This window comes from Lycorma delicatula, chromosome 10, assembly GCF_047948215.1.
Source record: "Lycorma delicatula isolate Av1 chromosome 10, ASM4794821v1, whole genome shotgun sequence".
In the NCBI taxonomy this organism is placed as follows: Eukaryota; Metazoa; Arthropoda; class Insecta; order Hemiptera; family Fulgoridae; genus Lycorma; species Lycorma delicatula.
The window spans coordinates 27789728-27840771 of NC_134464.1; the positions used below are offsets into that span (position 1 = coordinate 27789728).

Sequence of the window (51044 nt, forward strand, 5' to 3'; positions counted from 1 at the left end):
TGCCAAAAAAATTCTTAATATTAACAGAAGTCCTTCAAAACAAAAAATTGTGAAAACCAAAATTACTAACCCCAATATTTTATTTATTTATTTTCCACACTTTTTGCAAAACTGTTTGAAATTTCTCGTTGTTGGAGGACTTAACACTGCCTGGAAATTTAGAGATGTAGAACTCATTATCCTCTTTAAATAGATCAATCTTCATTTCAGTGGCGGCTTGTAGCCAAAATTAGTAAAGGTGCTGCTCCAGAAAATGTTTTTCCGGGCCTGTTCAAGGTCATGGTTAAAGTTTTCTGTAAAATAAAAAAACCCGAAAAAATGACTCAAATAGAATAGCTGAAAGCAGGATAATAATCTAATTCTACATTTTATCGTATTCAAGAATATGGTACACTATGGTATTCGGATTAACCGAATAGATAATAAAATGTCAATACAGATAATATTTTTTAGTATTATTAAATAATAACTTAATAAAATGTCCGCTTAAAACCACTATAGTCCAATAGTGCTTAATTAAAATTTCTATGTACACAGAAACAAACACATAATTAGTTTTTACTAATTACCTTCTCTTTCGCCCTTACAGAGTGTTTTTGGACAGATTTGGCAGTCAAAGAGCCCTTGATTTCCACCATCTTCTGATCACTACTGTCAAAACAACTAAACCATTTTCATACTCCTTCCCCATCGACTAAACTAGAAAAGGGAACGAACAAGAAACGTTCCATACACACGCGGAGTAAAAAAAAAAAAAAAAACTACCTTCTACCAGCATATCAGGTCGACATTGCGGGAGCGACAGTATTCTCTGTCCTTCGCAGCCTCGCGTGCTGCTTCCTATGTGCATATGCGCACAACGGCCAAACAGCTAGCTCCACAGTTCCGCTGGAACTGTGAAGCGTACAGTTCCATACAAAGATTTTCGTATCTTTTTCATAAACTGGGAGCTGGCTACTGACATCAAGCCTAAGGATTATATATTGTACAACAATGCATATAGAATTAAAGAGAAAAGGATTCATTATATTAAATGTTATCGATAATATGAAGTGGAAATAGGGGGTACTGCAGTTCCACAGATACGCGAGCCCCACTCGTTCATTTGAAAACGTAACAAGGTACGAGTATATACAGAATATAGCAAGAACAAAGCATGAGATAGCAAAGGGTCCAAGGTTTACTCTTCTACAAGAGATTAATGATAAATAAATCCTTTTAAAGAATATTCACTTTCGACAATGTCGTCCAGCAGTTACTCGTTACGATATCAGAAGCCACCCCTAACCGAAAACGCGTTAATGTTCGATTAGGTTCTTTTAAATGCCAGCCTCCGTGGCGTGAGTAGTAGCGTCTCGGTCTTTCATCCGGAGGTCCTGGGTTCGAATCCCGGTCAGGGAGGCTAAACAAAGAAAAAAAAGGTTTGGAGAAACTTAAGGTACTTTTAAACAATACACAATTCTGGTGATCAGTAACGTTTTTTCTTATGAAATCTCCTAAAATTTTTCTCGGGAGTAGTTGACTGTTCTCCTAAAACGTATTTTTAATTATTATTAGAAGGAAAAGCAGTTTGTTGGAGAACATAAAAATTATATGAAGAATTGGTTGTCTACTTAACACTTTAAGTAGACATCTTAACACTTTAAGTAAAATTAATGAAGAACTAAAATTAATGAAGATGGAGTAACGAATGGATGGGTACTTTTTCAGCGCCGTTATTTGAAAAGGAAAATAAAACCTTGCGTCAAAATGAAATTGCTTAAATTTGGGCGGGGACTATGACTATGATTGTTGAATTAATAGAAGTCAACCAAAAATATTATTCTAGATATACACGGGTTATCGAATGTAGAAAGCAGGTCTAGAAACCTATCTATCTTTATCTCTAGAAATACAGATAAAGATAGATAATATGTAGTGTTGTAGGATCCAACTAGAATTCTACTTTTAAATAAAATCTGTTTTTTTAAATTTATTTTATTAAACGCTAAATTCCAGTATTTCCCAAACTGTGCCTCTTCATAGGGGCGCCGCGAAATATTATACAAGCTTCATACTTAATTGAACGAAGACATTTATAATTATTAATTTACTGTTAATAAAGTAAAAAAATAATGAAGATACGTGAGTTTTATTTATTTTTATCGGTTACTTACGAGTAGTCATACTTTTACTTACGGTAGGGCGCCAAGGAAAAATTTTAATTGAAAAAAAGGCACCGCAACTCGGAAAAGTTTGGGAACCATTGCTTTATAAGATAAGGTTTTTGTATTGACAACCAAAAATACACAAGCATATCAAATATCTATACAGATAACATTAATTTTACTTTTTGATTATGAAAATTGATTGTTTATACATTTTACATTATTTCAAATATATAAATTATAAGTGTGAATTAAATTGTGACTGATAATTATGCAATTTGTAAGCATTAATTTAACATATATATATTTCTGAATGTTATAGTCGATCATTGAATAACTTTTACGGCGCTGTTTATATATTTCAGTGTAAATAACACACAGCATAATGAAATCTAATGCTGCTAAGATGTAATAAGTAAACACATCATCAAGAGCAGTTTATAATTTTCAAATTACAATATCTATATTAAAACTTACTGTTATTTCTGCTTAGGTATTCAACCAAACGAATATTATTGATATTATTTTTTTTTCTGTCTTCAGTCATTTGATTGGTTTGATGCAGCTCTACAAGATTCCCGATCTAGTGCTAGTCGTTTCATTTCGGTATACCCCCTATATCCTACAACCCTAACAATTTGTTTTACATATTCCAAACGTTGCCTGCCTACACAATTTTTTCCTTCTACCTGAATTAATCTTTAATTCTAAAGTATGTAATAAATAAACTAAGTATGTAACAAATAAACAGATAATCAAAAAGTAGTTTATAATTTTCAAATTACAATATCTATATTAAAACTTACTGTTATTATTTCTGCTTAGAAATTTAACCAACGAATTTTATTGATATTTTTATTTTTTTTTGTCTTCAGTCATTTGACTGGTTTGATGCAGCTCTCCAAGGTTCCCTATCTAGTGCTAGTCGTATCATTTCGGTATACCCCCTACATCCTACATCCCTAACAATTTGTTTTACATAATCCAAACGTTGCCTGCCTACACAATTTTTTCGTCCTACCTGTCCCTCCAATATTAAAGCGACTATTCCAGGATGCCTTAATATATAAGCCTACAAGTGTCTCTCTTCTTTTAGCTATATTTTGCCAAATACTTCTTTCTTCATCTATTTGCCGCAACACCTCTTCATTTGTCACTTTATACACCCATCTGATTTTTAACATTCTTCTATAGCACCACATTTCAAAAGCTTCTAATCTTTTCTTCTCAGATACTCCAATCGTCCAAGTTTCAGTTCCACATAAAGCTACGCTTCAAAGATATACTTCCAAAAATGTTTTCCTGACGTTTAAATTAATTTTTGATGTAAAAAAATTATATTTCTGACTCAAGGCTCGTTTCGCCTGTGCTATTCGGCATTTTATAATTGATATTATATAACCAAACAATTAAAGCATACATTTTTATTGGATCGTATGTGTAGGTATAATGTTTGTGCAGTAATGCATAATTTTGTTTCAATAAACTATTTTTAATAGTATTACACGATATGTGAAGTTCATGGGTCGAGTAATGCATCCAGTAGCATTTTTGTAGTTAACAAGAGCTCATGTTCAGATAACGGATCGTAAACAACTCAGTAGACACTATCTTCTAACTATAAATATTTCTTTTTCTCTAGATTATTAATTAATTCGTCATATAAATTCAAGGACATTCAGATATGAATATGAAATGTAATATTCATTACGTATAAAAAATGCCCAGCCCAGAATTTTCTACGTGAAATACGGAGATGCTACCACTCCACCATGGAAATTCAATGGAATGATGTAACATTTAAATATATCTTCACATAAAACAAAATTCATATTACCATTTTGAATTCAAAACAGATCTAAAGTTTTGTAAACATATTATTTAAAAAGAAACTGGTTTTGTATATAGATTTACGTTAAGTTAAAGATAATTTTATAACATTTCTTATCTTAAAAGGTGTTCTGTAACATATATACCTCCGATTTGAAATTTTTCTAAAATCTACGAATGAAACTCCAGGCTTTTACTTTATCCTTTTACTTCCTTGAACGAAGTAAAGGAAGAATTGTGATCGCGAAAAATTTTGGTTTACAGATTTCAACGAAAATATCCATTTTGACCATCCCTGAATCCATTTTTGACTAGTTTCGGCGTGAATTCAATACGTACGTATGTACGTATCTCGCACAACTCAAAACGATTAGCCGTAGGATGTTGAAAATTTGGATTTAGGACTGTTGTAAGATATAATTTTTTGCATAGAATTTTGGTTTTCTAAAATTTCTATGTGGGTTTGTAAAATATGAGAGAGAGAGGGAGATACGTCCCGTTTTGATTCACATCGACTGAACCAAAAATGTCCAAAATAGCCCAAAATCAAAAGAAAATTTGGATTTTGGACTTTTTCTTAACTGCAATAATAAGCTCTCATTGACAGCTTTTCAACGATATATCATAGATGGTACTTATTTTCATTGGTCCCTAAGTTATAGCCAAATAAAATTATAATTAATGAAATATTTGGATCTTACAAAGGGAAAGCATATCGGTTCAATACGACTTCATCACCTTCTTTTTAACTAGTTGTTAAAATTTAAATAAATTGATTTATTATATATTTTATTTATTAATAATTATTAACCTCTGATTCTAAAACAATTTTTACAATAAATAATAATTCAAAAATAACAATAAAAAAAAATATATATATATGAATAAATATCAGAAGTTATTTTTTTTTTTGTCTTCAGTCATTTGACTGGTTTGATGCAGCTCTCCAAGATTCCCTTTCTAGTGGTAGTCGTTTCATTTCAGTATACCCTCTACATCCTACATCCCTAACAATTTGTTTTACATATTCCAAACGTGGCCTGCCTACACAATTTTTCCCTTCTACCTGTCCTTCCAATATTAAAGCGACTATTCCAGGATGCCTTAGTATGTGGCCTATAAGTCTGTCTCTTCTTTTAACTATATTTTTCCAAATGCTTCTTTCTTCATCTATTTGCCGCAATACCTCTTCATTTGTCACTTTATCCACCCATCTGATTTTTAACATTCTCCTATAGCACCGCATTTCAAAAGCTTCTAATCTTTTCTTCTCAGATACTCCGATCGTCCAAGTTTCACTTCCATATAAAGTGACACTCCAAACATACACTTTCAAAAATCTTTTCCTGACATTTAAATTAATTTTTGATCTAAACAAATTATATTTCTTACTGATGGCTCGTTTAGCTTGTGCTATTCGGCATTTTATATCGCTCCTGCTTCGTCCATCTTTAGTAATTCTACTTCCCAAATAACAAAATTCTTCTACCTCCATAATCTTTTCTCCTCCTATTTTCACATTCAGTGGTCCATCTTTGTTATTTCTACTACATTTCATTACTTTTGTTTTGTTCTTGTTTATTTTCACGCGATAGTTCTTGCGTAGGACTTCATCTATGCCGTTCATTGTTTCTTCTAAATCCTTTTTACTCTCAGCTAGAATTACTATACCATCAGCAAATCGGAGCATCTTTATCTTTTTACCTTGTACTGTTACTCCGAATTTAAATTGTTCTTTAACATCATTAACTGCTAGTTCCATGTAAAGATTAAAAAGCAACGGGGATAGGGAACATCCTTGTCGGACTCCCTTTCTTATTACGGCTTCTTTCTTATGTTCTTCAATTGTTACTGTTGCTGTTTGGTTCCTGTACATGTTAGCAATTGTTCTTCTATCTCTGTATTTGAACCCTAATTTTTTTAAAATGCTGAAGATTTTATTTCAGTCTACGTTATGGAATGCCTTTTCTAGGTCTATAAACGCCAAGTATGTCGGTTTGTTTTTCTTTAATCTTCCTTCTACTATTAATCTGAGGCCTAAAATTGCTTCCCTTGTCCCTATACTTTTCCTGAAACCAAAATGGTCTTCTCTTAACACTTCCTCCACTCTCCTCTCAATTCTTCTGTATAGAATTCTAGTTAAGATTTTTGATGCACGACTAGTTAAACTAATTGTTCTCTATTCTTCACATTTATCTGCCCCTGCTTTCTTTGGTATCATTACTATAACACTTTTTTTGAAGTCTGACGGAAATTCCCCTTTTTCATAAATATTACACACCAGTTTGTTTAATCTATCAATCGCTTCCTCACCTGCACTGCGCAGTAATTCTACAGGTATTCCGTGTATTCCAGGAGCCTTTCTGCCATTTAAATCTTTTAATGCTCTCTTAATGAAGTTATTAATGAAATAAAATTTTATGTACTTTATTAATTTAAAAAAAATATATATGCAATTTAAGAGGGGAAAAAGGAAGTCATGTGATGTCCACATCAGATTTTTAACTGTAATTTAACGAAATTGGCAACAGACCACAATTGGACATGCATACATAATTTTTTTTTTTAATTCACATTAACTAAAAAGATTATTAGGGACTACGCTAAGGTTTAATAACATTTTACAGACCCTGATCGGTAACTGAACTTGGAAATTTCGGTTAGGCAGGTAATAAAATTACAATAGCCGCCATGGAGGCGGCTATATAAAATATAATGAGTCGTCCTCCGTTATTCTCCTCCCAGTCTATCGAACGACATTCACGATTTTTATTCCATTTATTGCTGCACGTATAAAAGAGTACTAAAAAAATTTATAACTTAAATCATGTTCATTCTGGCCTAAGTTCAAGGTAGTGTAGAATAATCTTTGATGATATTTTCAAGCAATTCTGGAAGATACTGCCGCTTTTTGACCTACGCAATAACTATTTCAATTGCAATTGTTTTATACCGACTTTTAGAAAAAAAGTACGGTATTATTTTCGGTTGCATGGTGGAAGCGAAGGGTGAAAATGAATCTTCTGTATGGTTTCAGTAATGAGAAGTAGGAAAATAAAAGTATCATTTACTTAAAATCGGGTTTTCTTACACGCGCGCACACACCCACACCCACACACCCACACACCCACACACACACACACACACACACACACACATATATATATATATATATATATATATATATATATATATATATATATATATATATATATATATATATATATATATACACACACACACACACACACACAAATATATATATATATATACACACACACATATATATATATATATATATATATATATATACACACATACATACACAGGCCTATGAATAAACTTTAAGCCTCGATATGCTGTAATAGCGTATCTGAAGTTGTGTATGTGAATATTGATTGAGTCGTTCTTGAGTTACGCGGAATTTAAGATCAAAAAGAGTCGAGGTATGTTGACTGTGTAGTGCTGTAGTTTTCATATGCGCTTATGCAGTGTCATAGTGGTGAGTAGGTGAAACTTGATTTTTAATTTTTTTTTAATTTTAGTGCTTTTTTGACATGTTTTATGGATGACATTTTTTTTTGAAAAATTTTAGATTAGAATAAGTTGATAATTTTTCAAAAGGGAATAAAATAAGATAACGAAAGAAATTTTTTTTTTAATATTTAATAAAGATTTGTAATTTTTTTGCACATTTTTAATCCCCGACCGTAGCGAAGCGAAAAAAGTGGAATTAAGTATTTCACCTGTACGGTTTATTCCACAATTTCTCGGTAACTATTGGAGCTATCAACTTAATTCTTTCTTATAATTATTTGCTGTGTTCCTCCGAAGGTTTTGTACCATAAAAGGCTTACAACTTTAAAAATATTTTATTTTATTATTCTTTTTAACTTTTACTTCATTTTTTATCGTTGAGTTTTTAGTTTTTAATTTTATACTTGTTTTAATTTTTTCAAATGCAAAGTAACAACACCGAATTTTTAAAACATTTTTGCCTAAACGCTATTGCAGTTTTATGCCAGAAATACAGACAAAATAAATGGGAGCCAGATAATAGAAGACAACCATTTTTAGAATGATTATAATATTTCTCTCTATTTAACAGCCTAATACAGGGAGCGGCAGAAATAACTCCCGAATTTGCCACCGTCGTAGCTCAGCGCTAGTGGTAGTAGGCGTGTCCGGACTGCTTCCATAGTGCAGGTCTGTGTTGCAATTTTCAGTCGCTAACATGGCGTGGAGCTGTGAATATCGTGCGTCCGTCATCGAAACTTATTTTAAAAATGATGATTCTGTAATCTGTACGCAACGATTATTTCGTACACACGTCGGGATAAGTCGACACGGTGCAATCCCTGACAGGAAAACCATTCTAACACGGGTTAGAAATTTTAGAGTTACGAGTTCGGCTATGAAAAAACCACCGCCAGGTAGACCTCGCAGCGTTCGAACTCCAGAGAACGTTCAACTACTCCAGCAAGCAGTTACACGATCTCCAAGGTGTCCAGCCCGTAGGCACGCTGCCAGCTTGGGAATATCTGATCGAACAGCGAGAAGAATTTTACATCAAGACCTGCACTTCCACCCGTATAAAATAACGGTTGTGCAGGAACTTAGCGAACGTGATCGGGCCAGTCGTATCGCATCTTGTCACGCTATCCTTGAAAATGTTCCAAACAATGAAGTCGTACTCTCATCTGACGAAGCGCATTTTCATTTATCGGGTTATGTCAATAAGCAAAATTTTCGTTATCGGGCAGAAAATAATCCTAGACAACTGCACGAGCGACCTCTCCATAGCCAACATGTTACAGTTTGGTGTGCTGTAGCAGACTTTGGAATCATAGGCCCGTATTTTTTTGAGGAGGAAGGGCGAACAGTTACAGTTACGTCTCAACGTTATGTACACGTGCTAAACAACTTCCTGAAGCCGAAACCGAATGAAATTGGAAATCGTGTTGTACGGTATCAACAGGATGGTGCAACCGCTCACAGAGTAAGACAATGTATGGAAGTCCTAAGACAAATGTTTCCAGGGCTTTTAATCTCATTGCGAGGTAACATGCCGTGGCCAGCTCATTCACCCGATCTTGCTGCTTGTGACTTCTTTCTATGGGGCTACTTAAAGAGTAAAGTCTACACAAAACAAATCGAGGACAACCGAAGAACTCAAAGCTGCTATCCGACACGAAATGACGACGAGAGTAATGCACAATTTCCGAGTCGTGTATAGACAATGACGGTCGCCATTTAAATGATATTATTTTTAAGTAACTGAAACTTTAATCATTTATACATACAATAAATGGCAATGATAATTCTTATTATGGTATAATAAAAGTTTGACTAAAATCTATTACGTATTTTTTTATTAGCCCTTCAAACTGGGGAGTTATTTGTGCCGCTTCCTGTATAATAATAGAGAAAATAAAAATATTACTCATGTTTTAGCGCCCAAAAGTTTTTTTTGGATGTTTTTAGAAAATATTTTGTGATATTTTTTGTAAATGAAATATTCCTCAAATTGGGCAGAATTTTGCAACAGGTGATGATAATCTATCCTGTTTTTCTAATCTTTTAATAAAAATAACAAACGCAAGGTCAAATGGTCCGTGCATCATCTGCTCTTTGATTGCCCAATCTTTGGAACCATCCGGACACAACTTAGACCTGTGTTCGGATATGAAATTTCTATTAAACCAGAACGAAGGTGTAAAACGTCCGTTGCGGTTCCTCTCCTACAATAGAATGAAGAATACGATTTAGTGATTTATGTATTTTATTTTGTATTTATTGTTTTTACTAGTCTATGTTTATTCTTTATTGTTTATTTTTGTTGTTTTATATAACACTACATGATAGTGTTACTATAGTCGCTAATGACTAAAATAATTGATGCGACTGTAAAAAAAAAACCCAAACGCATTTTTAATGTTTTTACGAAGAATTTTACTGAAATAATTTGTAAGATATCACATAGTTAGATACAGTAAAAAGTATTGTAATTATTATGTTTTAAAGTTAAAACATCAAAGTAATGAACAATCTTAAATACCAAAATTAATACTAAATAATCATTTACGATAAAAAAAGTAGAATTTTCTTTTGTATATTTTATAAATAACATTTTTAAACAGATGTTATTCGAATAACGTGATTTGTACCATATGTTTGACCATTCAGGTAGAAGTTCTGTATAAGGTTAGTTAGGTTAAGTGATTGAGGTAGCTATGTTGATGATGATGATGATAATTGGCGAGGAGAGAGTCAAGGAGTAGGGCATTGATGAAGAGGGGAAGGGAAACAGGGCCTATATTCTGTGAATGGATATGGATTAATGCCAAAGAATCCACTTCATTCTTATTGGCACGACTCCATCATACACCAGGAAAATGGATTTTTATTGTTAAAAAGAAAAAAACTGTTATTACCATTATGATAAATAAATAAATGTGTTAAGAAATTATTAAACTAAAGTAAAATTGGAAAAAAATAATTCTTTCTAAAATAAAGAAACTGTATAAATTGTTATTATAAGGCGTCGATATGTAAGTAACTAAGCGCATAAAGCAGGTCAAACAAGGAAAGAGTGGCAGGTTGGAAAACCACTGTAAAAATACCATAGAATAAAATATTAATTTAATATTTAGAGAGAAACGAATGACTTAAGAGATTGAATTTAATATTTTTATTAATCATATACATAATTACTGTAAAAGTGATATTTTAAATATCAGCCTATATAATTTTGCATCTATTCATTTTTTTTCAAAAACCTTTAATCAAATCGAATGATGAAATAAAAATATGATACGCAGTATGTCAATTTAAAAGCAATGTGACACACCTACTCATATACATACATGAGATTTTTACAGAAATGAGATTTTTTCAAATAATAAATTAATAAGTGGAATTATATTCGGGATGGCTTTCAATAGACTAGAAACAATAAGAGAAGAAAAATTAGAGGATTTGAATTTTGGGGGTAGTAAAAATTGGAGAAGATTATATGGATTGACAGAGTGAGGGAGAATAGAAACTTAAACCGAAAAATTCAAATAAATAAATACGGTAAGATGAATCATAAGAGAGGAAATATGAATTAAAATAGGACTAAAAAGATTAACGGATGGTGCGAAGAAGAAAGACGAGAAAATAAATTCCTCCTTTATATCGTCAAAACGATTTAAAAGGAAAGTGGTAGTTATTAAGAACTCAAAAGTTTAGCTTTTTTATTTTTTCTGTGAATGAAACGACTAGCACTAGATAGGGAATCTTGGAGAGCTGCATCAAACCAGTCAAATGACTGAAGACAAAAAAAAAAAATTTTTTTCTGTTTAGCCTCCGGTAACTACCGTTTAGATAATACTTCAGTGGATGAATGAGGATGATATGTATGAGTGTAAATGAAGTGTAGTCTTGTACATTCTCAGTTTGACAATTCCTGAGATGTGTGGTTAATTGAGACCCAACCACCAAAGAACGGTGTTCTTTGGTGGATCCGTATCCACGATCTAGTATTCAAATCCGTGTAAAAAAACTGGCTGGTGTAAAACTTGAACGCTGGAACTCTCGACTTCCAAATCAGCTGATTTGGGAAGACGTGTTCACCACTAGACCAACCCGGTGGGTTTAAAAGTTTAGCTGGATTTACAATAAGTGACAGATGTTGCCCATGTCATTATCACCAAAGAGTTGTCAATGACAATGTGGTGACTGGGACGTCACAAGTCGGGTGTCTTCCTTTAAGAGGGCTCACGAAAATCTGAAGAGACTGCTCGACTGTGGTGAAGTAGCTAATCTTTTGTTTTTTGAGTGCGTTCTTCTTCTTCCCGAGATGTTGATGTTCTACCTGGCCTAGCAAGCATGGTCTTTTAACAGCTGACAACTATAAAATATCTAGCTGACAGATAGATCGTGAATACTGGTGTTCTTGGGTGGTTAGGTTTCAGTTAACCACACTCTCAGGAGTGGTCGAGCTGAGATTGTACAAGACTATTTTTCATTTACATTCATACGTATCATCCTCATTTCATCCTTTGAAGTTAATACCTTACGGTAGTTCTGGAGGCTAAAGAAAGCTATAAAAGACTATTCTGATTGGTTGAGTGGGCACACGGTATCAGTAGCTGATCTGTATACTCTATTACCGACAATAAATACACTGATTTATTAATAATTATTTACTTCTGATTGCAAACAAAAAAAATTACCATTAATAATTCAATAATAACAATAAAAAATTAAAATTAAAATTAAAAACTATCAGAAGTTATTAATGAAATAGAATTTTATGTCTTTTCATTAAAAAAAAAAAAATGTATATGTAATTTAATAGGCGTACAAAGAAGTCATGTGATGTCCACATTAGATTTTTTTAATAATATTTTATTATCATATTATTAAAATTAGTAAGTAAAGTAAGTTTTACATAAATTATTCATACTTGTTAGTCAATTACATAATTTCGGTAAATAAAATCACAAAAATATAAAATGTTAACGTATTTATAACATAAGTATTAGAATTAATAACAATCCAATGAAAAAAAAAAAATTATATGTAGATTAAAATGTTTATGAAATTCTTTTTCTAATTAATAATTGTATACGTAATGTTTAGAACACTGACCACGACAATTTTGAACACTGAATCAAGAAAATTGCATTAGATATCCGATGACCTTTTGAATGTCGCACGATTCTATAAACGAAAAAAAAATTGAAAATATTAATTTGTATGGTATCTTTTGTACATAAATTATAAAAAATAACTTTACTGATTGTATTTCATAATTATTCTAGCCGTTTTAATGAAAACTGAGATACAAAAGACAATAGTGATAGTTTTTTCTTTCTATATTATATTTATAATATTTATTATATAAATATATAATTTTCTGTAGTGAACAGAATGAAGGTATCATTAGTAGGTCTGTGGATTACCTGCATTTGAACCGAGATTGACATACGGAGACACAAGATAATATTCAGTTAAATTTTTTTTTTTTTTTTGCTTAATAACAATTATAATTGCAATCGGCTCTCCTGCGGAGCCATAAGTACGTTTCCTGACAAAAGCACGTGATAAGAAGGTCCTTAAGGAATCCCCAAAATAAATAATACACAATAAATAGTTGCAAGCAAACTTAAAGACAAATATGAAATTTCAAGCTCAGTCATAAATCACAAACCATTAATTTCAGTACCATATAGTCCACAAAACAAACATTAATAACAAATAAAAAAGAAAAAGAAAGAGAAACAAGAAATTAGATACGACACCACTAAACTTGACGGTGTTTCAGTTCAATGAAAAAAAAAACAATGTTAAATAATTTTATTCCATAAATTTTATAAATAATCCTCAAATGGGATGTTTCATATTCCTCAGAATAATAAAAATACTATAAAATTTTGTAATATTTTACGCATCATGTCAGGAAATATTGTGTTTTTTTTTTTTTAGAGGTTACCTACAAGCTTTTATTTACAGAATCTACAGACAAAAACGTAAATGTGGTAAAATAAAAGAAAAACACATTTTTAAATGTTTTAACAACAGTACAGAAATCTGTGGATTTTGTTTATTTACAAACACGCCAAAAAATTTAAGTAATAAAAATTCTTTTAGAAATTTTGTTTTTAAAGTTACGTGTTAAGTAAAATATTTTTAAACTTCATGATATAGACCGTTGTAAGCGTCAGGGAATTATTTAATCATATAATAAAGTCAGTTAAAAATAAACGTAATATTTGTTAAAATAATTTACTGTATAATACGGTATTATAAAAAAAAAAGCTGTAAATTTTCACTAATAGGAATTCCAAAGCGATGACTAAACTAATAACATCAACGAAATACTCGTAAAATAAATTGTTAGGAGATGAAAAAAGGTTTAGACCTTGTAAAAATCATGTAAACAATGCTTGCGGTGCGAACCCACTAAACTGAAAAAGCAATATTTTTAGCCGAATGAATTCGCTAAGTAAACAAGTTCAGCTAATGTTAGTATCAATTAATACGGTATACAAAACAAATCGATCGCTATGCATTTAGAATGTATTTATACATTACACGGTCAATGCCGCAGTTTAACAATAGTAGCTTACGTGTTACTTATTTTCAAATATTAATGTAGTACAACAAGCCTGTTGAAAGAAATTTAAAACTATTCGATTTCAAAAATAAATATTTTACCGTACGATTCACTGACATCACCTAATTTAGTACAGAAATATGCGCCGATTCCACGCATCAACACAATTACTACACCCACTCACAAATAACTAATAACAGACATAAACAATATACAGACACAATTTAAACGCGGAATCATTTCAATTTTTTTTCTTTTTTTAACAATTTAAAGAATTATTTAAAATTTAATTTTATTTCCTCTTTATTCTACTATTAAAAAAAAATAAGTGCAATATTATATAAATGAGCTTTTCCTGATAATGAATAGCTTACACAAATATATAGGTCAAAACCGGGAGAGCAAGTTACTATTTTTCTTAGTTGATCAAAACGAACGAACCAATTAAAAAGTTATTAAAAAAATACTCAAACCTAAATAGATGATTATAGAAAAATCTTTTGAAAATTAAAAGCTTATTGGCCCAAAAACTCCCGAATTATGTGAGAATAATGAGAAAAGATAAGTTAATCGAGTATACTTTTTTAATGTTTAATGCGGTTTTCACAAGAACTTAAATTCATATTATATTAAAAAAAGTCCAACTTATTTTTAGTTTTTCTTAATTTTTTTAAAATAAATATTTGATTAATGGAAGTAATCTGTATAACTCAAAAGAAAATTAATTTAGAAGTAAAATAAATCCATCTTAGATATTTTTTCCTTAACCCATCGGGTTGGTTTTCTGGTGAAAGCGTTTTCGTAAATCAGCTGATTTCGAAGTCGAGAGTTCTAAGGTTCAAATCCTAGTAAAGGCAGTTATTTTTATACGGATTTGATTACTATATCGTGGGTACCGGAAATGGATCTGGATCTGGAAATGGAAGTGGATCTCAGAAATGGTCGACCTGAGACTGTAAAAGACTAGACTTCATTTACACTCAAACATATCATCCTCTGAAATAATACCTGACTGACGGTGCTTTCGGAGGCTGAACAGAAGAGGAAAGAAAGATTTTTTCCTTTGTTATGCAGTGAATTATTGGATAAACTTCAACAGCATATTAATATCAAACTTACCGGTAATTATACAATCAATTTAAGTTCATTTCTATTTAAGTTCAAGAACTGACTAAACCAAACTATGTATTAATTTATTTACAAGTTGTGTTCTTCTACTCACAGAAAATGATTAGTATAAAACATCCAGTTTCACTAAATTATATAGATGATTATAAAATTTTCAGAGCATTTTTGGAGTTAATAAAAAAAATAACAAAGCAATTTACCTACATACATGTTTTGTTGCTGAACAGGGTATTTCAAACAGTTTTCTTTGCAACATTTATTAACTTCAAATAAGTTCCACATGATCACGTTTTGTGGCACGTAAAATATCTAGACGACATTCAATTTCATGCCACACATTATGAAGAATATCAGTAGTTATTCCATTAATTACAATTACACCTTCGTATTTTTTTTTTTTTTTTTTTTTTTTTTTTTTTTTTTTTTTTTTTTAGTTAATTGATGTTGACAACCTTCGGTTGCATATACCCTTTTTTTTAAGAAACCTTCAAAAAATAAATCGAGTGGCGTAACTTCAGAGAATCGAGCTGGCCAGAGAATTGATTGATCACAGCCTATCAAACGTCGAGTAAATTGTTCATGAAAGTAATCTCTAACATGTAAACCCCAGTGTGGTGGTGCTCTATCTTTTGAAAATAAGCGTTGGGTTGCCGATGTTCAATTTGTCGTATTTCATTCGGAGGTCCCGGGTTCGAATTCCGATAAAGCATGGCATTTTCACACACATCATCTCATCCTCTGAAGCAATACCTAACAGTGGTCCCGGGGGTTAAAAAAAATAAAATAAAAGTTTGTCGTATTGCACTCTTATGTAACATGTCTAGAAAACTAGCGCTAATCCTTGCCCGGGCGAGGAATAGTCCGATCAGCGGTCCAATTAGCAGTCAACGCACACCAGACTTTAATTTTCAGGCTATCGCGTTGTGTTTTTTAAACGAATTTGGGGTAGCGGTTGGGTTCCCGCTACCCCAAATTCGACAATTATGACAGTTAACAAGACCAGAAACATGGAAGGAAGATCTGTTAGAGAAGATTATTTTTTATTAAAATCGCATTATTTTCGTTCACTTTATTAAGAATGTCAACGGAAAAATTGTTACGGCCCGGTATTGTCATCTACAGTTGTACCCACCGACTGAATTTTATATGCGTGTGGTTTTAGTTGCTTGTATAGAATTTTCATAAATGTCGATTGCGGTATTCTAAACTCGTACGAGTCGATTTACCTGGTTTCTCTGAAGTTTCTCTTACTGGATCCCCAACTTCCACGCTGGCGGAAGATCTGCCAGTACTTTTTTGTGAATTACACTTCCTATATCCTTAAAATACTGATACCACGTTTAATGAGTCTTTATTAGGATAACCGCGGCCGTACTCTCAACGAAAACATTTACGAACAGTAAAAAACAGATCCACTTTCATGAATGAAATCGTAATACGAATATTGCTTTCTCCTGTATGGTAGTCATTACTTAACTGATAATCCCCCCTGTCGTTACATCGCGCCGGCGTGATCATTAATGGTCATCACTGATTCTATTACGTACATTAATGTTTAGAAAAAACCAATGCACGCTAAATCTCTTTGTTCAATTTTTATTAATCCCCTAAAGTGCGCTGAATAATTTAAGTTCAACCAGTATATTATAAAACAATTCTTATAATTGTTTATTTATAATCTGGTGACCTTTAAGAAGTCTGTTGACAACGATAATAAACGTTTTTGCCCATTACCTAACCTTGCCCTGGATTGTTTTATTTATATCAGTTCTAAATGTAAGTGAAGTGGTTTGCAGTATATATTTTGTAGTAACTCGTATAAACAAGTTTAAAAAGAGTAAACAGGTATAAGGTAATAACTATATGTAGAATCGGAACAAATAAACTCACACAAGTATTCCTACATAAAAAAAAAAAAAAATGAATGAAAAGTAATCAAATTTAAAAGTAAAAAATAATTTTCCTTTAATACTTTAGATTTTGAGATTAAATACAGTTAGGTAGGAGTGGGGGACGAATGAGAGTTAGTAACTGATTTTTATTTAAGGGTTACTAAAATGTTAAAATTAAAAACAAGATTTGAAAAATTATTTTATAAATTTTATTTTTTAAATCTGCTTTATTATTCTAAAAACTTTGTATTATTTTGAAATTGGTTAAGAATGATATAAAATGTGATCAGTAAGAAATAAGAATACATTGTAAAAAATAATAAAGATTAATCAACCTGAGTTTATTGTAACGCAATGTGGAATAAATATTGATATCCCACAAAAAAAATTCACTGTCTCCCAAAAACTATTTCTTACAATTTTTTTTGGATTCTTCGAAAAACGTTAAGTTTTTATTAATTTTCTATTTATTCATTGATATACTTATTCTTTTAATTTGAGTGTGCTCCCAGAAAAATTTGGAAGATATGGAGGAATCAGAAATTATATTTAAAGAAAATATGTTCTCTATTAATACACACAGTGATTCCAAATTGCACGGCAATCTTTTTCCCGGATTCACGCACAGCAACCAATCCATTTTTATTCACTTTACTATAAATTAGGAACATATCCATCAACCCTCCGAATGAAAATAAATTTGTGGTCCACTCATCGTGAATGACTGACCAAACAATACAGCACAAATACCACTCCAATAAGTATTCAAATGCTACATACTAAACTTGATTTTTGATCAACTGTTACTGCCAACCTAAGAAAAGTAAAAATTTTTAATTTATTTTAGAAGGATATCTTTCAAAACTATTTTTATAATTTTTAGCACATGCATGTAAATAGTTCTGCTTAAAATCGCATCTCTTTTCCAATTCAGTTTGCGTATTTTGTTTCTAATTAATATTGAAAGTATCAAATTTGTGTTTAATTTTAATAGACATAATTTACATAAATTTTCTCAGAATTAAATTCTATACAAACTTTTTAATTTATCAATAAATAAATAAAAATTACTAAGTTATTTTATTCAAAACCTAAAAAAGTATATTTTCTGACAAAATATTTTCGTGTTTAGCCCGTTTTTTCTTAAAAACTAAGTGAAATAAAGATCTGGGACCACGTTTACTCAATTTTTTATATTAAATACATAGGGAAGCATTAAATTTACCCGAAGAATTTTAATATTTAATTTCACAGAGGGAACAGAAAGCGCGAATAAATGTTTCGCGAACCGAAACTCGCTAACGAACCGTTTTCTCACTTGTTTATGTAAACATTTTTTTATTTTTTTTTATTTTTTATAGAATCATCTCCCGAGAGATTGCCGTGCAATTTGAAATCAATCATATATATATATAACACCAGATCATATATATTATTTAGTTTTATATGTATTTTTTAAAAAAAGGATCAGAATGTACTTACAAAATTTACAATAACAGTCATGTATAAATGGGCTCTACTGCTCGCCGAACATTGATCGGCGAAACGTGCTCGTGTAATACTTCACCTACACGCGCGCGCGCAGAACAAAATAAAAAACGACAATTTTGTCCAAGAAACGTTGATTTTTTCTAAAATATGGTCTGATATGAAGTTACCACAATTTAAGTTTACATAGCTTTCCGTACAGACCAGATTCAATGGACTCCATTACCTTTCTTGATTCTCTATGATAACGTTTTTCAGTGTTTAAATCCTAGCCTTCAAGAAATTTAAATTCAAATTTGAAATTTTTTCACGAGTTGTGAGTAAAATAAAGTTTAATATCTCACCCGCGACTTGTCTTGTTCTTGTAGTTAATCACTTTTAAGTTTCTACAAACACTGAGATATTGCCGATATGCTTCGGTAAAATACGTGAAAAAAGATGGATTCATGATAGTTGTGTTGTCTAATATTGTTAAATACATCGTCCAAGAGGACAGCAGTGACAGGATCGTGGCAAAGTATGGTTAACATGAAAGGTTAGTTCACGAACTCTCATCGTTAGAATTCATACACGACGAAAGAAAAGATAATTTGGTTCGAACGAACGAAGTTTGACATCCCAGGACCCATATGTGTGGCCGAGCGTTAGTGGATTAACACCTACCGGCCACTATGCCTTCTAAACAACATGGGTAAGGCCGTTGAGCGTATGGTGGCCATGCGGCTTGTTCATGAAATTAACGCCGGCCCCCGACTACACAGGAATCAATTCGGTTTTTAGAAGGGCGATAGACCATTCAAACTCTCGTAAAGGTCACATAATTGCTGACTCACATAAGGTCTCCTTATTGACTCACATAATTGCTTCCGCAGCTCGTTGGAGTGCGTTCAGCCTTCTTTCTCAAACGATGCTTCGAGCTAAGGATGATGAGGAGCAGAGAAGGTGATTCTAGCGGGGGACGTTGGACAGCCTGAGCTGTGAGAATTGATATGCCTTGGTGTGCCAGCTCCGATGATCAGTTGGGGACTTCGTACATGACGTGTAACGCTATGACAGTTAGTTACCTGTAGTGATGAAGATCTTCAGAATCCGTCACCCATTAGGGGGGAATTAAGACCAGAGTTTCGGTGAGGAATTTTCTTGGGGACCCCTCGTTTGAGGCATAAGGCACAGACAAGACCGAGACCTGACTTTCGGCGTGGGGATAAAGGTTGCAGCTTGCTGGATCCGGAGTCTCCTTTCTGAGGATTACAGGCTGACACAATAAAAAAGATCCAGTCGGCGGGTCACCTGCCTAGTCGTATCTACAGCTGGTGGGTGGGAAGGTCCGTTAAAGGACATTCCCCTGGGCTGAGTTATACTTAGCTTTGTTTATGGCTCAGGGGAGAGAAAAAAAGGCCACATATGTGTAGTCCACTTAAGGTTTAAAAGTATACTTTCTACATATTTAAAGAAAATATAGCTAAATGCATACGTTCTATTTTTTTCTGTGGAGGAAAGCAATGAATCCTTCATAATTAGATATCAATCTATGCGTTAAACGTTCGAATTTATACCTCTTTTGGTTCTTTTTCTGAATGATGTTTACTAGAGAAACAACCCCAGGATCTATTACTTCTTGTATTAGTCAACAGAAAAATATTTACTATGAAGCAATAAATTATACGTGAGCAAGTAATAAAAAAGGAATAATTGAAATAATTTTGTCATTTAAATATTTTACAACCCCGTAAAATTAAATTGGATAACGTAATACACCAAATTATCGGTAATTACTCTTTTTTATATCGTGAACAGTAAACGAAAGGTATAAATTCTAAATGATGTTAAATAAAATATATGAAGAGTATATTAATAAAAATTAAACCCGTTAAAAGGAATTAGTTTAAGATGTTTTACAGATACATATCTTTATACGTTTAAAATAATATGTTATGATAGCATACCAAACGAATTCATTTATCACGATTAAATAAAGACCTTGACATAACCAAACACAGAAAAAGTTAAACACATATGTAATGTACCTTTAAGTATATATATGTAAAAGCGTGTTTGGTTAATTTGTATATGAAATAGAATACAAGATAAATTATTCATTTTACTCACGATAAACATGACCCGTCATTTCATATTATCTTAATGAGTTAAACTGGCATGTATTTGATACCAATATTACCTTAATAAATTCTTAATTTATTTCATACATTCAAATTTTAACATTGAAATGATGAAACAACGAAAAGGAATTTAAGTTAATGAGAAATGAACAAAAAACTGAGACAAAAAAAGTATGATTAATTAACTAAAGATAACAAAAAAAATCCTATGTAATTTTTTATTATTATAAATAAATCCAAAAAATTAAATGAAATTGTAAACCGCACGGTAAGAGACTCACAGATATCATTTCTTCCGCTCAAAAAACAAAAATTTTGTAATATAAATAAAACGGTTTTTAACAAAACTATACTGATATCAAAAAGGTTACACTACATTTCTATTATCAAAATCTGTTATAATTTGGAATTTTCTATAAAGAAAAAATACATGTTAATTATAAGTAATAGACAATAGATAATAAACAATGTTTAAGCGTTCCATATAATAAGCAAAAAAAAGAAAAATTTCCTACAAAACTATTGCCGGCTCGATTTCATTTACTAAACAACAAATAATCATAAGAATAGTATTTTTCCTGTAATGTGATATGTGTTACATATAAATGAAATCGGGCCGGTAAGAGTTTTGTAACCATTTTTTTTTTTTTATTTGTTTTTGCTTATTATATAGAACGCTTAAACATTTGTTTATTATCTATTATTGTATATCTTTTGTCTACAACAAATATTTAAAATGTATTTTTTTTTTTAAATAAAATTCTAAATTAATAACTTATTTTGATAATAGAAATGTAGTGTCTTACCTTTTTTGATATCAGTATCGTTTTGTTAAACACAGGTTTATTTATATTAGACAAATTGTTTTTTTTTTGTTTTTTTTTTGTGCGGAAGAAATGATATCTTCTTTCTTTTTACTGTTTAGCTTCCGGTAACTACCTTTCAGATAATACTTCAGAGGATGAATGAAGATGATATATATAAAAGTAAATGAAGTGTAGTCTTGTACAGTCTCAGTTCGACCATTCCTGAGATGTGTGGTTAATTGAAATCCAAACACCAAAGAACACCGGTATCCACGATCTAATATTCAAATCCGTGTTAAAATAACTGACTTTACTAGGACTTGAACGCTGGAACTCTCGACTTCCAAATCAGTTCATTTGGGAAGATGCGTTCACCACTAGACCAACCCGGTGGGTTGAAGAAATATCTGCGAGACTCTTATCGTATGGTTTACAATTTCATTGTAATTTGTTTGAATATCACTGCGTTTTCTTAGATTACTCTTTTTATGGTTGTTATTTTATGAATTTATTATTAAAATTTATTGCCTTACAAGAAAACAAATGAATTTCACGGCCAATTTCTTTTTTTGATAGTCATATCATTCACTTCATACCACATTTTTCCTTTTTAATAAAACTAGTATAACCTTTACGAATCGAAAACCCGTGATGTAATATTGCACTTATTACTTTGTAAGAGTATCCCTTGATTTTTATCGTTAAATTCGATTTTACCAATCGAATTTATTTTTATTTTATATGTTCCTTTTTTAATAAAACTATTATAATCTCTTGTAAACTAATACTTTTATTATTTTTTTAAAAGAAATGATGGAAATTGAAAAAATTGTTTCATCTTCAGTACTTTCATTTACATAATAGCATTTACTACTAAAACATGCTGTAGTATATTTTCTTTAAAATTTTATTATTTCAAGTACATTATCAAGTTTTTGTATTATCAAGTACTGCTCTCTAGCGGCGCGATTCGTAAAGTCACCGTAAAAAAGAATAAAATGACATATTTAAGTCCCGCGGTTCATCAAATGGAAAAAGAAGTCTAACAAAATTTGCAGTAGGGAGCCTCCAAGTAGGCGTATAATTTACTCTTTGTATCGAACCTTCGTAAAAACAGGTTGTTCAGTTAAATATAAAAAGCACCAGGACGCCTACATGTCCCTGAAGATGCTGTGGAACAGCTCAGAGAAAGCTTTGCACGTAGTCCGAAGAAATCAACTCTGGGTCACGTGAAACTGGCATTCCACATTTGGCGCGTATTAAGTAAACTATTGCTCTTGAAGCCATACAAATTAACCGTAGTTCAACACATTACAGATAACGACAAAGTTGCTCAGTTGCTGTTTGTTTTGTTTGGAAATGATGAATAAAATTGAAAACAAAGGACATTTTAGACACTGTAATTGTTAGGATGAGTCAACGTTTCACATCAGCAGCAAGGTAAACACCTATAACTGCCGAATATTGGGTGGCAAAAACACTCATTAAACTTTGCACCACATCCGTGATAGCCCTAGGTTCAATGTTTTTTGTGCCCTAAACAAACAAAGCTTGTACGGCTCGTTCTTCTTCAAGAGGCAATCGTAATGATACCATTTGTTTTAACGTGCCTCAACATTCTGTAATTCTTCAATTAGGTAATGATGACAACGATGATGAATGCCATTAACATCAGCAAGATGGAGTATCACCTCACTACCATCTAGAAATCTGTGATTTTCTTGATACTCGATTCCCAGGTCGGTGGATTGGTTGTAAAAGTCCAATGCAAAGTTTAATGGACACCTTGCACCCCAGATTTGACCCCGCTAGATTTTTTCTTGTGCGGTTTCATTAAAGATCGGGTTTATGTGCCACCTTTTACTATCGATCTTGTTAGCTAAGACTTCGAATTAACGCCACAACTGCAGAGGTAACGCCCGACTTGCTGGCAACAGTCTGGAATGAAGTCGACTTCAGGTGGAATGCATGTCGCATACAAATGAAAGCCAAATTGGACCAAAGTGAATGTTGTGTAACAAATTGGATTTGTTTTTCTATGAATTGAGACCTCAATCCGAATCTGTAAGTTATCTCAATAAGTTTTTATATGCTTTTAAATTTGTGAAGTCCTTTTTCAATCACCCAGTATTTTGGAACTAATGAAATGAAGTATTTATTGTTCTTAGCTGCTTACTTTATGAATAATATGCTGAAGTTTCTAAACTCTTATTCTCATGTGTTATTCCTGATTTTGACTATTTAGTAAAATCATTTTCATAATCATCGTCAATATTTCATATAATCCTTTTTTTAGTCTGCTAATGATTTAATTGTCCGATTTTATTTTAGATTCCTGTTCTGCATTTCAATTAATTATGTATTTTTGTCTTTTACTTATTTTTAGTAAGTTTCGCTTCAGCATTTTAAAATTTCATCTAATTTGGAACTGTTTTATAACATTTTTTTTTTTTTTTGAGTTGTTGGTATCACCATATAAGCTTGAAGGTTGTGCGTTGGATATGGAAATGGAATTCTGTAGCGTATGAAAAATGCTATACTTGACCGGGATTCAAACCCGGGACTCCGAATGAAAGGCCAAGACACTAACATTCCGCCATTTTTGTGAATAATGAAAGTTAACAAAATTCTTTCAAAGATTCTCAAATTGGACGTTCATCGAGAAAATCGTAAATTATAGTATAAGTAATTACTAAGGTTTTCAAAAGAATTTTTGTTTTAAATTATGTAATTTTGGTTTCTGCTATTAACGGGTTTACATTAAATTTATAAATTCGATAATAATCTTTAGAACACAATCTATTTTATTTTGGTTTAATTTTTGTAATCAGAATTAAAGGTTTTTGCTTACATTTACTTAAACTTTTGCTTAAATAAAAGAAGTTCTCGAAAAATTCTGGTAATTAAAATTTCTGGAAATTATAAGTCGTTTACCTTTTTCAGATTAACAAGTTCAAATTAAACGGATTTGGAGTACCAAACGTCCGTTGCAATATCTAAAACTATACTAGTGAAATCTTCTTATTCGCGCTTCTCGTATTCGCGATTTCGTTATTCGCAATGCAGTAATTTGCGATGTCTTTTCTATATTAGTGGCTAAAATTTTCCGTTTTCGCGTACATTACATTATGTAGTAGCATTAAAAAATAAAAATTTTAAAAAATTTAATTGCGTAGGTAGCGTATGAACGTGAAGAGATAGAAGATACGATCCCTGGAAAACAGTTAAATGTCAAAACGCTTACCGAAGGCGTTAAACCTTCATCTTATCAAGTTTTTTATAGATACTGATCCATCTTTGAATTCAAGAATAATCTTTAAGCGCACAATTGAAGATGTCATGCAGGAATACACAGAACTTCACACGGATTTAAAAGCAAGAGCGAGGCAAGGAAAAATTAAAAATTTTTGTAAAAAATTAAAAATACTGTGGGCTAGTTTTGAAAGTTTTCTTTGCAGTAATTTTAGTTTTAGTGTACATAGTAATGTAGTTCTGTTTTCTTAACTTTTTAAGGCAATTACCGAGTACGATTTGAATATGTAATGCCGTTTTCTAATACAGTACATACCGTAGTGAGTTTTAAATCAAACAGTTCGGTAAGTGGTTACGAGTAAATAAGGGAATTTATTGTATTTTATTAAATATGTTTTGTGTGGTGTACCTACATACTGTACTAAACCAGTGCTTATAATTAGTGTTGCCGTCTGTATTTCATCAATAACATCGCACTAAGTAAGGACGCATGATTTTTTTTTTATTTTACATAGAACCTAACCATTCTTCCTTAAATGAAAATTAGTTCCGTTCTACATTCGCGGTTTTCTGTATTTGTGGCATTTCTACGGTCTCTAACCCTCGCGATTAAGTAGATTTTACTGTATAAAGATTGGTTAATTATTATTATCACTCTTTTAATTTTTTATTTTTAATAAATATTAATCTATAATTATTTTTTCTTTTAATAAACTATTTAAAAAATTAAATTTAAGATTTACTTTTTTCTTTCTTCTTAGCAATATAAAAATCACAACTTTAAAACTGAAATTTATAATACTTATTAGTTTAGTAAATTTAATTAATTATGAAATAAAAATTTATGATCTCAGTGAACTGAGCATGTCCACTTATTTACGTTGGGTAAATTTCGAATTTAAATCCTGGCCGTGTTTGTTAATATCACACGCTAAAAATATTCCCACATTACAAACTTCCACGTTACAAGATGAGTTAAATAATAAAAAAATTCATGGAAAATATACAAGATAGTTTAAAAATATTAATTTATTAATAATATTCAGGATTAAATAATAATCTACCGACTTAGAGATTATTTTCAGAATACGTAGCTAAAAATAAAATATAAAATAATACGCTGCTAAATAAATTTTCCTAAAGGAAAGTATTATATATTTCAGTACGGCAGCCTATTATTTTTATATTAAGTCTAGGATTAAATCTGATTACGTCTAAATTAATACCAGAGGATCAGCATAATCTTATAACTAAAATTTATTTTTATTTTTTAAAAATAAAACAAAATTATTTTAAACATAAAATTCATATTTTATATCCCTATTTAAACGTAACAATTATCATTTAAGTAAATATAAATTATACTGTGTTATTACAAACCGTGCTAAAGTATAACGAAGGTCAAGGTGAAAAAAATTCTATTTTCGAAAGAAATTACTTTAAAAAAAATTGTTGTTAAATAATTATAAACAAGAAAAAAATTCGACAGACATTAAAAAAATTATCAAATTTTCAAAACATCATAAAAAGAAAATATACTGTTAGACTTTCTTTTTATTTGTAATCTGCGACATGGTATACAGTAGACTTTTATATATTTAACGTTGGAGCGTTTTTTTTTCATACATCAAAGTTAACATCACATCTGTTCTTTCAAGCCGGTCACTCTGTCTTAATGGTAGCATAAATTAATACTTATAAAAATTAATTTTTCATATTTTTTTAATGAATTTACTTCTCCATCTAATTTTATTTTATTTTTTTAATTAAGCATAATTGTATCAATAAATTATAATATTAAAAGAATATTTATTTTATTATAATTTAAATCAAACGGTATGACATTTGGATCATCTAATTTAAAATTAATTTTTTTATAATCCTCAGAAAGTGTTTCTTAATATTTAAAAAAATATATTTATTTAAAGATTATTTGAAGGTTAACAATTTTGGAACGTTAACAATTATATAAGGATTAATAAAAAAAAAGCGTAAAAATTTAAACAACACAATAAATATAAAGATATATATAACAGTGTGTTTCACGTGTAAAATGCTGGTTTTTTTTTGTTTTTTTTTTTTAACAGAAAAACAAAATTTTTAATAAACCAATCTAACATTAACAGGTTAAATAATATTCAATTTAAAGAACCTGGATTCATTTCATTTTATATTCCGTGATTATGTTAAAGATGGGGAATCAGGGTTTTCCATATAATTACATTTTAAAGTCAAACTAGTTAATTTAGACCAAATAAATCTGATGTGAACATCACATGACTTCTTTGAACCACTATTACATATACACATTTTTTGCTGCACATCATTTAAATTTATTTTATTCAAAAGTGAGATACGATCTTCCAATTCTTTAATAAAGTAGACAGTTACACAACTGCATTGTGGGGGACACCACATTGCATCACATTTATTTTGTACTTTAATTTTGTTTCACTTCGCTTAAATAGTTATGTGGTGTAAGTGAGAACGTGTCGCATCCGTAAGCATGTACACACACAATGTACACGAATTCGACTTCATATAAATATATATATATATATTTCTTAATTTAAATATATTGTTCTATTAATAATTATTAACCTCTGATTGTAAAAATTTTTGATTTAAAATGAAAAGTAAAATTTTATTTTATTAATAACTTCTGATTTTTCATTTTTTTTGTAATTATTGAATAATTATTTATTATACTTTTTTTTTCCAACTACGGGTTAATAATATTAATAAATCAATATAGTTAAATTTAAAAGAAAAAGGAGATGAAGTCTGATTCGAACCGATGTGCCTTCCCTTGTAAGTTCCAAATATTTCATTAATTAAAATTCCATATGACTATAAATCTGAAAACAATGAAAATAAGTATATATAGTTGAAAAGCTCTCAATGAGAGCTTATTACCTGCAGTTAAGAAAAAGTAAAAAATCAAAGTTTTTTGGATTTTGGGCTTTTTTGGACACTTTTGGTCCAGTCGATTGCAATCAAAAGGGAAGGTGAACAACTAGATGTTATAACAGTCCTAAATTCAAAATTTCAACTTTCTACAGCTAATTCTTTTTGAGTTATGCGAGATACATACGTACGTACAGACGTCACGCCAAAACTATTCAAAATGGATTCAGGGATGATCAAAATGGATATTTCCGTTGAAAACCGAAATTTTTCATGATCACAATAGTTCCTTTTCTTCATACAAAGAAGTAAAAAATTCTAATTAAATAAAATGATTACAAGTATATTAACATAAATCAGAGTATACCAGTTATGAGAACACAAGTCAAAATCCACAAAGAGAATTTACCGATAAAACCTACAATAAATTACACTAATGCACCAGTATATAAATTAGCAAAAGCAAATATATTAAAAGATATGAGAATACTGAGAAACACATATACAGTAACAAATTCAATCGAAGAAAAGAAAAATTAAAAAGTATAAGACTATAGAATTTTATCATTTTACATAGAAAATTTATATCCATCTACACCATTAAAAGAAACTAAATAAGAAAAAAACAGATAACAACTTGAAAATAAAAGTTATTAAAACTTTAGAAACAACTCTTCAACAAAACCAATTTAAATTTAATAATAAAATATATAAAACGAAGGATGGATTAGGCATGGGTAACCCACTATCAGCGATACTAAGCGAAGTATTCCTGAAAAAATATGGAAGAAGAAAATACCAGGTATCATGAAAAAATACAGAATTTTAGAATATATTAGGCATGTGAATGACACTGTATTAGTAATTAAAAAAAATATAAATAAATAAATCATCTTATTCTTCGTCATGTTTAGTGTTTTCTCCCGTTTACACAAGATGATCTTTCTATTCCTTGGACGTCCTAAATTTCTGCGTTCTATTGGCTTACATTCGTAAAGTAGCTTAGTTGTTCTCTCTTCTGTCATTCTTTCAACATGGTTTGTCAAATTTGGACAGTGCATTTTGATTGGCTCATTAAGGTTACAGATATTTAATTAATCTCTGATGTCCGTGTTCTTCTTCTTATCCGACAAATGGTAACCAGCAATATTTCTTAAAAATTTCATTTCTGCGGCCTGAATTCTTTTTTCCAGTTCTTTATAAGACATCAGGTTTCTACTCCATAGAGAAATGCTATGACTAATACTATTTTATAGAAGTTTATTATAGAATAAATAAATAATAAATAAAAGATTCTGGAAGAAATTAAAAAATTCCACCATAATATCCAATATACGATAAAAAAAGAAAACGAAACTATTAATTTTTTAGATCTAACATTAAAAAGAAATAATAATAATCTAGATTTTGAAATAAACAGAAAATAAACCTATGCAGATAATATCAGAGCTTACTATTCGAATCACCCAATGGAGCATAAATTAGCGGCTTTTAGATACGTAATAGATAGATTACATAAATTACCATTAAAAAACTAGCATTTAAAAAATCTGATGTGGACAACACATGACTTCCTTTTAAATTACATACAATTTTTTTTTTTTTTTTAATGAAACGTTCATAATATTTTATTTCATTAGTAACTTCTGATATTTTTTGTTTTTTTATTATTATTTAATTATTATTTATCATAATTTTATTATAATCAGAGGTTAAAAATTATTAATAAATCAAGAAGAAAGGCAGATAAGGCATGACGGCAAATATAAGGATGGGCGTTGACTAAACGCTATATAAAAATTAACAGAAAGTTAAAAGTACCAGTACAGTAAGTTTTGATAATGGAGTGTTTCCGAAACGCTTCAAAAAATGATAAAAGAATGAAGCTACTCAACATGGAAATTTGCTCAAATATTTCTATATATGGGGCAGTGAATATATTAATCTATTTTTTAAATTCGTTTTGTGAGTGGGAAAGATTTTGCCATGAAAAAGCTGTATAAAATATTGTATGACTGGATCGGCGAAAGCGGAAAGTTCCCGTACATTGTCAACTTTTTTTATAAATTGAGTTTATTTTCACTTTTAGTGTACCGCAGTAAAATACTATTACGCTTAAGTAATAAAAGAATTTTTAAAGAGTTGCTGTATTAAACAAAGCATTAATCAACTTTTTTTTTTTTTTGAAAAATTTAACCCTATCGTATATCATCGTTGTATGTATGTTAAATGCTACAAACTAAAACGATTACAGATGACGTAAGTTTGTAAAATATTTTTATTAACGTCTTCAGATTGGTTCAATATATAGTTTATATATATATAGTTTGATAATAGCAAAAAATTATATATAAATATAAGGGGCACTGATGTTATGAAACCTTGGACAAAATTAAAAAAGGGGGAGGGTAATGAAAGTACATATTAAGTTATCTAAAATTCCAAAGTTTTAAGTCAATCGAATTTTGGGTGATAAAATTCTTGAACTTTAATATTTTTATTGGGCTATTTTACACCAATTTTCTTAGAATTAAATTCTCTAAAATTTTTGATGATAAATTCTACGCGTTTATTAGTTATTTAAAAAAGTTTTTGTATTACAAACGTATGTTTTTAGACAACAAATATTTTTCTTTTACGTAAGTATTATGAAAACTACTGAAGAATTTGGTTCTGGAACCTATTTTATTCAATTTTTCAGGTCAAAAACCATCAAGTTTAACCATTAATTTGGGTTCATAGAATTTCAGTATGGTTTATTTCACTCTTTGCCCAGGAAATTCAAATTATAGATTTTAAAATTTACATTTAACGGTTGAATTGTTTTAAAAGTGTTAAATATTGTAGACACGATTAGAAAAAAAAATTACTTTATAGAACCCCTAAAAAAAAAAAAAATCAAAACTTTTTTTGCGGAAAAAATTGGTTTTAAAATTTTTTTTATGTCAGAGAACCGACTTTAACGATATAATGGATTTTCATTAAGTTTGGAAGATAGTTAAATTATTATTCTAAGCCTACATAAAAACAGCCAACCTGATAAACAATCTAGAACGATCCTTGGAATTCATAATCTTTTTAATTCTGCTACCACGCTAAATTGTAAGTGAATTAAAAATGTATTTTTTAAAATTATTTAAAGGTTTTTATTCGTATATTAATAAACGTATAATATTTTTATTTTGTTTTCATGATATTTATATTTTTATACTGAGCCAATAAAACCACAAACTAATGTTTTTAAATATTAATTTCAATGTCATATAATTAATAAATTAGACAATTTATAAACAACTCCACACACTCACACGAGCGTTCGTACGCTAATAAAAGTATTATATTGCGTATTTGGTTGTTTACAGTTACTGTAGAAGATCTAAACGAGAAAGCCAACCTACTGGACGATGGAAAAGGCGTAATTGTCTACTACTGTTCAACAGATAACAATAGTAGGAACTTATACGATCAGTTTCATTTTTCAGTATTTCTTTACAACGGATAAAACGTAAGACAACAAAATATGTCTACACAAATCCATCTAGACTTGATCGTAAGTACCAAATAAAATTAAATACATATTCTAACTAATTTTATTAATAACGAAATTATTCCAGTTCCATCGGGTTTTTTGTGCTATTAATGTTATTTTTTATTTAATTATAATTAAATTTATTTTATTAATTTTTTTAAATTAAAATTTACTTATTTGACTTTTATTTTATATAAGAAACTCTTAACGGATTTAATTTCTTAATATCAAATGATTTTTTTTTTTATTTGATCAAACAAAATTTGAGATATAGTCGTATAAATGTTTTAACGAAACGCTTGAAAATACATCTATGAAATAGATGTAATAATACGTAAGGAAAAAAACTAGATTCATGTTAGGAATAGAACCCGGGACTATATAGTTTAGAAGTCCCATTGTGGTAACCACTACACCAACTGTCCAACATGTACATATGTAGAATACTGTTATGTATATAATTATTTATAATGTTATTTAATATATAAAATAGAGGGATTATTATTATTATTATTATTATTAAAAACCTAATTACACGGTTCATTGAGCCTCATAACTAAATTTGTAACATTTCTTTTTTCTATTCAACCACTAATTATAAATTCATAATTATCATTTTTTTGTTGTAATCATACTGATCTAGTAAATTCTACATGACATTTCTTGTGTTATCATTGATAAATTATAAAAAAAGAAGGAATTTTTTTTTTTAATTCTAAAAAAAATATATAATTATATTTTAAGTTAATTTTTTAAACTTTTTTGGGGTTTTTTTTTATAAAAGCCATTCTGAGATCAAAATTGTTCTAATAAAAGGAATATTAAAACACTAATTAAAAATTATTTTCTAATTACTTAAAAATTTCGTCAAAGACCTGATCTCAGGATTATTTTCCCCCAAAATGAAGGGATGTTACCCTCCTCCCTTTCATTATTCAAAAAATTATTTCATTTAATTATAACTAACGATTAAAATAATATTAAATATTTATGTTTTACTCCACCATTGCCTAAAAATAATTTTAATTAGACCTAACAATTAAAAAATATACATCTTTTTATTTTTGTAATGCTTATTTTTAATTTATTAAAATATTACTTTTAATTCATCTCAATTCAAACATACTGACTTTACTGGCATTGAAATTAACTTCAACTATATCATTAAAAAAATTCGTTTCTGTTTAACCGTCCTATAAATAAAAAATCATCAAAAATATCTATTCTCTAATTTATAGGGATATTTCTAAAATGTTGAATAGAAAATTTGGTCCAGATGCTTAAATTAAATTTCTTTTAAAATAATACAAATTTCGGGATGTGTCTTTAACTAATTATCTTCATTGAAAATATTAAGCATTACGTAAAATACAAAACTTTATGTTTATTTATAAATTCTGCTTACGGATCAAATTTTAAGATCACAAAAGAATTAATTATTGCGCTGTAGAAGCTAAATATTTTCTTCTGTTACTGCTGATAAATATAAAAAAAGGAGGGAGTTTAAATATATATTATTTACCTATGCGAAGAACGTGTACTTTACTTTGTATATTACATATCGTATACTGACATTAGAATCTTAACAACAAAAATACATCGACAACCTGGAAATTCAAATCTAACATTAAACTAACCTACATACATAATTGCATTTGAACCCGGGTTCTTCAATGCTGCAGAACAACTGTCATAACATCTGTTATGCCACGATGTTAACCAATTTCCTGAGTAGCTGTTAATAGAAATAACTTTAATATCACACTTACGACTTGAAGACATTTAAAAAAAATTCTATAATTAATAATGAAAGTTATTTGCAAAAAAAAATTACAGTGTTCCAGTAAATATATATTGACATGATAATATTCGTTATATAACAAATTTCAATAATATCCATTTGTTTGAAATATTATGGCAAAAAAAACAGTTACTTCATGTTCTTAATTCAGATTACAACGGTATGTACCGTTAAAATAAATATATTAAGAATTTTATTACACCATCACATCTAATACATTGTTAATAATAAATACTCGGTTTATATTCGTAAGAATTACAACGAGTAATCAAATTATTAAAAAAATATCAATTCATTAATAGTTTATTAAGCTTATATATTCGAATTATATAAACCTATATTGTATGAATTAAAAATACCTGCATATCCATGTATTAATATTTATGAATATATCATCTTCGTTATAAAAATAATGTAATATTGACCTTTATCAAAAAAGAGAACAAAACCATTTACCTTTGGAAGCAGTACAATCTTTGGTGTTAGAATATCCAATTACTAATCAATTAGTGCTATTTAATCAATTACCAATGGATTTAAAAGATTTTTGCTATCAATTTATTTAAATTTAAATTAAAAGATTTGTTTAATAACACCATTATTATATATTGATGAATTAAATTTTTTTTTTTGTCTTCAGTCATTTGACTGGTTTGATGCAGCTCTCCAAAATTCCCTAACTAGTGCTAGTCATTTCATTTCGGTATACCCCCTACATCCTACATCCCTAACAATTTGTTTTACATATTCCAAACGTTGCCTGCCTACACGATTTTTACCTTCTACCTGTCCCTCCAATATTAAAGAGACTATTCCAGGATGCCTTAATATGTGGCCTATAAGTCTATCTCTTCTTTTAGCTATATTTTTCCAAATGCTTCTTTTATTCATCTATTTGCCGCAACACCTCTTTATTTATCACTTTATCCACCCATCTGATTTTTAACATTCTCCTATAGCACCGCATTTCAAAAGCTCCTAATCTTTTCTTCTCAGCTGCTCCGATCGTCCAAGTTTCACTTCAATATAAAGCGACACTCTAAAGATATACTTTCAAAAATCTTTTCCTGACATTTAAATTAATTTTTGATGTAAACAAATTATATGTCTGATTGAAGCCTCGTTTCGCGCCTGTACTATTCAGCATTTTATGTCGCTCCGGCTTCGTCCATCTTTAGTAATTCTACTTCCCAAATAACAAAATTCTTCTACCTCCATAATCTTTGCTCCCCCTATTTTCACATTCAGTAGTCCATATTTGTTATTTCTGCTACATTTCATTACTTTCGTTTTGCTCTTGTTTATTTTCATGCGGTAGTTCTTGCGTAGGACTTCATCCATGCCATTCATTGTTTCTTCTAAATCCCTCCTCTAGAATTACTATATCATCAGCAAAAAAAAAAACACCTAGAATAAAAAATGCCTTTCAATACCTTCAAGATTTTGCCACTGCAAAACAGTCGTCCTCTCAGAGACACTGTACACCTGTGAAACTATTTTTCAAATAACTAGTTGAAACAGAACGCAGAATCATCAAAATTTATTTAAACAAAAATTACCAGAAGAATTTGGAGTCTAGCAAATTGTCACTAAGGAAACCGCAAACATAGAAATCGATCCGATTATCATCGTTATGAAGAAGAGAAGGATTTCTCATTTTTTTTCCACACCTTAAGAATGCCTGAAGGCCGAATTCTGTAATAACTGGGACTTAAGAATTTGGGAAAGAAAACCAGTGGAAAATACGTAAGAGAAATAACTCTCAAGGCACACAGATTCTATTCAAAAAAAGACCTAAAGGTGCACAGTGGAGGTTATAGATAGCGGAAACAAAAATCAGATCATCGTAAAAAGCACTGGCAGAACCGGAAAGTTAAGACAGTTTACTCTTCAAAGTACACTGGAAATTGGTTGACAAAGAGGTCCAATGTGGCTTCAAAGAAGAAAAAAAAAAAAAAAAAAAAATATATATATATATAACAATTTTTTTTTTATCTCCTCGAACCCGTCCAGGTAAATATTAAATATCGCCTTTTTTAATCACAGAATAGGAGAACTTGTCATTCTTGTTACAATGTACGGATTCTGTTAGGATATTTCTGCCACATTTTACAGGTATATGCCTCTCGTCAAAATAATGAATGAAGTGCATATAAGCATAGTCCTGGAAATGCTTTATTTTAGAGTTATGACTAACAAAAAAGTTTTTAAGATTTTTCTACTAAACGTTAAAAAATGATATACTAAGCTCTATAACACATATTAATGTACAAAATTAGTTATTTCATATGAAATTTTGCATTAAAAATTGGAAAAAATGGTTCCGATTTTCCACAAAAATGGTTGCAAAATCAAAAAAATTGCTGACAATAAAGTTGTTATACTTTCTTGGCATTGGTTATTCTTATAAAGTAAAAAAAAAAAGATACATGAAAAAGTTTGTAAAACTCCACAAATCGATATTTTTAATTTTTGTTCGCCTTCCTCACCACAATAAGTATTTTTTTTTTTTTTTGGGTCACTTGTTGCACTACTACTATGCTTAGGAAGACATAAAAAATTTCGGTTAAAAAAATGCAATAAATAAAAAGACAGCTTTTCTCGACTTTTGGGGAAGAGAAAAAATTTGGAAAAATTTTTTTTTTAAATACTAAAAATAAACATGTATTGAGTTTACACCTCCTGCAGATATTGACTCCAAATTTTTACCAACTCCTCCATTTACACGAATGTCTGTGTCAAATTTCATCCAAGTCGGTTTATTCAGTCAAAAGTTATACTTCAAACATGCCATTATACGTAGATACGTTCGTATGAACGTTACCCCCATTTTTTTTTGTTTTTGTTTTTAGGGGTCCCTGGATCATGAAACGTGGAGAAGTGGAGAAAGAACCCATATCCCACTTTTTGGCTGATTATCATAATTTCCTTCTTGCAGCATAACTCAAGTTCTATGGTGCCAAGAAACTAAAAAAAATATATTCGAAAAGCAGCTTTATTCAATCTGGTGTAAATTAATTTTGTTAATTTGCCAATAACACAATAAAACTTCAATACACAATTTATAATTAATTTTATTTTTTTCAGAGAAAACTGATGTAATTTAACTCAATAAAAGCTGAATAAAATATTTAAAATTCAATTTTTTGTTGAAAACCAGACAAACTAAAAAAATTTTGAAAATATTGCCCTACAAATGTTATCATCAATTTTCTTGAAAATTATTGAAAATACAGGTCAGACCAATTATTTATTTCTATTTTAAATGTACAATACTACTCGTACGTATGAAATCACTAAATTTTCTCAATAATTTATGTCTGTAAAGTAAGATTTTTTTGACATTCAGAGCAAATTTCTGGATATATTATTTCGCTAGCAGTAACTCAGAAATAAAGCGTTTCCTGGCCTATTTTTATAAGTTTTTTGAAAAATTATTTTTGTATCAAGAATATGTTAAAAAAATATTACTGAAATTTCCTGAAACTCTCTGCATATAAATTATAGTTACACATCTGAATTAAGTATTTATTTATGTAAATAATTTAAAATGATGGCATAAAGAAACTGATTTTATTAATAGTATGTAATAAAAAAAAAGATAGAAAAATATAATTACTATGTATAAGAAAAACCTTACCTTCATCATATTTTGATACAGTAAACGGAAAAGGAAACGGAAATTGCCGTTTTTTTTTTTTTTACAACGTATTTTATTTATTTTGATGTATACAGTATAATATATAGAACATTTTTATGTTCAAAAAATAATGATGGGGTTACTATGTTTTATTCTCAATTCGTTAAATTTACTACTACTATATTACTCATTGACTTAAACAGATTTCGGATATGTAAACGTATTTTGCTGTTCGTGATTTTGCTAACAGCGAAATAAAAACCTGAACTTGTTGTTCTGAAAACTTTATTGACTTCGATCAATAAATTACGACCTTATATATCGATACGTAGTAACCTGATATAAAAATTTAAATTCTATCAGATAAAACGAAAATTTCCCTCTGTTCAACCACCGTGACTGGTTTTTTATATTAAATTTAATATGTTATTTCTTTCAGAGTAAAGAATCCTTGGTTAGCAGCTCTCTTTTATTCTACCTAAAATATTTTTCATGTATTGTAATCGTAAAAAAATTCTAGGAAAGATAGAAGAAAAAAATTTATGATAAGTTGTTCACAGTAATTACGTTTTTGGGACTGTTTTGTTTGATATAAAAAAAAAAATTATATAAGTACATATATATATATACACACACACGAGTCATTCCACGTAGAATGTAACAACATTCAGAAAATGCTCTACTGCTGAAAATAAAGAAGAAAGTTCATACAAAACGCTTCATTATCGAATATCGACTGGCAGTGGCGGATCGCGTATAGGCACTGTAGAACTGCAGTACCTCCTATTTCCATTTCATATTATCAATAACATTTAATATAATGAGTCCCTTTTTCTTTATATCTTTCTTTATACTTGTACATTATATAATCCTTAAGCTTAATGTCAGTAGCCATCCCCCAGTTTATGAAAAAGATACAAAAATCTTTGTATGGAACTGTGCGCTTCACAGTTCCAGCGGTGTTGTGTTTGTCTGTAATGCGCATACCCACATAGGAATCTGCACGCGAGGCTGCGAGAGAGAGAGAGAGAGAGAGAGCACTGTCGCTCTCGCAGTGCCGACCGTGGTGTGCTGGTGGAAGGTAGTTTTTTTTTACTCCGCGTGTGTTATGTTTAAAACCCGTTTTCAAATTGTAATAAATAATGTCACTCGCGTGATTTAAACAAATAATTTATATTTTGTAAATGAGCTGAGCAGTTTAAGAGAACAGGAATTCACAGAAATTTACGAAAAATAAAATTACCCTCTTCTTGTAAAACTGGGATGAAAATTATAAAACAACAATTTTACGCTATAAAAATATACTATTTCGATACGGATTGACAAATTTTTCCACAATGATAATCCCTCATTTAAAACTTAATTTAAATCTATTTTAATACACAACCAGACATCTGAATTAACAAAATCATTATGTAGGTCTTTATTTATTAGTTAATTATAAAGAAATATTACTAATGGCTTTTAAAATACTGATAAAACATTTGGAAATTAAAGAAAGTGGAATAATACATATGAATAGCTTTGTCGATGAACTTTTTATAGATATTATAACCATTATGATGAAATTATAATCCACCTCATTTAAATACAAAAAATAAAAAATAAAAAAGATTATACTTAAATTTTTATCGAACAGTTAATAATGTGATTTAAATAAAAGATATTGAATTATATGGGTAAATAATTCCTTGTAAAATTTTTATTTTGTATAATTGTATTATTACAGATGTTAATGTATTTGATCGAAACAGTAGTCAACGTAAAGGCGCAATACTATCTCCTACAAAATATATCATCACCAGTTGCAAGTGCCCCGATAACTGATGAAACAAACCCGTTCGTTTACAACTACAAGTTATCAGGCCAAGATGTACAACAAAATCATCCAGCAACACAGGTAAAATAATATATATATATATATATATATATATATATATATATATATATATATATTTATATAATTATGTATAAGTTATGTTGAAACACAACGATGATGTGTGTTTTAAAAAATATTCGTTTTATTTAAAAACACATTGTATCATACGATCTCTTTGATATACAAGCAAATACTAATTATAGAATACAAATGTAAGTTATGCGTACATGGCAGTACTACATAATAGGACGACATAGTATTGAGCGGGTTCCTTTCTTTTCCTGTTTAGCCTCCGGCAATTATCTTTCAGATAATACTTCAGAGGATGATATGTATAAGTGTAAATGAAGTATAGTCTTGTACAGTCTCAGTTAGATCATTCCTAAGATGTGTAGTTAATTGAAACACCAAAGAACACCGGTATCCACGATCTAGTATTCAAACCCGTGTAAAAATAACTGACTTTACTAGAACTTGAACGCTGGAAATCTCGACTTGCAAATCAGCTGATTTGGGAAGACGGGTTCCCTAAGCACTAGACTAAGCTGGTGGATTATGGAGCGAGTTCCTAACTTAAGACATCTTTACCCCATGAGATTCTGGATGGATCTTTAGGATGATGTTTATCGAACGAGTCCTGGTGTAGAATTGAATAGTTTTACATTAAGAATAAAAAAAACAAAGGTTGCAGCTGCATTACATTCTTTCTCACGGTGACTTTCCCTGAAAACTAGGGGTAGACAACACACGTGGCTTATGGAATGTAATGCATCATCTATTCTCAGGCTATTCTCAGTAATGTAACATATATATAAACACTTTAGATAAGTCACAGATTGTATTAACCTAGTTAACTGGTCCCGTAGACTTATTTTTTAAGAAAAAAATAAGAAATAACATAAACTAGGATTGAATTCCTGGACGAAAATAATACTATTGATTAAATATAATCTAAGAAAAAGTTACAGAATATATATATATAGTTTTTTTTCAGAAATAAATTATCAAGTTTTCATAAAATAATTATAAAAATATGTGTATATTTGGTTTTTAAATCAGGCGATTTCCTTTTTTAATATCTAATTTAAGAATTGTTTTGAGGTACATCCATATAGAAATTTTTTTAAGTTTTCATTTGCAAGGACTTACTTTGTTTGATTATAATTTGGCGATATCCATAATCAAGTTATTTAAAATTTATTTAATATAGGGTTTTAAAAGCATCAATTAATTAAAACCGTTTTAATTTATTTTCTATTTTAAACTTATACAACCTATTTCTTTTATACCTATAAAAAACCATTTTGTTTTCTACTAGCAGAATTGAAAAAAGTTGTTTATACGAAACAACTTTTTTTACAAAACTTTTTGTGTAGTTTTATGATAAAGAACAATAGTGTTGTTTTATCATTTCTTTGACTGTAACATTAGTTTTTTTTTAAAGACTCTTCAAAGTGTGTGTGTGATTCTTTTTTCCTAATGTGTACATGGGAATCTGTTCAACTAGTTTGTAATCAGAAACTCACCAGGTTGATGTTAGTGGTGAACTCGTAATCGAAAATCAGCTGATTTCGAAATCGAGAGTTCGTACTTTTTATACATATTTGGATATTAAATCGTGGATACCGGTTTTTTTTTGGTGGTTGGGTTTCAATTAACCACACATTTCAGAAATGATTGACCGGAGATTATACAAGATTACACTTCATTTACATTCATACATATCATCTTCATTCATCCACTGAAGTAATACCTACGGTGGTTCCGGAGGCTAAACAGAAAGTGAATAATAAGGGAACACCCCCCTCCCAAATGATATAAACATGAAATGTGTGACATGTAAATGAGACCGTTCTTGAGACAAGTGGTTAATTGAATCCAACCACCAAAATGCACCGGTATTCATCCATTGTCTAGTATTCAGTATAAAAGCAACTAACATTTAGTAGGATTTGACCCTCAGAACCTTCGGCTTTGTAAATCGGCTGTTAAACAACTGATTTTCGACGACAAGTGATCCTCTGGACCAGCCCGCTGGGCTAATAATGTGTGTGATTTAAATAAGTTTTTTATTTAAAAGATCACTTTTGTATAATTTAACACTTCTGCCTACTCAGATTTGCCTTATTTCCTTTTTTTTTTGTTATTTATTTATAAATTTTCCTTGTTCTTGTTTATATTTCTGCATATATGACTTATTTCAATGAGGCATTGAAAATGAATTCAGTAATAAAGTATATCTACTCGTTATTTCTATCGATATAGAAATTTACTTCTTGTTTGTCCTATGTAAAATTTATTACATTATATCAATAAAGTTATTAGACCCAAGATAAAATCAGATTAGTTTATATAAGTTTTTGTATGATGTGTATTTTATTTACTAATAATTTTACATGTAACGTTTTAGCCTGCTTTTATTTAAATTGTGGACAATTTTTTTTTTTTGTATTATTTTAATGTTAAAATAGTAAATAGATCAGTGTATATATAATTTTAATATGTTTCAGAATAAATTAAATAAACCAATCCGTAACGATCAGAATCAACAAAGATTACAGTCATCTCTACCACCAGGATTTTTTGGCTTAGGAGCAACAATTTCTTCTAGATTGGATAATTCTAAATCGACGCAAATAAATTTTTTACCAAAATCTTCTTTTCATAAAAGAGATACGGATAACTGGATATTCGTACCTGCTTTTCCAACAGAAAAACCGGAAATTAATTTTTCTGTAGTCGCACTGGCTCCTCCACCACCTACTATACCTAGTTCAGGATTTGTACCACCAGACGGAGCACTTCTGGCACCTCCACCACCGAACTTTAATGGAAATCCTCTTCCTTCACCAAGACAGTTTGGTCGTTAAGTTTACTTATAACACAGTATACGATTTATTATTTAATAATAAGATATTAATTTATAATTGAAAATAAAATTAGTTATAAAATTCCTTGTTAAAAAATTGAAATTTTATACCCGGTTTATTAACTAATTTATTTACATTATTTTTAAGATAATTTCTGTAACTTAAATTGGAAATATAAAAAGCTATCGAAAGGAAATATTTCAAAATATTTTTATATAACTCTAGGATCAAAATATTATTTATTATACGATTATTTCGTAGACTACTACGTTGCAGATGAAAAACTGTCAATCTAACAGAAAAAATTATGTGGACACCACATAACTTCCTAGTACGCCTATTAAATTACATACACACATTTATTTTAAATAGAACGTAGATAAAATTTTATTTCATTAATTATTTCTGATATTTTTTTATATTTTTTTTTTATGTTATAGAATTATTTATCGTAATTTTTTTTTAAAACCAGAGGTTAATTATTAATAAATCAGTATATTTAAATTAAAAAAATTAAAGAAGAAAAAAGGAGATGAAGTCTGATTCGAACCGATGTGCTTTCCCCCTTGTAACATCCAAATATTTCATTACTTAAAATTCTGTTTGGCTATAACTCTGGAACAAATTAAAAAAGGACCACTTATGATATATCGTTGAAATGCTCTCAATCAGGGATTACTACACCAGAACGAAAAAGTCCAAAATTTAAATTGTTTTGGATTTTGAGCCTTTGGTTCAGTCGAATGCAATAAAAAGGGAACGTGCACAACTAGATATTACAATAGTCTTAAATCCAAAATTTCAACATCCTACGGGTAATCGTTTTTTAATTATGTGAGATACATACGGACGTACAGACATCACGCTGAAACAAAATGGATTCAGGGATGGCCAAAATGGATATTTCCGTTGAAATCTGAAAACCGAAATTTTTCACCATCACAATACTTCCTTTATTTCGTACAAGGAAGTAAAAAAAGGTTTTTTTTTACCGCAATTTATTGATTTTCACCTCAGATTTCTCAAAAACTACTTCAGATACGGTTTTAGAACCTTTTTGTCGATTTTTTCAGGTCAAACATTATTAGAAATCAATGTCTCTTAATTAACGTCCTAAAATTTTCTGTAAATGAATTTTTTTCATTATTTTTACGAATAGAATAGGTTATGAAAGTCCCGGGAGAACTAAACTCTATATGTATATTAATTACTGCAACCAATCCGGAAATATTCAACCTGAAGAATACATTCTTCAGCCTGAAGAATAAATGTTATGTGACCTCAACTGCAACTGAAATCAATCACCGATTACGAGAGGCTCACAAATACGTCACTATAATTAATTATAATAATGTACAACTTATTTATGAGATTTTTTATCGAACAGATTACTTAAATATAACCAAATTTATATAACTTTTCTGTACAATTTTAAGAAAGTTTTTTTTTTACATAATAAGTTAATAAAGAAACCCCTGTCAGTTTATTCCTACAATTTATGTTTATTGTGCAAACCTGTTTGTTATTTTAAGAAAATAATAAACTAAATGTTTTCATGTCTTTTTTTTTAAAGTTAACAAAATGAAATATTATTATTCTGTTAATGTAATTTTCTAGTAACCTTAACACAATCTGATATATTAAGAGTTACTATTTAATAAAACCCAGGATACAAAAAGTATAATGATAAAATCTACCGTGTTCCATAGTAACAAAATTACATGATTGTTCTAAAACGGGAGAACAAAACTAATACAATTTAATTTTCTAATGAATTTTTATTAATCATTAATATTTTATACGCAATAAAAATATATTAAAATGAATAAATTATATGCAATATTTTTATTGGTAATTTTGTATGAAATAATTTACTAAGCGAGACGAGTTATATATAATGGCATCCTGTTTTATTTTTCTATCAAGGTGAATGAAATAAATGAGAACCAATTTCAATGAAATTTTACACAAGGTTCTTTGATCTGTGCATAAAATCAAATTTATAAAGAATGTATTTATTTTTTTTGAGTTTGGGGGAATGTATCCCCGTACAAATAAAAATATTATCATTCACTTTTACATTATTAAAAATAAAATTAAAAATTTGAAATTTTAAAACGTGTTGAAGTTTATTTTAAAACAGTTATTTAATTATAAATAAAATCTGATGTGGACTCCACACAACTTCCTTGTACGTTTATTAAATTCCACATACACATTTTTTTTTAAAAAGACAATACATAAAATTTTATTTTTTTTATTTTTTTGCTTGATTAATAACTTCTGATATTTTTTCATAATTTTTTTTTTATTGTTATTATTTATCGTAAACTTTTTTTTATAATCAGAGGTTAATAATTAATTATTAATTAATCAATGTATTTAAATTAAAAAAAAATTAAAAAAGGTAGGAGATGAAGTCTGATTCGAACCGATGAGCCTTCTTGTTGTAAGATCCAAATATTTCATTAATTAAAATTTTATTTGGCTGTAAATCTGGAACCAATGAAAATAAGTACTACTTAAGATATATCGTTGAAAAGCTCTTAATAAGGGCTTATTACTGTGCAGTTAAGCAAATGTTCAAAATCCACATTTTTTGAATTTGGACTTTTTTGGACAAATTTGGTCCAGTCGATTGCAATCAAAAGTGGAGATGCACAACTAGATGTAACAGCAGTACTAAGTCCAAAATTTCAACATTTTACGGCTAATCGTTTTTGAGTTATGCGAGATACGTACATATGTACAGACGTCACCCCGAAACTAGTCAAAATGGATTCAGGGATGTTCAAAAGAAATGTGGAAACCGAAATTTTACGCGATCATAATATTTCCTTTACTTTGTACATGGAAGTAAAGAAAAAACCAATAATCTCGATAATTCTATCTATTGAATCTTTTTGGCAAATATTTACAAATTTTTGTGGAAATTATTTTTATTTTGTAGTCTTTTGATTCGTAATTTCCAGAGTAAAAATTATTTTTCAAAGAATAAAATGGAAAGGTTAAAGGTAAAAGGTTAAATAAGATCAGTGTAACTACTTTTCTCCAAGATACTTTATCACAACAATATTATAAATGATCATTAATTTATATTATCGTAAAGGGGTGATCCTAAAACTAAATAACAAAACTAATCGTTAAACATCACTTTAATCTCATCTAATTAAGGTTGTGATGGAAAAGCTTTCAATTCAGTGGTTATTCCTACCATATTGAAAAAAAATGTTAATCCGTTAAATATTGCTGCCGTTACATGGTAAGATTTACCCGATTGCGTTAATAGTCATGAATAAAAGTATATTAAATTTATTTTTATAAATATCAGATTTCTACGAGAGTTTTATATGGATATATAGAGAGTGTCCCACGAAGAGATATAAGCTTCTGATTTAGTATAACTCGACGATTCCTCCACCGATACTATTGAAGTCTTACAAATATTTTAACGAAGGTCTAAAAAATGGTCTGCGAAAATTTCAACCTTCTAGGATTCATAGAAACAAAATTGCGGATTTCAAATTAAAACATCAATTTTAGATAAACCCCATTTTTTTACTCATACATAATAGCTGGTAAAAATGATTAAAAACAGATGTTAACTGGAACTAGAATAATTAAAAACAATTATATAATTAGTTATGGTTATGACTAATCATTAACTTGTTTTATTCCATTTGAACAGCTGTTTAAATATACGTCTGCATGGTGAATGATGGAGAAATGGGGGAGTGATACTAATTCAAAAGTGTATACCTCTTTGTGGGACACACGATGTGTGTGTATATATGTATGTATAATTAAATAGAGTGTTTGATACCAGGACTCCTCTAGGAATAATAGAATTTTTTAGTTGATAAAAAACCTTCATGTCTCTCAGAAGCAAGCTTTTATATCGTAGGTAAGATAACAATCTTGTATCACTGAAAAGTCCAGATTAAGAAATTTTTTTCTGAAAAAAGGGCAAACATTTTTCATACATATACTCCAAATGATTTTTTAGTTTTGGACGATGTGAGATGGAAAAATTTAAACACTTTTTTTATTAGGTTTTGAGTAATTCGTATCTAAAATCAGTGGAAAGATACAGCAGTAATTTTCAAGGAAATATTTTGTTAATTCCTCTACCTTTTAAATCTATTAAATATCAGCCAATGAATCGACCAACAAAATTATAGAAAATTTAATTCACAAAACTGCTAAAATTCAGGTGATGTATCAGAATTCAATATCTGCTAAAAAAAATATCGTGCAACTAATGAATGAATAACTAAGTAACAGCGGCGGCTCGTGTGTAGGAACTGTGGGATTGCAGCACCCCCAATTTTCACTTGATATTAATCAAATAACATCTAATAAACGGAGTCCTTTTTTCTTTAATTCTTTTTTAAACTTGTAAAATATATAACCCTTAAGTTTAATGTCAATAGCCATTCCCCAGTTTATGAAAAAGATACAAAAATCTTGTATGGAACTATGCGCTTCACAGTTCCAGCGGCGTGGTGTTTGGCTGTTGTACGCATGCGCACATAGGAAGCTGCACGCGAGGCTGTGAGGTAGAGAGAGCACTGTTGCTTCCGAAAGTGCTGATCCTGGCATGCTGGTAGAAGGTAGTTCTTTTTTTATTCCGCGTGTGTAGTGCTTAAAAACGTAATACCATATTCTTGAATGTGATAAAATGTAGAATTAGATTATTATACTGCTTCCAGCTTTTCTATTTGATTCATTTTTTTCCGGTTCTTTTATTTTAGAGAAAAATTTAACCATGGTCTTGAAAAGGCCAAAAAAAAATTTTCTGGAGCAGCACCCCTCACTAATTTTAGCTACGAGCCGTAACTGCTAAGTAATAAAAAAAATTAATAATTAACAACAAAATAAAAAAAAAATAAAAAAATTTAAACAGAAAATAACCGAAAACCAAATTTTTTTTATTAAATTTCCCTCATATTGTTTGTAAGTTACTAAAAGACATGTTCCTACTTGCCCTTTATCTATAAATATTCGTGAGTTGTATAAAAGTAGGGAATACCATTTTCCTTAATGTAGACTAGTCAGCATGATTAACCAACCAAGCAGGAACTCTTAATTCATTCATAATATCAGATAGCAGATATTCTATTATTTACTAATATTAAATACCTTAAGAAACTAAAATGTCAAACAGGATATATAAAATAGACGAAAGAGGAACTAAGGTTAAACACTTAACGTTAATAGAGGAGAATTGTTTGGATACAATGACGTTTATATAAATAATTTATAATTCAACATTTATTATGGATAAAGAAAGAAACAGTACAAAAGAAACTGAATAGAAGAAGAAAAACGGGTCATTTTGATAAAATACAGAAATATGGAAAAGAAGAAGAAAAAAATAAAATAGAAATAATGCTGGCGTGATCCTTAGTACATCGCTTCCTACTAAATAAAAAAATAATCTTTTCATATATTAGTAGTATTATTTGTATTTTATTAATATAGATTTAATAAAAAATAAAAATAAACATGAAAATTGTTATCTATTCTATCCTAACGATGGTGATAATAAGAATAATAATAATAATAATAACGTGACGTATAAACAAGGAAACAAGTTTTCGATAAGATAACAAAAATAATAAAATAAAATTTCTTAACGATATTGTTTAATTATAGTCGAAAATTAAATAAGTAGATACTTTGTAAAATTTGTCTTTTAGTAAAAACCGATTAACATTCTTCTATACAAAATTACCATATACATAAATAGCTTATCTAAAAATAAAAAACTAAGAACGGTGGAAGAGAAAAATAACACAATAAATTTTTATAAGTCACTGAAGATTCCTATTAGGTATACATTAAATTTACTTCCTCTACAAATTTCTTGTATTAAAAATTAACATAATTGATGTCAAATTCCATTATAAATTAATGAATTTTAATTTTCAATAAAGAGAAATATTTTTAAATGAATTATTCATATTATATAAAAAAAAGTTTCATTAACTGCTAAAAAAATTAATTTTTTTTTTTAATCTTCAATAAAATTAATTGTACTCGTCATCACCAGTACGATATAAATATACAGAGTGATTCACGAAGAATGTAACAAACTTTCAAATATTCTACTGGTGAAAATAAAGAAATAAAGAAGACAACACAATTGTAGAATTTACCCGTCACGCTGCTGTTTTCTGATGTACAGCTTACACACACACAACAATTTAAAATATTTATCATTTTATTTAAATATAATATTTTTTGTTTATTTAATTCAATGATTGTAACTAAAGCGCGCGCGCATACCGTACTTAATTCGCGCGGGTTTGGTAGTACTAGCGGCCATTTTAAATATGATTCATTTATTTAATTCTACCGTTCATCTGTGACATCACAACATAGCAGTCGACTACAACAGTAATACGTCAATGCTATACTAGGGTTCCTTGTGGGATAGGGGGTACTATTTACGTAGAATACCTACTTAGCCACTGGTTTATTTAAAGCATATTTTTGAGTAGGGGTGTGATTTTGCAAAAAAACATGAATGTTTTTTTTTTAATTAACAGATGTGCCTAAGAATAATAAGACCTTAATTAGGAGAAATATCGTCACCTAATGAGTCGTCTCAGGGTGAGGCTGTACAGTAAGGTGACCTTGCTGTACAGGTGATTGTGCTATACAGCCTCACTCCCTTGACCTTTTAAGTTGAAAATTTAATGGCACCATATATAGAAGTAATTTGATCCGGTTTGGTCAAAATCGGTTCAGTAGTCCTGGAGATATAATGAGTGCGATACTTAACACACACACAGTACATATGAACATCCATTACGAAAGAAAGGATACATTAAATACAGTATCAATTCTATGGTAATTAGATGTTTAATAAACAGTAATTGACTTAACGAAGACGGCTTCGGTAAAAACTGAAGCCTTTGGTTCAGTTAAACGCCATAATTAGATATTAAACATCTGCTACATAATTGATGCCGTATTGCTTCTTCATAAAATGATACATACGTTGGTTGAGCTAACTCAGTTTTCTCTTTATTATGCCAATGATGCATATAAAGTACTTAAAAGGTGTAAGATACATCAATCAGAGGAGTTTCCTCTTAGTTAATGATTCTTATTATACCAGTCTTATTGATCAGATTCAAAATAAAAGATACTATATAAAGACAACCTCATTTACACTATAAATACATATTTCCGTTATAGAATTTACTTGAAATCAATACTGCTATCTGTATAGTCATTGTAAAAGACGGGACAAAATAAATTGGAGGAAATTAATACCTCCTCATGAAATTTTAATATAGACTCTACAAGTCATACTCTATCTTCGCCAATAGATTTGAAACTTAATAAAAAAATAACATAATTTATTAATTTTATTTCCAATAATTTTACAGTTAAACTAAGCAACTTCGTTTAATTTCTGAATTTTTTTATTTTTTAATGCGTGGTAGAAACGTGTCTTTTTTATTTTTTATTACTTTACGCCGTGTGAAACGAATAAAAATATCTCTAAAAAACTGTCATGCTTAAGACCTTTTGAAAGATTTTATACCAATGGGTTTTCAGTTTTTTATAATTTTTCAAGTAATATTATTAAGATAGAAATAGTTATTATTTTCAAAAACTGAAATAAACGCTACGATTTGTTTAAAAAAAAATGCTGAGTAAGGAAACGGGGAAATAAATAGTAAATATTTTATTCTCATTAATACATAATAATGTACCATTCTAAGAAAAAATAAAAACAGAAAATCAAATTATAAGATAAAAAATAAATATGATTAAAAGCCATATTAATTAAACACAAACGAAATAATGTTAAAGTAAATATATGAAAGGGCTAAATATAAAAAAATAACTACAAAATATTTCACAATTCAGAAGCCGTTATTGAAAATTATTTTAATTATATATTAATGCAGATAAAGTATTTTCTTTTTGGGTAGAGGATTTAAACACAAAAATTGATAATAAATAGGATAAAAACACGAATCAGAATCACAAATTATTCGCCAAGAAAGAAGTTGGCAACGTCGGATTTAAAAAAAATTAATGTATACCTCTTGGAGTGGTGTTAGCGTCGACGGTTGTAATATATAGTAGGCGGGAAATCCTTCTGATCGTATAACCATACGAATTTTGTATCACTTTTGTCAGTTTCCGTTTTTGACATGAAACGTCTTTAAAATCACACCGAAACATACGGGTACCAGAACAGAAATTTGTAGCGTAACGAAAAGGTCTATATCGTCCTACCTTAATAACTCCCTAACTATTTATCTCAGAGACGTAGATGCGGTATCATTTTATAACACATGGTCAGCTCGCCGATACGACTTTGAGTTTGCGTCATTGATGAGCGGGTTGGTGGGAAGGGGGGCACAGCGCAGATCGTCCAAAACTGGCGCTCTCGCAGATTTCCATTCAGTGTAGCCCACGAGACGTGATAGCGCGGTAATTCGTGTGTTTGTGTTAAGAGTTTGTCGAAATGGATCGATTTAAATAATATTATTTTGTATTTTGCACATTATTTATATGTAAAAAATTAAAGTAAACGAGTAAAAAAATATAACAATTCAATTTGTCAGCCTCAGCCCGCACAAAAGCCGGCCGGAAATATATATTACGTATATCATTGGAAAGGGGAGGTTATGGGCCACGCACAGGCACCTTAATGTTCTGTACCGAACGAGCGATATTGTTTCGGGAGCGTTGCAAATCTGGCAAGGCGCGCTCAGTGAACGACGCCGACGGCGCGAGCTCCTCTACCGCTGCTTATCATGACTTACGTCTCTCATATCACAGACCGATGTTGAACAAAATTGTCTCGAATATTGGTTGAAATAAATATCATGTACTGTTTAGTGTCTATTTTATGTTAAAATTAAATTTAGTATGCATCAGTCTCATTTTTATTTCAATCCAATATGCTAAAAGTGAGTGACTCGCTCTCATACAGACCAACCAATTTATTTGTAGAGTTGGTAAATGAACAAACTAAAATTTTCCATTGGAGACTTTCAGTTTTTTTCAAAAAAAAAAAACGATAATGGCTCTCCCATTTAACTGTAGATAAGTTGGTCGGTCTGTAGCTCGGAGGGACTTCATCCAAGGTCTGTAACGTTTCACCTTAAACCAATGGCCGTGCGCCCCGACACAGGTCCACCCGATTTTCTTTTGGAACCAGTGATTTCATTTCACTAATAATTTTTACCCTTTACAAGCTTTCAAATGTTCAAGTACCGTAGAAATAGATGGGGTTTTTGAGCGGAATAACGATTTGAAATGCCAATGAAAATTTGTTGTTCTTGGCAACGCCTCATCAGTAGGCTCAGTGACAGTAAACGAGGAGGAAATTAGAGGTGTCAGTATATTTGTCTACAATTTTAGTTTTGGCTTCAGTCATTTGACTGGTTTGATGCAGCTCTTCAAGATTCCCTATCTAGTGCCAGTCGTTTAATTTCGGTGTATCCCCTACATCCTACATCCTTAACAATTTGTTTTACATATTCCAAACGTTGCCTGCTTGCACAATTTTTCCGTTCTACCCGTCCCTCCAATATTAAAGCGATTATTCCAGGATGTCTTAATATTTGGCCTACAAGTCTGTCTTCTTTTAACTATATTTTTTCAAATGCTTC

At 29.7% G+C, this 51044-nt stretch overlaps 1 protein-coding gene across 1 annotated transcript; it reads left to right on the forward strand.

The window, feature by feature from the left end:
- The first annotated feature begins 7365 nt into the window (after positions 1-7365).
- On the forward strand, positions 7366-41403 carry LOC142331727 (uncharacterized). The gene is made up of 4 exons (XM_075377779.1): positions 7366-7479; positions 31038-31225; positions 38375-38545; positions 41035-41403. The coding sequence occupies exons 2-4, from the start codon at positions 31196-31198 to the stop codon at positions 41392-41394; spliced, it is 561 nt and encodes a 186-aa protein (XP_075233894.1). The 5' UTR covers positions 7366-7479; positions 31038-31195; the 3' UTR covers positions 41395-41403.
- The last annotated feature ends 9641 nt before the right edge of the window (positions 41404-51044 follow it).

What these genes read in the sequence shown, in the direction of transcription:
- LOC142331727 (XM_075377779.1), top strand. Translation starts at nt 31,196, where the DNA reads ATGTCTACACAAATCCATCTAGACTTGATC. An exon ending in AAATCCATCTAGACTTGATC is followed by an intron (nt 31,226 to 38,374) that starts GTAAGTACCAAA and finishes GTATTATTACAG; the next exon opens with ATGTTAATGTATTTGATCGA. An exon ending in AAAATCATCCAGCAACACAG is followed by an intron (nt 38,546 to 41,034) that starts GTAAAATAATAT and finishes AATATGTTTCAG; the next exon opens with AATAAATTAAATAAACCAAT.